General features: G+C 38.5%; 4 protein-coding genes across 13 annotated transcripts in view; 1 reads left to right on the top strand and 3 right to left on the bottom strand.

Annotated features, from left to right (window-relative positions):
• The window catches only part of mag (myelin associated glycoprotein), a 12,429-nt gene extending 2,507 nt beyond the window's left edge, over positions 1-9,922 (bottom strand). Inside the window, exons 1-11 of one of the 4 annotated variants that reach the window (XM_044208325.1) lie at positions 9,810-9,922; positions 8,383-8,458; positions 7,852-8,220; positions 6,888-7,184; positions 6,064-6,321; positions 4,367-4,627; positions 3,793-4,098; positions 2,964-3,063; positions 2,250-2,346; positions 1,924-1,977; positions 1-1,623 (exon numbers count right to left, since the gene is read on the bottom strand). The exon at positions 1-1,623 is cut by the window's left edge and continues 2,507 nt beyond it. In XM_044208325.1, coding sequence (XP_044064260.1) covers positions 1,465-1,623; positions 1,924-1,977; positions 2,250-2,346; positions 2,964-3,063; positions 3,793-4,098; positions 4,367-4,627; positions 6,064-6,321; positions 6,888-7,184; positions 7,852-8,220; positions 8,383-8,428 — 1,947 coding nt within the window. In that variant the 5' untranslated portion in view covers positions 8,429-8,458; positions 9,810-9,922 and the 3' untranslated portion in view covers positions 1-1,464. The remainder of the gene's footprint in view (positions 1,624-1,923; positions 1,978-2,249; positions 2,347-2,963; positions 3,064-3,792; positions 4,099-4,366; positions 4,628-6,063; positions 6,322-6,887; positions 7,185-7,851; positions 8,221-8,382; positions 8,459-9,809) is intronic. The other 3 variants (XM_044208326.1, XM_044208328.1, XM_044208327.1) reach the window with 3 other exon arrangements.
• Positions 9,923-27,171: 17,249 nt separating this feature from the next.
• Positions 27,172-44,937, bottom strand: lsr (lipolysis stimulated lipoprotein receptor). Its single transcript, XM_044208337.1, is given in 12 exon segments — positions 27,172-27,934; positions 28,793-28,977; positions 28,980-29,263; positions 31,752-32,049; positions 34,290-34,406; positions 37,096-37,152; positions 37,349-37,552; positions 38,489-38,635; positions 39,816-39,872; positions 40,214-40,333; positions 43,014-43,343; positions 44,713-44,937. Coding segments are annotated over 12 exon segments (1,875 nt in total). The 5' UTR covers positions 44,753-44,937; the 3' UTR covers positions 27,172-27,898.
• A 3,195-nt stretch (positions 44,938-48,132) lies between these two features.
• On the bottom strand, positions 48,133-56,012 carry LOC122881748. 4 transcript variants are annotated; one of them, XM_044208312.1, is made up of 14 exons: positions 55,871-56,011; positions 55,304-55,334; positions 54,528-55,042; positions 53,267-53,323; positions 53,077-53,103; positions 52,633-52,887; positions 52,085-52,111; positions 51,641-51,895; positions 50,816-50,842; positions 50,446-50,700; positions 49,530-49,577; positions 49,371-49,408; positions 49,202-49,219; positions 48,133-48,792 (listed from the first exon to the last, which is right to left on the bottom strand). In XM_044208312.1, the coding sequence occupies exons 1-14, from the start codon at positions 55,911-55,913 to the stop codon at positions 48,787-48,789; spliced, it is 1,602 nt and encodes a 533-aa protein (XP_044064247.1). In that variant the 5' UTR covers positions 55,914-56,011; the 3' UTR covers positions 48,133-48,786. The 4 variants fall into 4 exon arrangements, with proteins under 4 accessions (XP_044064247.1, XP_044064248.1, XP_044064249.1 ...); XM_044208313.1 differs by having other exon boundaries at positions 55,879-55,953; XM_044208314.1 differs by lacking the exons at positions 50,816-50,842; positions 51,641-51,895 and having other exon boundaries at positions 55,871-56,012.
• Positions 56,013-59,100: 3,088 nt separating this feature from the next.
• zmp:0000000881 (serine/threonine-protein kinase unc-51) lies at positions 59,101-66,387 on the top strand. 4 transcript variants are annotated; one of them, XM_044208316.1, is made up of 5 exons: positions 59,101-59,229; positions 61,265-61,418; positions 62,733-62,871; positions 63,283-63,390; positions 64,800-66,387. In XM_044208316.1, the coding sequence occupies exons 2-5, from the start codon at positions 61,273-61,275 to the stop codon at positions 65,907-65,909; spliced, it is 1,503 nt and encodes a 500-aa protein (XP_044064251.1). In that variant the 5' UTR covers positions 59,101-59,229; positions 61,265-61,272; the 3' UTR covers positions 65,910-66,387. The 4 variants fall into 4 exon arrangements, with proteins under 4 accessions (XP_044064251.1, XP_044064252.1, XP_044064253.1 ...); XM_044208317.1 differs by having other exon boundaries at positions 59,130-59,158; XM_044208318.1 differs by lacking the exon at positions 59,101-59,229 and adding an exon at positions 59,251-59,592.
• Positions 66,388-72,089: the final 5,702 nt, after the last annotated feature.

Here is a 72,089-nt window from a genome sequence, read left to right as displayed (position 1 = left end):
ACTATTTACTTTGCTCATATTAAGACAGTGTTCAGTCAAATGTATTTCAATGATGTGTGACAAGACTTTTTACTTTCCACACTGGCTTTTATCTATATAAATCCAATACTTAAATGTGTGCCTGCTGATAAAACATGCAGGTTATTTACTGTACATACTGGCATCCTTTTCCCTATCAATATACATCTTATTAATATATATTATTGACACCATTATTATCAAGTTAGACTATTAGTGTGCTTTGATATTACATCACAGGTTCATCAAATGTCTTTGAACAGCACAACCAACTGGCTAGTCAGCATCACTTTTTGTCATTCAAACATCTGATGCAACCTTGTGAGAATAAAGCATCAACTTCTCAAGTGAAGTGATGCTCGAACTACCCAAAGACCCCAGTGATCAGTGTCCTATGATCTTTCAGCAGGATTTGAATACACAGGCAAACACACACACATTGTCTGAAAGAGATAACACTTTGGCCGCTCACGCGCAGATATATTGTGCTTTAGGTCTGTATTTTCCAGATCAATCCGAGAGCTAGAACTCATGGTTTAGGGAGAAGAAGTAGAAGATGAGACAGACATTTTGCGATGGCCACAGTGCAGGAAATTCCCAAAAAATCTCAACACATTCTATAAGTTAACTGGAAAATGCTGGAAAGAACCTGCAACATTTTTCAGAACTGGATAGTGTACCACTTGAATTTACAAAACCTCTTCAGTTATTATCAAAAGTGATGGTGACAATTTGTTTATTATGAGAGGCTACCGAGTCACAGCACACATTAAATACAATTATGTGGAAACAAGATGCTGAGATGCGTTTCCATCTCTTTCCTCAGTCGGTTATCTTCTTGGGATGTAATTAACCAAAGGAAAGAGAGGAGAGGTTTGCTCTCAGCTGATAGACACATGAATAAAAGAGAACAAAAAGCGCAGTTACTCCTTGCCCTGATACTTCAACTGGCAGCAGACACAGTGACAGTTACTAGAGACAGATGTAGAGCAAATAGTGAGACATTTGCAGAGCACTCAGATGTCTGTCTTTTGAGAATAGCATCACCAATCACAATGAAGAACATAGAGAAAGCAACAAAAACATGGTCACTGGTTAACACTGCATGTTTTAAAGCCCATGTATTACAACTGAGGCTAGAACTTTAAATCATTTCTTTTACATTGTCCAGTGGGTCATGCTCCGACCCAAAAAACTACCAGTTTTCCAAAAATGATGGCGTGTGAAAGGGGGTCCCATGGAAGAGGGGCAGCATGGGGGGGGGGTACTGGCATCGAGTGGTACATTATATGTGACAAATCTGAAGAAATGAGAAACAAGGAGTCATCATATGCAGGGTGAAATCCAGTAGAGGAAGGGGGGTTATTACACAGTTTATGGGGTAGAAAATGTGTTGGGGCTGCCACTGCGTCTCGCGTAGCTGAGGAATCAGGGAAGGATCGCGATTCATTTGGCTTTGATTTCCGTGTAGTTGCTGCCGTCATCCCCCCTCCCTGAAGCCCCCTCTCTGGACCTGGCCCCGATAAACTCCAGAGCAGCGTAATTCAGCTCTTGCTTCTCCAATCCTGCCATAGAGCCCACAGGTTGATAATCCCCGTCTTCTCCCTGCAGACAGAAGGACCGATCAGCGGCACAAATCACTGGCAAGGTGCCAGTGACACCTCAGATGACAGATGAGCGCGACAGACACCATAAAGAAAAGATGTTAGTGGTTACTGGTCGACAACTGACAAGGAGATTGAGATGTTTCCTGTTAGTTTGGCAGTTTGTGTTATTAATGACGCAGCCATGCAGAAGGCAGTTTCGGAAACAAACAGCAGTGTACAGAACACAGAAGCTGATATGCGAGGTGACATCTGTCACTGAGGCTTGTGTTTTTAATGGGGATTTGTTTAGGAACCTTACCGTAGTCTCCTCTAGAATGGAGTTAAACTTTGAGCCCAACAGCTCTGTCTTAAGCTGTGCAAGAGTTAGGGGAGAGAAAAACAGACAGAAAAATGCAGAGAAGCGATGAAAGCAAGAGAAAACAGTGTTTGGAAAGGTCATGGTTGGAGCTACTGGACTGCTAGTGGGAGAGATTCCTTCTATTACCTCATTTTCAGAGGTCAAAATGGGGTCTCATAATTTACTACTTGTTGCATTACACAAAACTATAACCCCAAACAATCTGAGAATGGTCATCCAACCCATCCTCCATCATAATCATAATCATTGACATCAGCACGTCTCACCACTTTCTTCCTCAGATTTTGTTTGTCCTTCTTGACTGCGCTGTAGTACAAAGCTGGGTTCTCCAGGACCACGTCCTGCCTAGGGTTGCCATTCTCTCTGGGGGACGGAGTCACATAATCAGACTCGGTCTCGACTGCCACTAACGCAGGGCGACACGCCAAGCCTGGGCATCCATTTTAAAACAACAAGCTCTGTAAGGTTATGCTGGAGGGCAACTATGGCTGCGAGTGACGTGGTTAAATTATGGGTTTAGTCGCTGAGCTCACACCCACTTCAGGGGTGATTTGCCAGAGAAAGCTTGCAAATTTGGGGTTCCAAATATGGCTTGAGGCTAAAATAAAGCACCTTGGTTAAGAGGGCTACCTGGGTTGTATTTAGCATAGCAGGTCAAGGATATAGAAGCAGTGTCAGAGCAGGGAATTGTGCCTGCAAAATATAAGGTTAGTCCAGCTTACTAACCCACTCCACAAGGCAGCCAATGTGGATCTCCAACGATTTCAACAGGGACTTGTCGTGGCAAATAAACTGAAATTGCTCTGGAGAAATGATTCTCACGTCCACATCAATTCCACATTCACTCATGTACAATATGCATCAATGTGTTTTAGAATGGATGACTAGGCTTAAGTGTTTCCTTGGATTTCAGAAAATGCTTAGTGATGACTACTTCTGCCTCACATCGCTGTCTCCATTAGTTTGTCATTTATACTCACTTCTTGTTGTTGTGGCCAACGTATCTCACTGCTGCAATAATGAAGGCTATGACCGCCACTCCTCCAATGGTGCCAACTATAACTGCCATCATGTACTTTTCTGGAAACAAAGATGATCAAAATTAAAAATGAGGGCATACAACTTAACATATTGCAGTACACATAGAAAAACTGTGCACTTAGCCAAGAAGACACCAAAAAAGAAAAAGCAGAGCATAGGGAAGAGGAAGAAACCATCTTAAACTTCCATTATTTAGCCTACCAAAACTTAAGGGATTATTCACTTTAACAAACTGCATTATTGCATCAATTTAGGGAAATACGCTGTTTGCTTGACCAATAAGGAGTGTACATAGGAGGGAGAAGAGCAGGATGAATAGGAAAACTGTTCATAATGTCCATCATGTACTATGAAGATGAGAGAATTTAAAAGATGGGCACTGTAGTTTTTAGCAAACTCAAAGAGGAGGAAATAGTGCATTTCTTGGGGACTATTTCTGCTGCTGATCAACACAGCAGCAGGACAGCGTACAGTATATGGGATCATGGTAATGAAGGAACATGTCACCTAGTGCAACGGTGTGGCTCACTGGTGTGCTTTTAATAGTTTTGGAGGTCTTTGGCCATACAGACAACAATTGTTAGTAGGATGGATTCATTGTTGGTTTTGGTCATTTCATGGGATTTGTTGACAATTAGAAAAATGTAGAATATCACCAGATAATGCCTTTAAATTTTAAAGGCAATATTCTCATATGATTTAGTCAAACATCACTACAAGAATCAAAAGCAAAGAATCAGTTTTGATATACAGTTAGTCTCTACTCACTCTCCTGCTGTAGCTCCAGGTGTACGCTCTCTCTTCCATACATGTTGGAGATGCTGCAGTGGACGTTGACGGCAGGGCCGTTGTCGACCCGCTCGCCTTTCTCCCGCAGCTTGATCATACCCGTGGAGGTGTGTCCGTCTGTGTGAGTGTAGAAGTTGTACCGGCCGTCTGTTTCATTGATGGTGACGTTCAGGTCGGGCAGGTAGAACTCGATAATGGGTTCAGGGTTTCCTGTGGCCATGCAGACACACTGGACACCCTCCCTCACCACCGTGCACTTTGACTCCTCCAGAAGGACTGGGGCATCTATTTAAGGAGGCAGCAGAGTAAAGAGCTACAATGATAGCATTGAATATGAATACATATGAATATGAAACATAGGTTTTTTTCTCACAGTTAAACTTTATATTTTGTTTTTCAAGAACTGGTTAAAAAAATGCTTATTTACTCAATGCAAATTGGATATTTTTGAAATTCTGCAACTTTAGAAATGCAAGTTTCAGGTCATTATTTTTCTATGTCCTATTTTATTTACACTACTGTTGTGTGAAATGCAGGACAATGAAGCACTCACACTCAACAGTGATGTTGAGGGAGCTGCTGGCTCTTCCATGCTCGTTCTCGGCCAGGCAGCGGTACTGTCCGTCTCCCTGCGGTGTAATCTCTAAGATCTCCAGCACTGACAGCTCTTCGGCAGTGATGGTGCCCACCAGCTCCCCGTCCTTCAGCCAGGTGAGGGTTGGGGCTGGGCTGCCCTGGGTACTACAGTGCAGGGCTAGCGAGTTTCCCTCCTGTACCGTCATAGAGTCATTTACCACGGGCTCACGGGGAGGGTCTGCAACAATATAGAGAAATTCAGGTTTTTTTCCTTAAGTCCAATATTCACTCTCTTTTAGCTCTTTTTTTTTTTTTTTTGGTCTCTTCCAACTCCTGAGGGAAATATCTGGCTCTTTAGCTGCTAAATGCTCCACTATGTTCACCAGCTAGCAGCTAGTTTCTAACTGTGTCTGTCTGCTGTTTGGTGCTGATAATTCTTTGTAGGTTCATTACTATGAGCAAGCCCTTTCACATGGTTTTCACATTGTTATCATAAAAATATTTATTAGAGATGCTTTAATGTTGAGCAGCTTACAAACAGAGTGCGGTTTTCTGTCTCAGTATAAAATATATGTGAGTTTTAATAAATGAAAATGTTCAATGATTACTTTGGGTAGAGATTTCTGGCTCTCAAAACACACAACTCCTCCAACCTACTCACATTTTTAACTGTTCAAGAGGAAGGTCAAATCACTTCTGAGCTGTGTCCCAGTTCCATACTACATACAGTAGGTTAGGTAGATCAGTAGGTTTGTGTACATGGTGCATTCACACATGAAAAAATAAATGTATACTCGAAGATATCAGTATGCATACTAAATCCACTTGATTTTTCCAATGTGCTATTAAATGTGATTATTGTCTCATAATGAAATGCAAAAATAAACTCAGAGCTGCAAAAAGTAAAAAAATGTGGGTTGTGGTTACATAGCATCCAGGAGATCTCAGAAAACAAAAAGTAAAGTATTAAATCTTTAGAGCCTTGTTTTATTTCTTGTTGTGAAGTTTAATAGGCAGTGGCATTCTAAGGTCACAGTCTGATTGTGTCTTGTGTCACTCGGTGTTTGTGCAAACAAAGAAGTACATTGATTTATGATACTATTATGTTGTATGGATTTGGGACACGGCTCTGTTTTTTCCACAATATTGCCCAATACTCTTCTTTATTGTTCCGCCATTGCCTCCTCGTGGCTGGCTCGTGACACTCTGCAGTACATATTGATTTACTGGTGAAGCAAGGATAGTTTTAAAAATACTGCGCATACATATCAACAGAAGCAAGAGGGGTTATTTGAGAAGTGTCTATGAATGTTTTGAGTTTTTTTTATTTGTTCCCTGTTGAAATCCATTGTAGCTGCTGTGAATCCAGGCCAAAACAGCTGCAGTCCTTCGCCCAGATGCAAGCTACAAACTTTTAAGAGCAACATTGCAGGCTTACCAGGGGTGAGTATTTGATTCTCAAAACATTTTCAGTGGACCATTCCATTATTATTTCTGTTGGGAGAATTCAAGCTAATTGTACTATCCAAATTAATTTTAAATCATAATCTAAACTCCCAAATGCAAACCCAATGTAACTTACTGTGTCCTAATTCCCTACTACATGCTAATTATATACAATGTGTATAATATGTATGATGGAATTGGGACACAGCTACTGTCTCAGAGACTTACACTTGACAGCCAGGTACAGTGAAGTGTTCATAAGGCCGTAGCCATTGTCCCCGACACAGGTGTAGATTCCCTCCTGCGCAGGTGTCACATCGTCCAGGGAGAGGGAGACATTGGATGCTGTGTCCCACAGAAGCTCCTGGTCTCCGAACATCCAGGAGATCCTGGGAGGAGGGTTACTGTCCACCTCGCAGTGCAGCATCACAGAGCTGCCCTCCATCACCTCTGAGGACACATTCACCCACACAGAGCGTGGAGCATCTAGGACGGAAAGTAAGATGAAGACATGGTTCACCCAATTTGGACCCTCAAATTAGAGCTCAAATTTAACATAGATTTACACATAGAATTTAGCAGATTACTAAATGGTCTAATTTTTAAAAAGGAAACATGTAAATTCTGCTTGTACACTAACTACTTAGATTTTTAGCTATGCTAGTGGCATGCTAGTGTAGAGCCACATGGGAGGAATATTATTCTGAAAAGCTGACTCTGCTCTGCCTGACCTACATAGAGTCGCTGTCAACTGAAAGCTAGCTTTAGTGTTAGCTCCATGGTTGTTAAAACTTTTGGGAACACTAAAGCCTTTTCTTGCATTTTTGTGCATGACACAAACACTAAAGAGGATACATTCGAGTTTGGGCTACCTCTGAGTCATTGCCTGGACGCCACTCAAGAAAGAAATTTGCTTAATAGGAATTCATAATTGCTGTTGGGACACTAGTATGACATATCAGACACAACAGTCCCTTTGAGACTATAGATAGAGGTGGAAAAGCATCATTATTACTTACTGGCCTTATAGTGTGAGGTGCTTTTTAACTTACATTTGATGTCTAGAGAGATGAGCCTCTCATAAACCAGTGTGGTGTTGGGGTAGTAGACCCTGCAGCCCAGGAGCTGCCCATTGTGCATTGGTCTGGGTGTGAAGGTGAGGGTGCTGGAGAGTACAGCTGTGTTGCTCTCCTCCAGGTAGTCAGAGCTGAACTCAGGGTCGGGCAGGTAGTCGGTGTACATCCACTGGATCTCTGGAGTCATGTCAGGGCAATTGTCTGGAGCGTAGCATGTCAGCTCCAGATTCTCATCGCTGACAATCTCCTCTGGGACATCAATGTTGGGTTGATCTGGTGGACAGAAATACAAAGACATTATTGGATTTCTTTAATGAATAATAATAAGATGAACTTTATTTATAAAGCAGCATTTTATCTTCAAAGTTAAGTTAAGTTATCAAAGTTAAACAGAACACTAGAGCAAACATAGTGTATCAATCAATAAAATATAACTTAAATTAAAAACTATAACATAAAATAAATAGAAAAAAGGAGGGAACTGACAAAGAATGAAAACATAAAAGCTCTAAAGGTAAGGTTACCCCAAATTAAAAGACAGATTAAATGAATTAAAAAGTCTTCAAAATGTCTCCTTTAAAATAAATAGCAAGCTTACCATACAGTACATAATATGAATTTAAATGTCCTTTCTTGTTTACACAACATTTATGACTTTCTTCAGTTTTATTCCTCTAAAAAGAAGGTTGAATTTCAATACAGAAATTGACAGATTTGGTCATTAATTATATATGATGTTATAACTGATAGATGACTAAAAACGTGGTGATTGTTGCTCAGCCTACTTGGTCTAATGAATATTTTCAGCCTTTGTGTTAAAGGCAAAAGTCTAATAATTATTATGTTAAATTGTTATTTTACTATTAGCTATAATCTAATTTCATATTTCTGGTTTATTGGTTACAGTTTAATGCATATTCCACTCTGATCAGAGACTTACCCAGAACTTTGAGCTCAGCAAAATCTGGGAACGTATACATGTTGGCTCCACCGAGGTCAGCACGAAAGTAGTATCTCCCTGAGTGCTCTGTGCCGATGTTGTTGATGAGCAAAGTGCAGTTCCTCTGGTGCAGGTCACCCAGCAACTTGGTGCGACCCTTGTAGCTCTCATGCACTACGTCTGTGCGTGTTTTGAAGACAACAGGAGGGAAGAGTTGAGGGTACGGCTGGCCGAAATACCAGATACCGTGAATGCCACGGTACGGCCTGATACCAGACGGATACATGAAGGTGCACGAGATGACCACACAGGAGTTTGTCATGGCCGAGATGTCCCGAGGTACCCAGACATTCCACTGGCAACTGGCATCTGAGAGAAGATCAGAAACAGACGTTCAGTGAAATATTGTTACAGAAATCCTCTCCAAAGGTGTAAGATCACTTCATGCATCGTGATGAGTGTAAACTACAAACGAAGAATATGTCTACTATGTCTACCATCAAACAAGGAAGAGGTACAGGAATGTGTTACCATTGATGATCAACAACAGTGGTAAAAGCAGCTCCAAACACCACATGGTCTCTGCTCAACGCTGGACCATAGACCTCTGGAACACATAACATCCTGTCAGTTACAGCACATGCATCATCAAGAGAAAAATGAAATGTTTACAGCACTGGTGCTGCTGTGTGACTCAGACACTGCATCTACCTGTAAGAGTCACACAAATACTCAAAATGTTTCTTAGATTCTGAGATTTAACAGTTTAGTGTTTGGGTTTTGAGTATAGCATGGTACCCAAACCTCCATCAAAAACCACAAAGAAAAACAAAGCAATTTTGAACTTTTATGACAATACATTTTTTGAGTTAAAAATGGTTTAAAAATCCTGAAGGTTGTACAAAGGTTGCTTAGCCCACAGAGGAAAATATTTTTAGAAAAGTATTTTTACTGAATCACTGATCACCAAAATTGGAGTCTGTTTGCATGTTTTCAAAATTTAACATTTCTGCAATTGCCAACAAGCAATTCTAATTTCATATGTTCATAACTCATCACAGACATCCCTGTATCAGTATTAATCTCAGTTTAATAGCTCATTTCATGCCCCAGATGAAACAAAGCTGATAACACAGCAATGAGTCAAAGACCCATTCATCTACAAAAACACCATGACGCACTAGTTTTCTCCCAGCAATAACAGGTAGAAAAAAAAGGAGAAGCATGATAGAAGCATGATTATACGCCAGTCTTGGTTTATGATGGTTTAAATCCTTTGGTCTTACTTTATTATTATTAATAGAATAAGAAATGAATGAAATTAGCTATGATATGACAGATATTAGGTGTTTTTCACCCAGTATTCCACTACAAAACAGAACAGCACATTATACACCACATTATATACTAAATAACTGGATTAAGTGACAGAAATGTTGCATGTTGCAATGCCAAATGAACAAAATAACATCAAAGATGGCCCCTTGTTATAGATGGTGAAGAAACTGAAATTCCTTAAACATCATAGGAGATAGGAATTAGATATGATAGTTACTATTCAAGCTTAAGTTAGCAATTTGTACCCATTCCCATTTTAAAATATGTGAATGGTTTTGAATGTATTGCAGTATCTTTAAGTATATTTAACATACTCGTATTTTGAACTTGAGTTCAAAATAAAATTTTAATGTGTATCTAGTATTTTTGTATTTCCATGCCCATTTTCTAAGTGGGCTGAAGATATGCAATTTTGCTGGCTGCTGAGACGTATTAAAATCAAAACTGACTTGATTCTCAATCACATTTTGAAAACTGTTTACTGCATATGTTTTGTGTCAAAGCAAGTTTGAATGGTTTGGTCCACATTTAGGGGAGCTATGTGGGCTGTATGCTTTCTTGTTATATCTTCTTTATAAAAAAAACTGTGCTGTGACTTGTAGCTGTGACTGTGGTTTTACCTTGAAATGCTGATGGTTAGAAACAGACAGAAGCTCTGCAGGACAGCTTGTCAGCAGCTCCACTAGAGGGTGTTCACTCACACCCAGACAGCCTGACAGCCTTCTGATCTGTGAAAAAAAAAAAAAAATACTAGTGACATCAGCATCATCAGGCGATGTCATCACTCACAGTCTCCTCACTCGCACAGAGCCGTAGTAAGTCACACAAACACACAAACTCAGCGTCAGTCAGCACCTGCTTGCTGCCCCTCAGTAGAGTCACTCATTATGGTCGCCATACGTAAGCCCATCCAATGAATGGCACTCACTGTTGGCTGAGCTCTGACACAACGGCAAACTCCAGTCACCACACATCATGTCATCAGTAGATAACTAATACTATCTGTGCTGGTATAAGGTAAGGAAGGAGGGATAACAAGATTAATTGATGACAATGCATGTAAACAAATGCCACTGCATTTATTAAGAAAATTAGAAAAATGGCGCTAGAAAAGGATTAAAGCAGTACATGTTGTTCCAAAATCCCACTATAGATGGTTTTGCTCACTTGATAGCTTTATTAAATGAGAAAACTTCTTTTCTCTCTCTGTTTATAGTCTGGAATATCAACTCTCAGTTTTGGATCCAAATAGATGAGTATCAATTTTCATTTAAATCTTATCTGTTGTCAGTCCAGCTAGTATATCACCGTTACTTTCAAGTGCCATTATACAGTAACCATAAATATCACTAAAGGCCAGGATTCAACAATACTTTAATGTCTCTATGTCATTTTATGTTGAGGCACTATGATATCTCTGTCCTTCTCACAGACACATGTAATAGGTTTAAGGGTGAGCAAAGTGTAAATGTGGGATTGGTCCCACCGCTGTGGGAGGAGGAAGGTAAGTTTGGCTGTATCTAGACTTCTTGGGTCTTAAAATCAGTTGAGACTTTGAATTACTAAATTCATTTAGACTAAAAAAAAAACCTAACCTGTACATGTAAACTAGGAAAAGTATCATTACAGTGATTTTGAAATAAAGAACTTCCATAGTTAGCTTCAACAGGTAGCACAATTAATCTACTTTTACTTGAAAATACATTCATCCTGTTTGTGTGATGAAAACAATCACATACAGCAGCAGAGTATTAGACTGTTAGTCAGTAGATGTGTATAAATACAGTATTCTGGCTCTGTGCTGCTGCTGCAGCAGAAAAGGTTTACATGATCATCATAAACTTCTTACTTTTGTTACATAAGGTAAACAAAAAAGAGACAATATATGGCACTGCTTACTGAGTCACACTGAAATGAGAAACAATCTTGTCCATGTTTGATAAGTGACAATACATATTTAGAATATATATTCTGAGAACTTGTTTCAATACTGAATACATTATCACTCTTTTCAACCGATGTTTCATTATTACTTTTTAGTCACTGACTCAGCATTGATTGCTCACACTGTAACATTTAAGGTTGTTCATTTACACATGTTTAGATGTTCTACAGAATTCCCAAAATGTTTTTGCTGTGATGTTTATCAAAAATCTGCAGGCTAATAAAGCGAACACTGTTCCTCTCCAATCTGCAATTTGAGGCAGGTAACAATAATGCAATAACAGAAAATATTCTAATTCATCCATTTATACTTACCAGTGTCATGTAATGTCATCGATTTATCCATCATTTTTTAGTGTTTAGGTTATATTTTCAACATACAAACTGGATTTAAATTTTTACTTTTTGCATTTTTAAAGAAATTTGCTGAAACTGCTTAAATGCTATATAAATAAAATGTATACTATTATCATGATGACCGTTACTTGTGCAGTGGATGTAGAATTAATACATGCAGAAGTAGAAGCAGAGGATTTGGTCTCATGCTGCAGCAGCCTGTGTGTGCAGATGGCAGGTCTAAGAGCGGATTGTGTTTAAGAGCTTCGTGATTAACACATCCCAACATTCCCCGGAGAATCCATGACCAATATTAGCCTTGTTGATGGAGAGAAGTGAAAAATTCTGTTGGTTCGACAATGCTAGAGGCCGTGGATTTTTCATGCTGCTCGTCATGCAGCCACATGGCCAAATAGTAACAGTTTTACAGATATATGAGCACTTGAAGTTTACAGTACTTGGCTAATAGCTACCTTCTAATACTAGCACTGAGAGTGAACCAAAACAGTAAAGTTGCTGGCTGGACAGCTAAACAATGAGCTGAAACTAGTTATAAAGCTTCGTAAAGCTGAAGGGAGCTGTAGATTCAATTGATAATTAATTGTAGGTTCATCATTACGAGCACAATTATTTATTAGAAAAATGTTGAATTATAGCCACTTTACAAATAGCCACAATAAACGTCTCAGATTGAAAGGGGTCACATTTCGAGACGTCTTGGCCCATAATGTCACTCTGTTGTCTGTGAATATCCTAACTTTTCTCCAATGTTGCGTCAAGCTTCACCATCTGCACTGCAACAACAGGCCAAGAGCTGGGCGAGGGTGTCCAGGCAGGGAGGCCGTGTATCAGCAACGGCAGGAGAGAATGGAGCCGAGCAGCCAGGCAGGGCCACTGACACCACCACCAACCTCAGCAACAACGGCCTCATTGATGGGGCAGACAAACGACTGGCACATAGCACACAGCATACGTGTGCACACTTACACACACACACGACACACACACAAAACACTTGCCTCATACCAGCCTCAGCACCAGGTTCCTGCTCCCTCTCAGTCCTGTCTTCTTCTTCTTCCTCTGCTCCCTGAGTTGGTTGCCTTACTCTGAATCCTAGATGTCAGATTTAATGGGAAAGGATAGAAAATGGAGATAAAGAGCAATGTGAGAAAGACAAGGGGAAGGGGAAGAGAGGGAGTCTGTGTGAGCACTGGTTTACATGTGTCGTGGGCAGCTCTGAATATGCGTTCAGGCATTTCTGGAGCTGTTCTGTGGCCCACTCAGCATTCCTTTCTTCTGTTTCACCGTTTCCCTGAGATGTCCTATGTGTTTCAATGCCTTGAACTCTGGGCCTTGATCATACTTCCCTCTGAGGTCAAAGCAAAACATGTTGACATTAGCGGAACTTTTTCATGTTAGTGGTGCTAGGGTGCAAGGCACAAGGGCAAACGCTACACAGAATGATGACTCAATATCACTCTGAGTAATGTTCGGTTAGAGCAACATACGGAGAGTAGGAGTAACATAGAATTTGTGAGATGAATAAAGATATGTAAATTATAGATTTACATTAGTTGGAAACAGATTTTAATCTCTGAAAGGTTTGTTTGTTTATAATCACCTAAAAAAGTCTAAATCACACAATTAAACTCAAGAAACCATTTTAATCCAAGGCCATGGCTGGATTAATCTGAATTTCAGAAATGAAAGAGGGCTTCAGGGCATGATCATTGATCTTTTCAGCCATATGCAGATCTAATATTTTCCCTGTTGAGGAATGTTTGTAGGCGGGGTGCACAAGCATGGATCCACTCAGAGGTCCACCTAGTTTACATATAAAAGTAACAAAGGCAACTTGTCTATCCAAGTGGAACGTTTTTTTCTGCTCTCATTGTTACATGTTGGGTGAGTCCTGTGTGTCCAAAAGCCGTTAGGCCACCAGCCAAGTGATGGCATCGACTGAGTCATGGATAACCTCAAGGGAATCCCTCCGTAAACAGTCTGGAGAAGAGCTGAAAAAGAGAATGTTGCATTGACGCTCTGGAGCTGTGTACAAACGAATGTGCGGCATGACATAGCCCCCCCCCCATACACACATGCAGCATAATCAGCCTATCCAGTTGAATAGAATCATGTCCTGCTTTTGTTGTTTCTGTGGTCTTTTATCACAAAGAAAAAAGCAAAAAGGACAAAGGAAACAACAAGAAATAGCATGTTGAAAAGTATAATAAGCCAAAAGACAAAGCCTAGCTCAGTGTAGACTTGAATATATGTAATCTAAAATACATCAGTGCATCTGATCTTTACAAATCATCAGTACATCAGTGCATCTGATCTTCATCTGATCTTTTTGCTGCTGTGTGCAGAACCTCTTCTTCAAATATCTAAGGTAATCAAACTTCAACATAATTACTTATTCCACATCACGCTTCAGGGAAACAGATGCTATCTGAACAATCATCTCTGCTAAATCAGGCCACGACACCTTTTATGAGTCATTTTGCATTATTGAAATTGCTCACACAACCCAAAAGGCTCACACAAACAATCGACTGTGCCAAGAAGAACATTTTCATTGTGAATATCATCTGCGGCTCGTGTACAAGAGCTTCACCGTGGATCTTGCACAAGGGGGGAAAGAATGGGAACCTTGTATGCAGAACACTGCCCATTGTGCGAGGGAGAAACTGGAGGAATTTTTCCGGAACAGGCCCGCTCACAGCTTGCGCTTTGCTGTTTGCCTGTGACGCGCGTTGGTCCACCACAAGCTAAGGCCCCCACTAAAATACTCAGAGGAGCAGATGGTCTTAAAACATGACCGCTCCCCCTCCCACACATGGCGCACTGAGCTGCGATGAGCACGGCGCACCGCACACACACACTCATACACACAAGATACAAACATAAACACGGAGACGTGCCAACATCCAGTCACACAGTCTGTCCAAGGTACTGCAGAGAGTGCTTGCATAAATACAAGATTCAGGCTGGACTTTGAGGTTATCAAAGAAAATAAAACCATTGCTGCTTGCCTCTTTAAGTAGATTTTGTATGTAAGTCTATGTAAGGTGCATAAAGTACCTCCTTATCTTACCCATAATGTATGTAGTATTTTAGTTTTAGTTTACTTTTTATCTATACTATGCATCTGTTTTTGTATTTACTTCTGCTGCTGTGGCAATTAAGTTTGTCCTATTTTATTATCTGAGGTCTTTCAAGTAAACTATGACTTCAGAATATCAAGAGTGTTTTTTCTTGGTATTTGCATGGGTCTGTGGGTGTTTGTCCCTCTCCCTGCCTACACGTTTGTACTATTGCCACGCATATCTGTGCATTTTCCATTTTTAATTTTCCACTCTGCTCATTGCTGTTTGGTTTGAACTTCAAATCAGCATGCATTTTTTCCCTATTTCAGGATAAGACCAACATACCAACATAGATCACATTTTAGGTGTATTTTACCATGAGCAGATGAAGTGAGCATGACAATAGAGTAAGCTTCAGTTGGCAGATCACCAACATAACAAGAGATCAGGAGCACCAATAGCTTATTTCCATCTTTTCTACCTGGCAAACCCGGTGACTCTGCCAATCCCCAGCCCAGTGGGCAGATGGTGAGCCACAGGCCTCCTCTCTCATTAGAGTGCTCTCCCTTCCGCTCTGAACAAAAGGGGGCGACAAACGGAGTGGTCACCTGTTCAGCCACACAGAGGAAAAAAGTGTGGCCGCATCCCAATGCTCCCTAAAACCCTTTACTTGACTCGCTGTCCCAAACCAGGAAAATGAGTATAAATCTGCCAGTCTCCTTTCATCTCTGGTCTGATTTTAGTAAAATGTAGAAAGATGATACATCTTTGGAAAGATGACACATCTTTGCACTGAAAATAATGTTATTGTCATTCTTGAAGGAATGATGCTAGTTGAGATTTATCTACTGTTACATTACAAAAACTCAATGCATTAAAATTAAAAGCTTTAAAAATGCCCCAGATCTTATACTGAAAGTGTAATTGGATGGAGAAATTGCTACACACATCCACCTATTCTTACAAAATACACTAATTGGCCTAAAGGGGAAGCTCTTAGCTAAAGGTCAAAATGTAAAACTCAAATGTGTCACCACTGATGTGATTTAGCGTAACCTGGAGGGATTATGCTTTTTGGCACTTTAATGTAGTTCAAAATTCACCAATTGGGCCATAATTAAATTAAAATTACAGGGGTCTACCACCACCACTCTGATTTTTATGAAATACTTGTTTCCCTTTTTAAAACTGCAAGACACCATAGAGAACATGTATCTTTCCACCTTTTTCTCTATAAACCTTCTATTTGCAGATGCAGTGAAATACTGTGGCTTCTGACAGAGTCATTAAAGAAAACATCTTTCACTTGTTGAATTAATGCAGACCACTGATAAATTACTTAATCACTCAATAACTGTTTGGTTGGCTCTTCTACGTGGCATCAAATGTCTGTTTGGATGTGGTAATATGCTCTGGCAATTACAGGAACGGCTCAGCACTAATGGCACAAGCAGCAAAATCTGTCCAGTAATTGGCTGGGCTTTTAGCAGCCCCCGCTAACACCGAACAACACACACACACACACACACAAACACGCTAACTCACTTAAGTGTGCACGCTTACACATCATCACAAACACGTTCACTCATGCATGCATTCATTAGGGCATACACACACACACACACACACATACACACTACTCATTACCTAACTCAGTCTAACTTGTGACTCATCCAACTCTCAATCTTTACACTCGCTCACTCATCACCTCATCTATGAACGCTCACGCAAACAAGCACACACTCACCCTGACTGTAAGTGTTTGACCTTAAAGAACAAAAATAACAGATAGATAGATAGATAGATAGATAGATAGATAGATAGATAGATAGATAGATAGATAGATAGATAGATAGATAGATAGATAGATAGATAGATAGATAGATAGATAGATAGATAGATAGATAGATAGATAGATAGATAGATAGAAAAGCATCATAAACACCCCACTGTTGCTGCTCAGTTGTGTAGGAAATGCATAGAACATGATTAGAAGTTGTTTCCAATTAGATTTGTTCCTCAATTTGTCCTCCTTCCAAGGGCATAAAAACCAAATCAGAAAAAAGTGCTGCTGCTCACCTGTGTAGGTGACCGTATCCGAGCTCCAAGCGTTCAGCAGCTCCTGTATGAGCAGTTCCAGTAGCTTTCCCTCTTACACTCACATGCAAAGCGTCACACCAGCCCGTTGCCTGCAAGACCTCTCGCCACTCTCTGTACCAAGCCCCAACGGTGGGGAATAAACTGCCCTCCCCACCACCACCACTGCCGCCACCATCATCATCATCGCCATCACCCCTCCCATATGAAAATCAGTCCTTCAGTGTAGCAGCATTGTTCTGAGGCTTCACCCCGAGGCTCAGCCATTCATAAATACACACAGGGCCACAAAGGGCCACACTGTTCCCCCTCGTCCCAACTAATATGGGTGAGGCTTTGAGCTCCGAGGCCTTTCTTTCCAACACGGCCAGTTGTTTGACACTGGACGGAACTGAGCATATTTGATGGATGATGGAAACATTTTGGATTGATGGAGAGCACATCCACTTTTTTGTTGTTTATGAGGCAGGAAGTGAGTTTTGGAGGGGGCGAATGCAGATGATGAGGAGGGGTAGAACCAATATGAGAAAGAAAAAGAAAGAAAAAACAAACATGAATGGAGTATCTATCGCAAAGATTTTCACATGTCTCTGCAAGTTGATTAATGGAAACAAGCAAAAGACTTGAGGCTAGTACAGACACCTTGAACACTTTGGTATGCCATGATTGAAAAGCAGGAATAGACAGTAAAGTATTGTAATAAATGGGATAAAACATGCCTAAATTCTAATATGGTTCTTTACACAATGTCACAGTTGGCAGCTCCAACACCAAGCCTCAGATTTCAATGTCACACCCCAATACAGCAATACTATTACTGCTATTTCATGAAAGATCCAAGAAACTGTTAAAAGGTATATAACAAACTGAAAAACATCACCTACTAAAAGAGCATCACCGGCTGTGTCATATGGGATGGATGGTAGACATTCCCATGCTTATGACATTTCATGTCATCTCAAAGACATCTCATTGTTGTATTGTTACAGAGTTGGTTGTAGGAGGATTAGAAATACTATGCATTGGCAATATAACACTACGTCCATTGAATTTGGGTTTAATTACGTTGACTTTTAGCTGAGAGAGGCGTCCATGTTTGTTGTTTGGCACATATGTATCATTGTTATATTGGAGGTTTCAGAAAAATTAAAGTTCCCCAGTCAACTAGATGTTGACATGAACAGTATTTACAAGTTGGAAACTCATAGTTACAATAACTCTGATATAACATGAACACTGCATTAGTGCTAATGTAACTGTAATGATGATGTCATTATTGAATACCCATGCTGTGATTAGCCAGCTAAAGATGTTTGGTTATAAAATCCTGTCATTTCTGATAATGCAGACATCTGTGCTTCTTAAGTTCAGTGATAAACCAGTTTTGTTAAGCATAAGTGTCTTGTTTTAGAAAGAAACTGTCATCGTCTTTGTTCCGATTAGTTCAAAAGTCGTAATTAGTTCAGATGAGTACAAATCTACTTAACTAGACTAAAATAATTGTTTTATCTTAATGATACTTTTGACCTTGGCACTAACATTACTGGGGTACTGGGCTTTCTGACACTCTACTATAAAGCTGGGGCTGGAACACAAGAGTTGTGTATGAGAAACATCTCCACTGCCTCTCTGATCAAAGACATCCTCTTTGATATCCTTGAACCACATTGATTTTGTTTTCTTTTTCTACAGTCTGTGTAATAGTTACACTTTGCAATGTCTTCACCCTCCTGATATTCAACACATATTCAAAAAGTGACAGTAATTTAAAGGTAATCTGGGAAACTTAATTTAAGTAGATTTTGTGATCGGTGAGGTTCGCCTAAAGGCAATTGTACAGCAAACTGGGAAATATGCCTTTATCAACCTGCCAACTCATCCTTCCTACTACTACCGTTAACAAAAACACAACACATTATTAAGCTTAAATGTGGCATTAAGAGTGTTCACACAATTGCATGGTGCTGTGACAGTGTCATGAAACCCCGAGACTTGTTAACTCACCCCCTCCCTCCTCCTGACACAGTAGCCATTGTCTCCCGAGGCCTTCTGGGACAGAACAGCTCAGCTCGAGCCTGACACCGCACAACACTGGGAAGTCGATGTGCACAGATAATTGTCTTTTAATCACAACAATCCCCTTTTCTCTACCCTCGCTCGATTGTTTCTGTCTCTTGTTCGACCTTTCTCTCTTGGTTGTAACTCTTGTGGCTTTTAGCAAATTCGACCATCCACATCGAGCTTGTGAGCTAAAGCTTTTGTGATGGAAGCAGGGCTGAAACTAGGAATGATGGGTCCCATACAAGAGGGGACTTTGGGGCAAACTGCTTTTATTAAATCTATTAAAATTATTGAATCTATTAAAAATATCTTTGTCTACAACTCAAACACATCTCAAACATTAATTTACTAATCAATTATCAATCCTGTCCCTGATTGAATATATATATGGCTTTTGATAACATTAATTGACTAACCAAACTTTGGATGCCAAGTTCAACTTTGTTTCAACACAACACTTCTATCATACAGACCATCTTCACCAGAAAAACGTCATCAGTTGTTCGTTCAAATGCTTAATACACCTTATGTTTATGTTTTCCTGTCAAGCGACCTCTTGTGCAAATAATGACTGTCCCCCCTCAGAAACAAAAGCACGTCGTGACATTGTTGTGAAGGGGTCAGTGTGCTTCAAATAATGTGCTTTTCAGATGGTCAAACAGTGTTTGAAAACCCCTTCCCGACATCATAATTGGAGGGGGGCTTTGTCAGCTAACACTCACTTCACACTGTGATTGGTCAGCTGTGCGGAGGTGAGAAGGCATGAAGGGTTTGAACTTCTCTCTAGCTCTCTTTTTTCATTCTTCACATAACTATTTTCATCACTTTTTGTATGAAAAAAAGGAATGCAACACCATTGCCTTTAAGGAAAGACTGTCTGAAAGCATGTGCCATTATCCCCATTTGAACGATTATTGCATCTGGCATCTCACTAATGGTAGGTGTTTTACCCCATCTTTGAGTGTGGTCGTTCAGCAACTATAAACCCTTTTGCCTTCAGACATGGTCGGACATGGCATACAAACTAGTTAATTTCAAGCATACCCTGGCCTTTATAATCCCACAAAACAGCATGGGGGGTTTGATAATACAAAGTGTCCGACTTTAACAAGGGAGAAGGTGGTTATCATCCTGTTTCCCACCAACAGTCAATTTGTTTTAACCATGACAACAATCTTGTATTCTTTAATAAGTTGAGAAGGCTAATAAAAACCTTTCAAAGGCCCTGGACACCCATGGTAAACCCACACAGGTGATTTTGGCTGATTAGACCTCTTCTCAGGGCTGTGTGGGCACGTACAGATTGGCTTTATTGGCAGTTCCCTCACTCTCCTTTGTTGTACCTCTTAGGCCTGGGTAAATGACACCTTTATAATTTTTATCATCACATAATACTAGCATAGCTCCGCCCACCTTTTAAACCCTCTACCATTTAAAACACTCGTGTGGGTGTGCAGGGCCTTTAAAACCCCAATGAAATATCCAAAAAATGCATTGTCAAGCAGCTTAAGATCAGCGGCGTTATACAGTGCACAGCCAAGTTGCACTTACGCGTAGAAATACAGAAGTTCTATGGTTGAGAAAATGTAGTTCCAAAGGAAATGACTGTTTGACAGCAAGGTAAAGTGCTGAAAATATTCAGAATAAAGCGTACACTTGAGCTGATATTGATTTTTTCGGTGGGCCTTCTTTTAGGTGGCTAAAATACGTTTTGCTGCAGACACTGTCCACAGCAGCACATTGCTTAGCTTCCGTGTCAGTACAACTCTCTGCTTCTCCAAACTGGGGACGTGCTGACTGTACACTCATGGATAAGTACAGCCCCACTTCAAAAAACCTGAACTATTCCTTTAACACAAGGCTGTTCATTTTAGTTTATGAGTTTGAGATACATGTTTTTTCAGAGGACAGTGATGATGATTTGCTTGCTATTCTTATCTTAACCAAATCCTGTTTCAAGCACAAAGCAGCTGAATAAAAAGCAGAAAATATGTACAGCTGAGACAGTGCTATTATCCAACATTCAAATCCACAGACTGCATCTCCTTACTTTTGCAACAGCTGGCAACAATTATTGTTGCTGTAATGAGTAAAACACACACCCGAATCCACATAGTGTAAACACACACACATACACAAACATGTTTTTACAGTATTATGATGTAGACATGGAGGGTGGTGTGGGGCAGAGAGGGTATGGGGGTGGGTGAGGGGGTTGTTGGGATTGTGCTGGACATAGACGGGTGACAGAACAACACACTGAGAATGGATCCATTGTCCCTCTGTCCACATAACTGGACAGAAGCAGTGGATGGCTGCCATTTGCAAAACTGCTGGAAACGATTGCATTTTGTGTTTTTATCTCTCAACCTAGAAGGGGTTTACCTAAATCGTTTTACAGTTTGTCCATTTATTTGACATGCAGAAATAGATGGAAACAAATTACTAACAGCAGGCTTAAAAAGTACTTTGGTTTAAAATATTTTCATTTGAAAGTCAACGTCTCAAGTTAAATTCCAGTCAACACTCAAACATGGGACAACTTGGGATACTTCCAAAATCTACCTCAGTAGGACTTTGGAAATCCCAGATTAAATTTGAGACTCAATAAAACATTTAACTTGTCATTTCTTTCCTATCAGAATGAAAATGACATTGTACTTACTAACTGTATTATTTTTAATGAATTTCAAATTTGGCACTAGTGATGTTGTCAAAGTTATGAGAATTTTACTCTTATTGTCCAAATGCCGAAAAGTATTGGGTTAAAATTTTAAATGTATTGTCTCAATGAGGGATTATTGACCCATTTCAGGACTTCATATCCACAGCACTGACATGCTGGTGTCCCTGTGTTAAATGGGATTTTTATTCCCAAAGGTGCAACTAATCTCATATTTGTCCTACTTGGACTAAGTTCCCAGATTGTGCTCCAACTGCCATTGTGCAGATTTGGAGTGTGTTTGATATGCAGGTCATTTTTATTTATTTTTTTTAACATTTTCTCTAGCTTTTTCCATTAGACACTGAGATTATTGACAACAATTTTGTAGAAATGCAACACTCACCTGAAACTCTATTATCACTATTTGTCTTTAAAAGTCATTTCTGTGTTTTAACGCCATCAGTATTTGTCTAATGACTGAAAAACAGTATATTGAAAAGTCAGACACCACAGACATCTAAAGCAAAGAGAGCAATGACATGCCATGTATTTGCACAAATTTGAACATAATAATTAGGTGATAATTTGTCATGGTGAGAACAATATGAAACCCAATGTTTGTTTGCAATGGAAAAATTATGAGCTTATTGAGTCACCAGTTTCCAGTCCAACAAATACATAATGCATGGTTATCAAACATAAGAAATTGCACATTAATTATTTTCTATGTATCTTTTTCAGCTGTAATAGCATCAAATATGGATATCCTATAATAATAAAACTATGTGTAAAGGAGCTGTTAAATCCAGATATACACCACACTGCTGTGAGATATCTGCATCTTTGATGTTGCCAACTATATGACCACAACATTAAACTCACTGCCATTCTGTTGCAAAGAAAATATTTTAAAATTAGGAATTTAAACACAAAGGAGAACAGAAAAAGAGCTATGATTCAGAGTGAAGCAAAACCCAGCAGCATGTTCAGGATTTACATATGAGGAAAACCTAAAAGTAATAAATATTAATTGAAGATCAGAGACCAGCAGAGCTCTTACCTTATCAGCTGATCTGAAGCCAGTGAAGAGCTCAGAGAGTCATCTTCTCTCCTTCGGCATTTGCTTTCTCTACTGCTCTCCCTCCTCCCTCCTCTTTCTCTCTCTCTGTCAGCAGATGGGTCTTTGGCATACAGAACCTGTGATGGGGGGGGCTTTCAGGTTTTAGATTCACACATTATCTTTATTTAATTAAAGGATAATTCTGTTTTTTACAACTTGAGTCTTATTGTTATAGTTTTGGCCATGATATCTATTGTTATGCTAACACTGTAATTACCAAAGTAATTGCTGAGATCGGGGAACACAGCAACATCACTACATTGAAGTCCAACAGGGCAAGAAACATGATCGTTCGGTTGTAAACAAGCCAACAGTGTAGTCAGATTATCTAAACCACTATATTTGGAGATGAAACTGAATGTAAGCTAACTTATTTATAATGATTTAGCACAAGATCTTAGCAATAACTTTATTGTGTAAAATATTATTAATAGGAACAATGGCCAAAACTCGGAAAATAAGACTCAAGTTGTGATACACTGGAATTACCCTTTATAATGTAAACATACTGACAAACCAGCCCAGTGTCCCTGGGGATTCTGCACCTCACAATACCTGTGGGATCTCAATGTTCAGTGCCAAAGCAGGAAATAGTGTGCCTTATATGTAGTCAGGGGGAGTGTAAGGGTGTGGAGGTCAGGGATCTGGAATTTGCCTTCAATCACAGACCTGCAATTAACGTTTGTGTTTTCATTAACCGTAACCAAGAACCCTAAACTGTTGAACCCTTAAAGTTGCAATGCGGATATATTGCGGAAATCGATAATTATATAAACATTCTTACTGAACATGATCCGGGGTTTTACAGAATTATCCAACACTGATATTCTTGTCTGGAGATAAGGGTGCGACACACATCACTCACTTGGTGGTTCACTGGTGGAATTGGCCATTAACACCCTGAGTTGTTTTCACTCATCTCACATTAGTGCCATTCGTTACTGCCACGTCAGGTGTGCCTGATGTGGGTGTGATATGAATATTCTGCTGACAGTGTTCAGCTTTGACTAATGCAATACCAGCCAACTGCCAAACAAATCTCCTCCTTTCTTTGGAAAAATCTCTGTCAGGACACATGAGCTGAGTTGGAAAAATCTGAGAAATAGCCTACAGAATCCTCACTTCTTAGTAGATAAGAGAAAGTATATTAATATAAAATAGAATTTAAAATGTATAAATTCATGAGGTATAACAATACTGAATGACAGAGAAATTAGTTAATGTACCAATACGTACATTTTTTAACCATTACATTAGAAATTAAAGTAGGCTAAGTAAAATAAGGTCACTGTCACTCAACTGTACCAGATACTACATTATTAATATTGTAGGAATTAGAGTTAGATATATCAGATGATATTTGTTTATCACAGATATATCGGTAACGTTGTGTATGTCGGCCAATAAGTTGTAGCACAGAAAGGCCAAAGATATGCTTAAGGTAGTGTAGAAATAGTGTCTCCATTACATAGTTTGTCTTCCAGAGAGCACTGACCGTTATATACTTTCCAGATGTAAAATTTCCTGCTCAGTACATATCTTTGTCACAGGATATGTAATGTGTATGTCGGGATGTGAGACTGTAATCATTGCGCTTTATTTAATAAGCAAAAACTAAAACCGTATCATCAGTTCACTGTTATACTACATACTACTGTCTTTTGTGCCTGTTTTTGTTTTTCATAATTTGTTTCTTAATTGTGTAAACCGTAGCACTGAAGGAACATCATTTTGTTTACCTGCACACTGTATATCAAGGGAATGACAATAAATTATATCATGACCTTGTCCTAAATTATACAGGGTTTGAAATAATAAACAAGTGAACTTGATGCTTTAGAAAATAAAAATGTATATCTTACAGTAATCGGTAAAAGCGTTTTCCACTTGCATAATTGTAGCTTCTAACAAACTGAACCAGCAGGCTGTAAATGTACAGTGAGTGTCCTCTTTATTTTGTTTCTGTAAAAATGTCTGAGAAAATAACTCCTGATCGTGCCATAGTGATGTCGGCAGAATTTTGGGCTTGGAGACTATCAACTAAACTCGGAATGTGTAGTTGGTGGCACCCTGGGAAATGTATTGGACTTGTATTGAATTTTAGGAACTTGACCCATAAAAGTCAGAGTATCTCGGCCTCTGCTGCATCAATTTTCATCATTCTTCTTTAAATCTGGCTCTTGTGAGTCTCCCAACTTTATAGAATTGCAATACTAAATCACTGGAGTGCCTCCTCAAGATGAAGCCAGTGTTTCTTGTCAGATTACTGTGCAGGAGCGTCCTCTCAGTTAAATGTGTTTTTTTTCCTGAAAAGTAACACTACAAACTGAAATAAGGTTCATGATATCAGTAGCCTTATTTGACAGTGGTTCATTAGGTGTGCACTTGAGGGTACCAGTTTGTGGTTCCTAAAGTGGGGCCTGAGGACCATTAAGAGTCTCTTAGAGGGTTACACAGTGTCCCCAGAAAAATACAATTTCACTGACAAAACAGTCTGGTACTATGTGTCCTCTCTGCTGCCTCCAACCTTCATCCATTATCTAAAACGGCTTATCCTTTGCTGGGTCGCGGGGGGGCTGAAGCCGATCCCAGCTGACATTGGGCGACTATAGGTGTAGTGCTTATATGAAAAGTTTGAAAATCTGAGATCTCAGATGAGCCTTTAACATACTTGACACAGAATCATGGTATCTGTTTAGGATGAATGTGGTGAAGCTGAAAAAAAGCCGGCTTACGAGTGTGCAGATTACCAAAATGTCGCAGGTTGAGCAGTAAAGGATATTATCTGCATTTACTTTATTTTAAATCTGCGTTCATCCAGGAAAACTTCACAAAGCTCTCTATTTCAGGAACTTTTTTTTTTTACACTCACACAGTTTCACACATTCACACCTGGGAGCTACTCAGAAGTCTACAAGTCTAATCTGTTGACCACTGAACAGCATCCCTGGAGTAGCTTATGAAAGAGGATCTTCTCTTTACAAGTGATACTGAACTATTGGATGCAAGATTAGCCTCAGTTATGTGTGTTAAGAGACAATTACACTGTGATATGCATTTCACTAGCACTGAAAGTCTTTCTCTCCCACTTTGAAAATGTTATGAGAAATGTGTCATTTTACCCCCACATTAGTTATTTATTAGAATCTATTTTAAAATAATAGTTGTGTAGGATGTCCACATTAAGCTACAGTTGTGTAAAATCAGACTTTTTGTTTTTAAAGCTGGCACTTGTTTTCACATATTTCACACACTTGAGAAGCTATGACATAAGGTCATTCTTAATGCAATCACAGAAAATTAGCGATTGGCAGAAAGTTTCTTATGGAGAGAAAAATGCAGAAATCGGACAAGCAAAAAGCAGAAGCAGCACGTCCCTCTCTGTGTCATTTGGGTATCCATGACGTTCTCAAACAGTTGCATTAAAATGAACAGATTTCAACATATCTTCACTTGTGTCACATGTATGTAACCATCGTCACAACTGACATTGTGTGATAATGTGGAGATGATTAGCACAAACCTTGGTCACTGTAACCATCCTTTGGTATCAGAAACCTCAGGTTATTGATCAACAGCAGGAAGAACAGTATGAGGAGGACATGTCCACCACGGAGAAAGACAAACTGCCAGAAATCAGGACACCTGAAGCAGAGGATAGTGGGAGTTCTGAAAACAAGATAGTGTTTTTACATTTTATATAATTAAATTCTGACTTTTAGTTGAACAACTTGGCATAAATAATCTGCTAATGTATTCTTACCTGTTAAGTAATTTATAGTGAAATCTTTTGTAGGGACCAAGTGATACAGGACAGCAGTTTTCCAGCCTGGGTCACTTCAAAGGACAAACACTGAAATCTGACCTACTGCTTTTACTGTTATACACCCAGCGTTGTAGGAAGTGTACCACTATCTAAAAAATGTAAATTACTATAATATTTTGTGTAAAATCACATTAACTACAATCTGAGGGGACAAATTATAAACATACAGTATGGGCATTTGTAAAATATAATGCAATACAATTCCTTTGCAATAAATCCCATCTTTGAAAAGATTAAAATTTCAAATTTATGCTGAGACTGTGTCAGAGAGGCGTTGACTAAACTCTAGATTAATCTCTGAAGATGTAATTTGTGGTGTTGTTTGAAAATAATAGTCCCGCACAGAGGCACTGTCTTGAATTAACATCGTTTTTATATTTTAAGCTTCACTAAGTAAGTATTTGTTATGATGGAGTGTGTTAAAATGTACAGTTGTTTCTGTTTTTCTGTCCAACACTGTGTCAACACTGATGGCAAACTGAAGGGCTACTCCTACTGCAACTTTTAATGAAGTAGGAATTCCTGTAGAATTTTTTTCCACGGTCTGGCTGCAGAAAAAAAACAGAGGAACAGAAATCCTTAACTTAGTACTGAACTCCCAATAATGAACAATCAGAACTTCCTCAGTGTTTAATTAATCATTAAAGAAAGTTGTTTTTTAGTTTTAAACATTGTACTGTTCCAAATCCAACAGGAGTGTAGAACTGTTGCTATTAATATGTCCCAAGATCCAGAGAAACACAGGCTGGTCCATAACAACACCACTGCTACAATCCACTGTACCATTAAATTACAGGCTAACATGGTGGTGTCATCTAGTGGTGAAACTCCACAAGTCAAAAATAAATGGCCTGACAATTGAGACCTTTATTGTAAAATTAGGTTTCATCGCATCACAATAAACATTTGCATTGTCAAAGCGTATAACTTGTCGGCTGTACAATATACTGCAGGTTAAAACTTTTGTAAAAAAGAAAACAAAAAATACAATGCAAGTACTCAAACAAATTCTAACCAAGAATATTTTGTTCAGCAGGTTTCTAAATATTGAGCACTGTAACACGACTAAAAGCAAAGATAAGATCAATTCCTTTGAATGTACATAGTTTTTCTTAGGTGTAAAAAGAAAACATATAGACCCCTACAAATCTACATCAGTACCTGTATGAGCTAATTGAAACTACATAAAAGTTTTAAAAAAGTTAACAAAGTTGAAACCAATTGGAACACGTTTACTCGTCAAGATGTGAAGACCATTACAGAAAACTATTTATCAACTTGACGTTCACGTCATCTACAAGTAAAATTCTGTACACTCTAAGGCACTTGTGGCAGCCACAATATTTTATACATGAAAAGGCACATAACATTTCATCTGTGCACCTCTTCACTGTTAGAAAATTATACATACACATTCAGCATCATTCATCATGATACGTTTACTGTAAAGTCTGAAACACAGCACAGCAAATTAGCAGTGTGACTAATATTTACAGTCTTAGACATCAACTGGTCCTTTCTTTAGATGGATCAAAGCTGCATTGTTGGACAGGTTGCTCACATCATGGTTGGTTTTACACCACCAGGCTCTCCCGACTCACAGCTCCATTCTGTAAGCCAAGAAAAGTCGTGTCAATTTGACAAATGAAAAGGGAGAAAAACAAACAGAAATCCTAATTTAAATCACATTCTAGGTGCCTCAATCGCACTTCAAGAATAAGGCCGGTGATATTCTGTATTTTTCTTATTGTCAACAAAATCAACAAAATGTTAGTCCATCTCTTAATCTTTTCCCTACCCTGTCTGTGGCACATAAATCTGTAGAAATGAGTCACAAATATCTAATTAATTTTGTTGAATTTGTTGGGGACTATTTTCAGCCAAGGATCAATATACCTTTGGTGTGCTGGCGAGTATATACAGCAGCAGGACAATGGATGTCAGATTGACTCAAACTAAACTACAGTGCCCATATTCATGGTAATGAAGGAACATGACGGTGTGGCTCATTGGTGTGTGTTTGATAGTTTTAGGACAATAATGGAGTTCCATGGCACAGAGGGATAAGCTTTACAAAGCTTTGGCTGCACAGGCAACACTTGTTTTTAGGATGAATTCATTGTTTGTTTTTGTCTTTTCAAGGGATTTGTTGACAATAAGGAAAATACAGAATATCACCAGACTTATTCTTTAATCATACAGCTGAAGAAATAAAGTGGCTTCCTCATGGTCTGTCCCATCACAGAAGTCATAACTTTGATAATAATAATCACACATTTTTCCATTTTTGTTAAAAATGTCCTCGTCAGAGACTTGAGGCTCCTACTTAAAGGTTTACAATTTCCTCAGCCAGTGACACAGAGACAGTCATAGTGCATAGTTCATACTGGCCATGACATATCCTTTAAAGGCTCTCTGAACAACAACAGTGCCTGTATATAAATGTACAGAGTTTTGATGTGACCCACCTTGCGGAGGTTGCTTTTCTTTGAAGATGACACACTTTCATCTTCACTATACGGTGGTGGTGGAGGAGGTGGGTAGTCATCACGGCGACCGGGATGTCCAGAGGGCGGGTTCTGAGGAAGTGGTGGGGGCCCACGTGGCGCTCTCCCTCGGTCTGAGCGGTCGCTCTCGCTGTCCAGTCGTTCCGGCTGCGTGCCCTCTGCTGCTCGCCCATCTTCTTCCTCTCCATGGCTTCTCGCAATAAGGTGTCATCATAATCATCTCTCCCACCCCTGGCGCCGCCGCCAGGCCGGCGATCTCTCTCCAGGTCCATCACATCGTCACGGCTGCGGCTGCGTCTCCCTGGGAGGCCACCATAGGCCCCTCCGTCTCCTCTGCGACGATCATCAGGGGAGTAGTCACGACGCCTGCGGTCGTCAAAGTCACGGTCGTAGCCACTGCGGGCACTACTGCTCCACCCATCATCATCTGAGCTACAGAGACAGAAAGCAGAAAATTTAGGGGAAACGGAAGCATACTGGGGTTGTTGCTCTGTCACTAGATTAGCTGCTGAATAGAGTTTAAGACAAGTTCAAATTTGAGCTTAAACCTTATTGCTGTGCCCTCAGTTCCAACAGCTAAGGTTTTAAACCCAGTTGCTATATCTTGTAGAAGTCACCTAACTGGACTACATTAGAGGTTTAAGCCTCATGCTAAACAGGTTGTATAACGTGTGCAGAATTATATAAGGCCACTAAATGCAGTGTAACTCTATATAGGGTGAGATCATTACAATATTTTATTTTACAATATAAAGTTTTCTTATCCAGCAATGTCAATGTCAAATTTATTTATATGGCACATTTAAAACAACCACTGTTGACCAAAGTGTTGAACAGGATAAAATACCAAATAAACAAGCATAAAAGTGAATAACTAATACATAAAAAGAAAACAATAAACATAATAAAAGAACAGCAGCACAATAATGAAAATGAAATCAAGGTGTCAAGCTCAACTAGTACTGAACTTTGACGATCAAAAGATCCTCTATAGAAACTGTCAGCAGTTTGCAAAGTTGAAGCTCCTAAGGAAGTTAAATAATTTTGAAGATTGTGATCATACTTTGGAAATGGTACATAATCATGCGGCCAACCATTCTGAAAACAGGGACTAAACCCCCCCAAAAAGCTGAAGAGTAGACTGGTGTTGTATATGTGTCCCCCATATGAAAGGGGTAGACTGGTTCCCATATGACAATTATTTGCATATACAATGTAAATAATATTTAGATTCAAAGTTAAAGAATAAAAGAAACAAACCCAAACATGATGTGAATATGCTTTATATAACCAGCAAAGAGCATCAGCCATCCCTAATGCACAGAATAAAACAGCGTTTGGAAAGCATTTCATATTTTACCACAGTTAAGTTTTAATGAAAACTTGAATGTAAGAAATTTAGCGATTGTTAGTAGACTGCACAGGAGGGGCAGAGCGAGAGGAGATTGTCCACTAGTTAATCGATCAAGAATGGCGTTGTTTCCTCTGATGGATAAAAAAGAAATAGAAAAATAAAGTGCTAAAATGGGTCGTCAAATATACTTTGGCGGCTGTTAATATACCTGGGCAGCCCGTCCAAGTAAAGTCTGTGATTATTACACTGATGCATTTCTCAGCTTTAGGGAGAGCACCATTGATAAATGTTAATCAGAGGAAAGGAAAGCTACATGACTTGTCTGGGAATCCCCAAACACAGTGCACAGACTCAACTAGAAACACTGTTGTAGCTATTCTGGGGAAACAGAGATTAGATGCACCCACCCCCCCACTATAACACGCTCACACGCACGTGCATGCACGCACACACACACACACAGTGACAAAAAATATACATTCATACATACTAGAGTAAAATAGAATAAAGTAGTGCTTCCAATGTTCCAAATAACAAACAATGAATAAACTGTAGGTTAAGGTGCATCTATATTACTATACTATGATAACATCTATGATAATAAGACGGTGTAGTCCCTCATCGCTCGTTTTAAACCTTTTCTACGAAGGTTTTCAACCTTTTCTACGATCTATGATAATCTGTGACGCTATGATAAGAGAGGTCAGCTTAGCTTGATACTGGATTTTTCCAGTGTAACAAACATTTTTGTTAAGGATCCCTTTTTACAGTTATCTCTGAAATTCTTGATATTACCTCAAGTGACTTTATCAAATATGAAATTAAATGCAAAAATGAATATTTTATATTCTCTCTCCCAATGGGTGCCATCCCAGCCATGAAAAATACACTTATTCAACACTAGCTTCCTCCTGATCCCACCTGCATCTAATAAAAGTAAATGGGTGTAAATACAGGCCCAGAAGACAGCACCCTGAAACAAAAAAAACAAAAAACATTGGGATTTATGATAGAGCCCACACAAGGGAGGCTGTCCCTGATTGCATTTCTTGTGCTATGAATTGTAGCTTATCTTTAGATAAGCAGAGACTTTTATCCACTCTAGTCCACTCTTTTAAGAAATAAAGTACTGAATTTGGTCTAATATCAGCTATTGCCAGCATCACTGGTCCAGTCAGATTGTGACACCACCACCAAAAAGAAGCGTTCAATAGCATAGTAGGCTGAACTGAAGGCCGTTGCTACTTTTATGTGTACTATTGCATATTTGCATTACTGTAACTATCACAGAAGCAGTAGGCTTTTAAGCATTAAGCAGAAAATGTTTAGATTTGATTCAAACTTTAAATTTAGTTTTGTTTTCTAAAAGGATCTATCTGCTTGATGAGAAAAGAGACAGAAAAATTAGTAGTAGCCAAACTGAGCTGTAGGATGAAGCGTGTTTGTTTCTTATTCAGTTGTTGAGTAAATGTGAACAGTCTTCTATACTTGGAGTCAAAGCTTAGTGTACCACACTTGACAACAAGCGGAGTGCCTGTAGCATTGTGCTCAGGAAAACAGACTCACCCTCTCCTGCCTCTGGGCTCATCCGGGCGCCGGTGTGGTGGGTAGTCATCTCGGCCATGGCGCTGTCCGATGTTGTCGAGGTTGTCCATGGATCGCGCACGTACGCGATCCCCCATGTACCCTCCACCACGGCGCGGGTAGTCATCACGGTAGTGGCCTTGCTGGGAAACACTGCTGATGGTGCTCATGGCTTCATCCCGGTCATAGACAGTGGCCAGAGGTGGTGGCTGGGAACGACCACCGCGGCCTCGAGGGTCTGAGCTATCGTGCAGTGAACTGACTTCACTCATATTATCCACTGAGGGAGGAAAAACAGAGAAGAAGAGATGGTAAGTAGAGTAACAGAGGAAATAAAATGGCCTGGGTGAAGGATAAGCAAACTAAAGCCCCATTCGGATAGGATTAATATTACAGGGGGAGGTGGGGAATGAAATATTCACTGTGCTCCTCTGTAATTTAACTAGTCATTCTAGACAGCATTTTAACCATCAGGATATTACAGGATGTGGTCTGTGATAGACATTCAGCAGGACAAAGCCAAAAGAGAAAGCCAAAAGCCTCACGGGGGGGGGGGGCAAAGATACTATGTGAGGTGAATTTGAGTCAAAAATTGAACTCCTTCTCAGAGACATAACTGTTATAACACATATTGATAGTGACTTACACTTCCTGAGGATATCATTATATCTGATGTCGATCATGAATAAATGTACATAAATCCACTTAGAAATCATAGAGAAAAGACACTTTCATTTTCAAGTTTTTGCTAATAGCTAATTTGCATATTTAAATGGTGCTAATATGCTAAAATGTAAACAAATATAGGCTAAAAAAAGCTCATAAGAGAATGCCAGTCCCTAGCTACTTGTAGTTGGCATTACATCAGCCCATTTAATGGGCTTTTATGGGGGTTTTCTCTCCTAATTTTTTCTGTCATCATATTGGTTTCCAAATAGGCCTATATGTAGGTGTTAGCATGTTTCCATCTATCAGATTAGCAAAGGCATTTTTAACTTACTCCATTTTCACACAAAAGTCAAATTTCACACAGAGCTGATTAAAAAACAAAAAAAGTAGAAGGACAAGCAGTTCTTCACGCAGACAAAATGCTGAGATTCACTTTAAAGAAACAAGGACGTCACTCCAGATGGGATGCAAATTACAGGAGGACCAGCAAGTTTGCTGAAAAACAGCAGGTAATTGCGGCAGTCATTATTACCCACATACACGCTCCAGATGGGATTAAAATCACTGATCAGGGCAGGTAATGTTAAAATCACCCTACCTCCCCTAGCAAAATAAATCCAGTCTGAATGGGGCTTAAGTGGCTACTTAAAAGGCCCTGCAGCCATCAAGGGGCCCCAAATCACAATCTACAGATGAATTTATAATCCATTTCAGTAAAAGTGAAACAGAGTTCTCTGTCTTTATGTCGGTGTGCACATAACATTACATACTGCTTACGGGTTTCCCCATCACAATCAACTGCTGTCTAATAGGTCCAAGATGTCAGTTTTGTAAAACACAGAATCTGGATCTTTATGGATACTGATTAAACATTACCTCTACCAACAATCGCTCCCACCGTCACTTTACACTGCTTCGTAACAAAGAAAAAATTAGCAAAATTTATATGGTTAGCCAATAATGTAATTCAAGTTCAGAATAACATGGTAACAACTTGTTCTACAAGTCAGTGAAGTGAAACCAAACATGTTGACTGTGGCTGTTTACAGTCAGGAATGTTATATCAGTTAAATGATGGAGTGCATGTCCTTCAGTCCACAGTAATCTGAACACACACACTTTAAAGTCTGTGCCCCGTTCATTCATTCAGTGGCTGTAATGTCAGTTAATTTAGCAGCTCTTTAGTAAAAAAACAAAAGTGGCAGGAATATTCACCATTTTGTTATGTTGTTTGAAAAGCCTTGATTTAGATTAATCTGTGTAAACAGAGAGTACAGCTGGGCGATAATTCAATATTTCGGTTTATTGACTTTCAGTCGAATCATATTGTCAGAAAATCATATCCTATTATTGTCTGAAAAAATTGTGTTGACCAAAGTAAATATTTCAAGGGTTTTGCCTGTTGTAATCCATAAAAATAGAAAACAGTTCAATGCATGTAATTAATTAGATGATTATTTTTATTAATATGTGATTTTGCATTCATTTGCTCCAGTCAGAATGACACGGGTCTATGTTTGATACTGTAACATTTGTATTTTTAAAATGCTGAGGAAGTGGATGTTTTATAAAATGTGCATCATATTCGATATCCTGAGTTTTAATCTGATATACCTATACCCATCTTCCTTAAAGTCATCCCCCTCTTTATAAAATAGAATTGAATAAAATTAGTCTAACTCTGAATTCTCCAACAATTTGGAAGAAACTAGACACAGGCAGTACTTAAGTGGCAGCCTCTAACTCTTGACACCTTTTTAACAGAAGTTGATTTATTTTCTACGACAGTAGCCTGGGGCACAGTTGGCACGTAACTGTGTCCAGAATAGCAGAAAGCAATCAGTCACTCACAGCGGTTGTAGTTGACAGGTCTGGATGGGTCCAATTTGGAAAGCTCCTTTTCCATATAGTAAATGGCACGTGTTGCGTTCCCATCAGGGTCTACCTGGATACGATACCCACTGCGAGCTGGTGAGAAGAAGAGAGGTATCAGCTTCATGCAAATACACTGAATCAATGTGTTTTGAACATTGTGAATAAATCTGATACATTTTAATTTTCATTAGCTACTTGATCCAAATGCCAAAGTTCCTGGATCAAAAAATATATGTTGATCACCTTAAATTATAGATAAGTTTAACAGGGAGAATGTGACTCCTGAAATTTACGTTGCGCAATCCGCTAGAGAGAAGATGTTTAACTCTGTTGGAGTTGTGGCAACTACAAAAACACTGAATATAGCAAAATGGCCAGTGACGGCATGATCATCTAATCACATTCATATGTGCCAGGATATCCTTATGACAGGGACAATGAATAAAACATTAATATGAATAGGCATACAAGTATAATTCAAAAGATTCCTGCACAAACTTTTAATCAATGAGTCACAAAAGCTCACACTCATTTCTTCTAAGTAATAAGGTGGGTGTCATAGGTTAATAAGACAGTAGGGGGCAACAAGAGGCATATACACTCCCTGACAAAAGTCTTGTCGCCTATCCAAGTTGTAGGAACAACAAATAATAACTTGACTTCTAGTTGATCATTTGGAATCAGAAGTGGCTTATATGAAAGGCAAAGGCCTCTAGATTATGCTTATTTTACCAAAATAAAATCTTATCATGCCTTGATATTTAATAATTTTATTAGGAAAGAAAGGTCAGACTTTGCTTAGACAAAAGTCTTGTCATTTAAAGGAAATAATGTACAGTACAGAACATAAAGTCATGGTGCAGTGGAAAAATAATTAATATTGTGTATGACTCCCATGAGCTTGGAGGACTGCATCCATACGTCTCGGCAATGACTCAAATAACTTATTAATAAAGTCATTTGGAATGGCAAAGAAAGCATTCTTGCTGGACTCCCAGAGTTCATCAAGATTCTTTGGTTTCATCTTCAATGCCTCCTCCTTCATCTTACCCCAGACATGCTCAATAATGTTCATGTCTGGTGACTGGGCTGGCCAATCCTGGAGCACCTTGACCTTGTTTGCTTTCAGGAACTTTGATGTGGATGCTGAAGTATGAGAAGGAGCGCCATCCTGCTGAAGAATTTGCCCTCTCCTGTGGTTTGGAATGTAATGGGCAGCAAGAATGTCTTGATACCTCAGACTGTTGATGTTGCCATCCACTCTGCAGATCTCTCGCACACCCCCATACTGAATGTAACCCCAAACCATGATTTTTCCTCCACCGAACTTGACTGTTTTCTGTGTGAATCTTGGGTCCATGCGGGTTCCGATAGGTCTTCTGCAGTATTTGCGACGATTGGGATGCAGTTCAATAGATGATTCATCGGAAAAATCAACCTTCTGCCACTTTTCCACAGTCCATCCTTCCTGCAAGCTGTGGGCCTTGGCAAATGCAACACGATTTTTTAGTTGTCTTCTGTTTAATGCTGGTTTCTGAGCACTAATTCGGCCATTGAGGCCACTGTGTGACAGAATTCGACAAACTGTTCTTGTAGATACAGGGGTTTCTGGTGACCAGTTGTTATGTAGCTCTGCTGCAGTTGAAAAAGGGCTGGCCCTGGACTGTCGAACCAACAAACAGTCCTCTCGAACAGTAGTCTTACGGGGCCTGCCTGACCTGGGCCTGTCATGAACTTCACCTGTTTCTTCAAATCTTTTTCTTATCCTCTCCACTTGACGTTTAGATACATTAAAGATGTCTGCCACCTCAGCAGGAGACTTGGTCTTCAGGCTCTTGATGATCAGCACTTTGGTCTGTGGTTGAATCTTTGGCATGCTGTCAGAGGTCAGGATGCATTTCAAATGAAGGTTGGGTGTGCTGGGGTTCTTCTTCTACACACCTGGGAATGTGTTAATTACAGTATTTGTCACAGGTGATGCTCTAATCTGTGATTGTTTGAATCCTTTAAAGATGTGACAAGACTTTTGTCTAAGCAAAGTCTGACCTCTCTGTCCTAATTAAATAATTAAAAATCAAGGCATGATAAGATTTTATTTTGGTAAAATAAGCATAATCTAGAGGCCTTTGCCTTTCATATAAGCCACTTCTGTTTCCAAATGATCAACTAGAAGTCAAGTTATTATTTGTTGTTCCTACAACTTGGATAGGCGACAAGACTTTTGTCAGGGAGTGTATATATATATATATATATATATATATATATATATATATATATATATATATATATATATATATATATATATATATATATATATATATATATATATATATATATGTGTCAAATATTCAGAACTATGAAACATATAAATAGACTAAGTGGAATATCATAAATATTCTTTATATACAGATTGTTTTTCATGCCATGTGTACATATAGATCCTAGGGGGGGAATTTGAAACAATAAGATAACACTATTGTCCGTTCACACAGAGATTTGTCCTGCATCACAATTACCTAGGCTAGGATGATATCTGAATATATTAAAAAATATCTGTTTTAATAAGTCACCTAATCTAAGGTCCAAATATTGTAATTTCCTTAAAAAAGCATAATAATTGGGTGCAACTCATCTCAAGAATTTTACTATTGAGAAACCACACTGGAAATGACTATAATTATATTTCTATTGTACCATTTGAAGTGTGAAATGCAGGTGGCAAAGCTCCAATACAGAAATACAAACATGGCAATTCCTATAAGTCCCTCCCGCCCCTACTTACTGTGGTCCGCTCCACTGTCTTGGTCATGCAGCAGAGGTAACTGGGAGCCCTGCCCAACTGCACAGACACAACAAAGCAAATTTAAACAATGATTCAACAAAGCTCAACATTAAACAAATTAGGTAGAAGGCTACATTACATTTTCAGTTAACCGACTTTTACTGATAATGCCCACTGAAATTCAACACATGATACAGAAATAAGTCAGAAGTTGCCCTCAAACAGGAAATAACAAAAGTGTGGTAACTTTCACCTGAGCTGGCGCCATCATATTCACGACTGTAACCATTCTGGGGAAGTGGGTGTCCTCCTCCGTTGGGTAAAGGAAGCAGGGGTATACCAGGCTGGTTCATTAGTGGGCCACTGTATGGTGGCTGAGCATACATACTGGGAGCATAGAGGGTGGGAGCATAATGACTGGGCACACCTTTCTTCACCGCTTTTCCTGCCTCATACACTGCGAAATAATGGATAACAGTTGGTTAAAGTGGAAAGAAAACATGATTGTATGGAACAGTAGAAACACCTCATATGGCTTCTGTTGTAAGGACAAAAACTAACACACAGCAACTGCTGAAGGCCAATAATTTTAATAAAAGGGTAAACTTAAAGGAATAGTTCAAAATTTTGGCATAATTGTTTATTTATTCACTGAGTGTTAGATGAGAAGATTGATACCACTCTCTGTCTGTTAAACATTTAGTTACAGCTAGCAGCCGGTTAGCTTAGATTACACTGCACCCAATTTTTGAGACAGTTAAACAATCCAGAGCTGAAATAAGCCGTGAAATTTAGGTAAATTCAGACAGGGTGTTTCCATTTATGTTTACTTTGCATATAAAACTCCTCCCCCATAAAAGCTGAGCACAACAGTACATGATATGAATAAGTGCAGTAAGATTTAGAAACTCTAACCTTTTTAAATGTTACATTCGAGCTGGGTATAGTTTGACATTTTTTATACTTGTGCCAGTGCGATACCTGAGTTTTAGTACTGATAGCAAAACAAGCAAAACAATATATTTTTTGATACTTTAGTTATGAGTGTTTCTATTTTTGTTAAATGTAATCAGACCCCCAGAGCTTAATTTGATCAACACTGTTGTGTGTACACATTGTTGAAGGACAGACGTCGCATGCACCATTTAAAACCTCTTGAGACTGGATTAGTATTTCACAAGAACATAAGAACATGTGTTCTGACTTTTCTTTTCCTTTCCTTTCCTGAACATGTTTTTCAACAAAACCCTTTTTCATTTAACAAAAGAAACCAAATTTCTCAAATGTTTAATGTTATCAAAGAGCAAACAACCATATAAGATATTCGCATACATAATATATAGTTGATCATTTGTGAAATTATGATTTGAATCAGAAACTGATTTGTACGTACATGCTCGTGGGCAGCAGCAGCGGTCGGGGCAACAAGGGCAGCTAACGTAGCAGCAGCAAGTGTGTGGGCAACACTGGCACCAGCAGATCCCAATCAGGAGCAGCAGCAACAGGAAGCCAAAAACCACCAAAACAACAAGGAGCCAGTCTGTGTGGGGCAGCAGAGGGTGCATTAGATACACTTATATCAAAGATTTACATTATTAATCCACAGGATTTGATTTTTCTCTTTTAACAGGTAACTTAATTTTTTCAACAATTCTTTCATATTGATACAACAGGGAGATTTACGCATCAAATTTAAGTTAGTTTGCAGCCCTGAAAAACAGATACAGTAGTCTACAGATTATATAGATATTGGCTTTTTTGTAATAAATCACTGGAGTAGAACAACAGAAATTATGTTTTGGTTGGATTTTCTTATTGAACAGAAAATCTCTAAGGAGTGATATGTCAATGCATCTGTGGAGAACAGTCAAGCAGAAACTAGCAGTAGCTGTTTGTTGCTTGACACACCCAGAGCACCACGGTCATATACCGTAATCATAAACCATGCTGCTTTTTGTTTATAAATGCAAACAACCTGGTTAAATTATTGGGTAACTCTCAGATTTCATTTTTGTTATTGAGTGTTCAGATCAACAAAACATGTTGGCTACAGTGGTAATTTGGGTAAGGTTTTGTCAAACCAGTACAGCTGGTTTGTCCTTGTACCCAGGGCATGATTTCACTCTGCATGTCAGTTCAGGCAGTACATGCCACTTAGCAAAGAGACAAAAACAGCAGTGAGAGGAGAGATACTGTTCGTTCAAATGAATCAACTAAAATGGAAACTGGATGAGCAGAGAACAGCATAAAAAACATTATTTGGCTCTGTACACTGATAAGAAAATGTGTGCTGAATGTCCTTTTGTTGCAACCAGGCAACTACAGAAAGTCACACATGGGAGCAGAGCGATATTAAAGAAAGAAACTGAGGTAGATAAGGAGGGAATGTAAGGTGGAGAAAGTTAAGGATGTAAGTGAATTATAACACAAGCAGAACAGTTGGGTTTGCATAAAGGTATCATTATATTGTTACATTTTCAACAGGATGTTTGTAGCTTAAATGTAGGGGCCTGTTCTCAAGATGAGTCATAGCTGCTTTTTTGTGCACTTTGAGTATGATCTTGGCCACAAAAAAATCTACTGTGTGTCTAAGGCCTAAAGGAAAAATACAAACTTGGGTGACCTCATGCAATCCAGCCGAGGTGTTGGGTTAAAACTACACCTCATTCTCCCTCATATTCTATAAACAAGACAAGCTATAATCAAGGGGCTTGTACTACCTTCCATAACCAGTAAGTCAATGCCAGGCAGGAGGTCAGTAGTATTTGACTTTCTCTCTGTGAAAGAAAGATAAAGTCACAATTACTTTAAAAGTGGTATCGGCCTAATTTTACTGCCTACAACAAATGCCTCTGAAGACTTATTCAGAACCGGGCTGGTGGCAAGTATCCTCTCTGTTGACTGTACAGCTGCCCACACAATAGTTAATCAGCCACTTGCAAAATCTGTCAGGCCAAGTTTATTTGGAACATTTCTTCTTGAAAATCTTATGTGTAATCAGATGTGTGTGAATGAGGAAGAAAATATGAAAGGGGAATCAGAGCGAAATAGAAGAAGCAAATTGTGTGCATATATGCGTATCAGACTGTGACCATATACGCCTACGAAGATAACTTACCGAGAACAATTAGTTCTGTGTAGTCTTCACCGTTTCCTGAAAGGTCCTGCGAAGAGATCACAGAACAGACGTAGACACCGCTGTCACCCCATGCCGTCTGAGCAATATTCAGGTCTGCATCTGTGAGAAACAATAGATCCAGGGGGTTGATTTTTGTTTTAAAGTGGCTACAGTATTTTTTATTTACTATCATTACAATGTTATAATAGTGGGATCTGATAATAATACTTGTTAAGTTGCAGTATTTTGACATCTTCAACAAGAAAAACTACCCATTTTGAGTGTATGTGTATTCTCCTACACTGAGGCCTCTTTGTTTTCCAACCCCATTGTAGCCTCACTATATCTTTATCAGTATTGTCTTGGTCTTGATGGAAAGACTCTTGGCCTCAAGTTTTTTTCTCAGCTTGCCTTTATTTTGATTAATTGAACAATGACAAACAATGCACAGATCCTAGTAGTGTGGTTACACTAACAAATTTTCTTTTAAACCAGGTACTTTGCTTGGTCCACTCCTAAAAATGCCATTTTCCACACACATTTACAAGAAGGGAGCGTCAGTTAACTCCTAAAAATGCAAGTTTCCCACATTTTTACAAGTGAAAATTAAAAAACAGTAATGTCTTTGTAAAAAGCTAGGCTGATCTGGCCAATAGTTAATAGAGAGAAGAATGGGTGTTTGTCAAAAAACTAGCATGAAGTTGACAAAGACTGTTAGGATTACTGTAAAGCATTACACAGCGGTGTGTGAATGCTTGTGTGTTGCGAGTAAACATCTCTGCCCTTGAGCCAGGCTGTGTGAAATACAAACTGAAGTTATTTCTGTTTGATAGTGGTGGAAAAGAAATGTCACTGCACGCCAGATGTCAACAGGCACTCACAAGGACCTGAACTGAGCCTTGGCACAATTCAATCTGGACCTAAGGAGGTGGATCTGGCAGTTTTCCCACCCAAATCTGTTGATACAGTACATACATTTTTTTTAACTTAGTATTAATGCAGGTTTTGTTAAAGTTTTTAGAAAATACCTATCATAAGTAATCATGATACTTTTATTCTGTTGCAAATTTCCCAGCTACGTCACTGAACTGCAAACTTTCTATGCATCCGGTCACTGTCTGAGATCTTCCAGCAAGGCTTTCTTTTCTGTACCTGCAACATATCTAAAATCTCAGGGTAATGATGCCTTTGTCATTAAAACCCCAAATATTTGGAATGACCTCTCGGAGATCAGGATAGCAACTTTATTGATAACTGTTAAATCTCAGCTAATGCATTAACCTTACTTACTGAACACTATTAACCTTACTTACTGAACACTAGTCCATGTATACTGTAACTGTGTTGATATATTTTGTGTGATATTTTAATACCATACTAATATATATTAATTCCTATATTTTATCTTGTTTTATTGGTATTGACACCATTTTTAATCTTTCGTCAGCCCGGTAAAATACTTTGCATATTGGCCTTTGAAGAGTGCTAAAGTGATGATAATGATTTTCTCAACTGTATCAAAGTGACACTGAGAAACAAATATGCCAGCTGCACAGTGTGTGTGTGTGTGTGTGTGTGTGTGTGTGTGTGTGTGTGTGTGTGATCATGGCAAAATGTGGTCCTGGAGAACCCCACTGTAGCAGGAACTAGCACAGAAGCAGTTTTGAGTACACTGCCAGGTGTTTATATGTCTGTCTGTCTGTGAACAGATATTGTCAATGCAATAGCGTCACAACCGTGCAAGATGCAGTCATGAAACTTTACAGGTGAGTAGCAGAGATCAAAATAAAGGCTGAGTTCGAAGATGGGTGTGGTCTGAGCAAGAGCGCCGGATGTAGCGTTGGTAGGAAGTAGGGAAGGGTCAATTGGCCCCTCCACTATACACTCATGGTCCACATTCGTTCTAATCGACACATAATTAATACCGTCTGCAATAGCACATTCCTGTCCGTTACAGAATAGCGACTTGGCAGCAGTGTGTAGCTTACAGGAACTTGAGCAGGGTGAACACTTGCTCATGCAAAGTCCAGTCATAAATCCACTGCTTTCAGGATGTTTCTTCTCTTTTTATGTTCCTCTTGAGTATGCCACCCCTGCATTTAACTGCGCATGTTGAAAATATGAGTATGTGACAATTTGTCTTTCTATGACTATAACATCAATCCTTCCTTCCACGTGGACACATTCACGCTAATTCAGTTTGAGAAGCAGATCTACATAGAAATGAAAGTGGGAACAAGTCATACAAAGCTCTGACGTAGTAAGAAACTAGTGTATATGCAATTTACAGATTAAATATGGAGGGAAGAAACAATTAATGACTTAGTAGATGTAAAAATCATTCACCACCCTTGACTTACTTGATGCTAAGAATTCAGTTTTCAAAATACATTAATTCTGGATTTTTAGTTCCAAGTCTGTAAAATAAAGTTGTGGTTTTAAGCCTAAACTTTTCCCCCCCACAATCGAGTTCAAATGCAAATTCAAGTCATTTCTATGAAGGAATAAAACATGAAATTTAACAACTTTCGCATATTCTCTTGATTAAGTGATTAATCGTTTGGTCTAGAAAACATAAAAAAAGGTGAAAAGTTACAATTTCTTAGAGCTCAAGATGATCTCCTCAAATGTCCTGTGTCCAATCAACAGTAAAAACTCAAAAGATATTCAATTTAGTATAATGTTAAGAAAAATAAATCTTATTTTACCTGTCCAGTCAAAAAAATAAATAAATAAATCACACCCAGTCTTTGAAATCCCATTCAGACGTATAGTAAAGTGTAAGTTTTGATCAACTCACCGTTTATGAAGCTGATCTTGCGACCCTGGTAATCTGTGCCGAGGGTAACAGCATTTCCTTGCTTGGAGGCCACTATGCGCACTGTCCTCTGGCTGTCGGCGCACTCGATGTTGGCGTCGTAGTTGGGGTTGTTCTGAGACAGGATGTTCTCTGCACTGCTGGGATTAAATGCAGCCTGGATGGGGTCCCGACAATACGATTTGTACTTCCACGTGACAACAGGAGGCTGAATGGCTGTTGTCTGGTAGTTACAGGTGAGGGTGACGGGCTGGAAGAGGATGACAATGTACCTCTTTGTGGGGCACTGAACTGAGATGGCCATGGCGGACTCTAGAAAGAAATTAAAAATACTGGAGATTTAAATTGCTGAGAGGTAAGTGACAATGATGATTATTATTATTAAAATGTTACTCACATTTTGTAATATTGTGTAAAGGTTTCTGATTAGTCTACAATACCCCTAGGGCGTGGTATATGACAAACAATATTTCCTCACTGCTAGTATCACTGAGAGTGGGTGTGATGAGTCACTTCAGACGGGCTCTGTGTTTTCAGCCTGACCATTTCAGCCATGTAAGTTATGAAGCTATGCATACTTTGTGTGCTCTGAGAACAGAGGAACAATCTATACCAGGCTTTGGTTTACCTTTGGTCACTGTCAAGACTTGTGGTTTTGGTCTTTTCATGGAATTTGTTGACCAAAATATAGATCATTTCCAGGCAGACATGTTCCTGGAGGTGCTCACTTGTCTGCTGCTTAACTAGATTTTTCTCTCAACCAGCAACTTTTCCCATATGCTAATGTTAAATGTAAAGGCCCTAAAGGGACCATACAATGCTAGATGGCACATTCAGCATTAACTTTTCCAAGCAACATTAACAAAGAACTACAAAGACACTGTGTAACCATGAATTGCATATTCTGTGTACAGGTTTTGTTTGCAGACATTATAGCATGTAACTATATTTTCTGCCATAATAAAGTACACCAATGTCAAAGAACATAAAATCATAGTCAGTGGGATTGTGAAGGATCCCAAGGCATTATTTTTGCTATAACAAGTTTGAATCTTCTGCAACTCCAATTCACTAAATTGTGATAGTTATGCTTATTGGAGGTTCTCTGAGGTCTTGGTGTTTATTCAACATTTTCGCAATTTTGGAGGCTGTCGTTTGTGGTGCTGTTGAACTGTACTGTGTTATACTGGAGGGTGTCTCTATCAAATAATTTGTCCACCCCCTATTTCATCTAAAACGTAACTTTGGGTTCCCAGATGGCACATTCAGCATAAACATTTCCTGGCAACGTTTTCCCAACGACATTTTCTTTCATTTGTACACTAAGGAAATATGTCACCTCATTTCATAAATAAAATAATAATGCTGTAAAAACTTTCAATATCCATGTTACAAATCATATTTATTAGTAGGCTATCTTTTGCGATATGCAATTCTGCAATCGCCCATTGTCTTTGTGTTCTGAACAGACTACTCATTTTTAGTTATAACATGTTGTCGTTATATGGTTCAAAAATCGTGTTTGATAAACAGTTCTTTGATAATCTAATGAAACAGTCGCATTAAATAACGCTTTACATAAATATAAACAGCCCAAAAGACGCAGTATTTATCAACGGACTTTTCACGGAAGCGGGCCCACCCTGTTTGGCAAAAAACAAAAACAAACAGTGCAACTTACCTGTTGCCATTAAGGCGGCGATTATTAACGTCCAGAACATTTTTATTCCTCTTTCCTCGGGGTATCAGTCGACTTAGCTTATTATTATTTCATAAAATATAAAACTGCAGGTTATGCATAATATTGCGCTCAACTGTACTTTTCCTCAGCCAGGTAGGGCCAGCTCCATTTTGTCTCTTTGTATGTTGAAGGCGAGGGGAGTACCTGAACGCCCCACGTCAGCAGCACAGCCAACAGGTGAGCTTTCAGAGACAAGTTGCGAAACACAGGGGTGTGTAAATTGTTTTGGGTTGTTTTGTTGGTCGACGGTGGATTTATCACACTACAAGGTCATGGTGGTGAGAGCAGGAGAGAGTTTTAAATTGTGAAAACGTTTCTTAGCCAACATATTTTTATTCGCTAAGATATAAATTTGACCAATAATGTTTCCCCTACCCGCTAGTTGGTACGATCCAGACACTGATAACGTTATCAAAGCACTGTTTGTTAATGTTCAACTCGTTTGTGGGAGCAAAAGTGTGTTTGTGTGCACGTGGGAGTGAATGAGAAGTGTGTGTGTGTGTGTGTGTGTGTGTGTGTGTGTGTGTGTGTGTGTGTGTGTGTGTGTGTGTGTGTGGAGTAAGTAACCAAGTAGGGCCCAGTTCCTGTAGGTGTGTAATTTAACATTTTTACCACTGACTGTTGCCCAGTGGTGGAAGAAGTATTACGATTCCTTTAAAAGTAGGCCTGCTAATATCACACTGTGAAAATACTCCACTACAAGTAAAAGTCTGGCATTAAAAACCTTACTTAAGTAAAAAGTATGTAGTCTAACCTAAGTATTATCAGCAAAAGTTAAAAGTATCAAAAGTAAAAGTACTCATTATGCAGAAAAATGCTCCCTGTCAGTGTTTTACTTATATATGATGTTTCTGAATTAATATTACTGCTGCATTAATAGGTATGTTGCATTTTACTGCTGTAGATGTTTAAGGTTGTGCTAATTTTTACTACTTTATATACTGTTAATATATTAAGTAGTTTAATCTACAGCAATGCATCATATTCTATAAAATCATCATATGTTAGTTTGTAGCATCGCTGTCCTGTGAGAACCCTGTATCTCTAAAAAGTCAACATTTCATGAGCTCAGAAAAACAGCCCTGTTTTCAGCATTGTGACAATGCATTTTCCAGCTAATCCAAGTTTTTTAAATAGGCTAGTTTATTTAGTTTAAAATCACCAAATTTGGAGATACATGGTTTTCACTGAACAGGAAGGGTATGACAGAGAGTCACAGCTCTATTGAGCCATGTATTCCTATAGCACATTTTAACTATTAGAGAAAAAAATCACATCCTGCCCTCAACCGGTACCGATTTATCTTCAAACACAGGAACAGAAACCTGATACATATTTAGACTGCTTTTCTCTTATCGACCTTCTTCAACTAACTTCAACAATTTCTTCATCTAAGCCATCAACCTGTTTTAGAAGTTTTACCCTTAGTTGGCACTTCTTTACTGGATATGATCAATCTGTCTTTATTAACAGGCTATGGCCCACAGTTTAAAACAGCTGTAATTAAACCTCTTTTTAAAAAGCCCACTCTTGATCCAGGGGTTTTAGCCAACTATAGACCTATATCTAACCTTCCCTTTCTCTCTAAGATCCTTGAGAAAGCAGTCACCAATAAATTGTGTGACTTTCTAAATAACACTAGTTTATTTGAGGATTTTCAGTCAGGATTTAGAGCGCATCATAGCACAGAGACAGCACTGGTGACAATTACAAATGATCTTTTTATTGCATCGGACAATGAACTTGTCTTTGTACTTGTCTTGTTAGATCTTAGTGCTGCATTCGACACCATTGACCATCACATCCTATTACAGAGACTGCAAAATTTAATTGGCATTAAAGGAACCACACTAAGCTGGTTTAAATCCTATCTATCAGATCAATCTCAGTTTGTACATGTTAACGGTGAACCCTCCGTGCACGCCAAAGTTAGCCACGGAGTTCCACGAAGTTCTGTGCTTGGATCGATGCTATTCACCTTATATATGCTTCCTTTAGGCAATATTATTAGGAAACACTCCATAAACTGTCATTGTTATGCGGATGATACCCAACTATATCTATCGATCAAGCTAGATTAAACTAATCAGTTAGCTAAACTTCAAGCATGCCTTAAGGACATAAAAATCTTGGATGACCTGCGATTTTCTGATGTTAAACTGAAGTTATTGTGCTTGGCCCCAAACACCTCCAAGACACATTATCTAAAGATATAGTTACTCTAGATGGCATTGCCCTGGCCTCCAGTACCACCGTAAGGAAACTCAGTTATCTTTGATCAGGATTTATCCTTTAACTCCCACATGAAACAAACTTCAAGGACTGCCTTCTTTCACCTATCTAACATTGCAAAAAGCAGGCACATCCTGTCTCAAAATTATGCCGAAAAAGTAGTCCATGGATTTGTTACTTCTAGGCTGGATTATTGCAATTCCTCATTATCAGGCTGCCCGAATAAGTCCCTTAAGACTCTCCAGTTGCAGAATGCTGCGCCATTTGTACTGGCAAGAACTAGGAAAAGAGATCGTATTTATCCAATATTAGCTTCTCTGCACTGGCTCCCTGTAAAATCCAGAATAGAATTTAAAATCCTTCTCCTCACCTACAAAGCTCTTAATGGTCAGGCACCATCGTATCTTAAAGATCTCATAATACCTTATTACCCAGCTAGAGAACTGCGCTCCCAGAATGCAGTGTTACTTGTGGTTCCTAGAGTCTCCAAAAGTAGAATGGGAGCCAGAGCCTTCAGCTATCAAGCTCCTCTCCTGTGGAATCAGATCCCAGTTTAGGTCCAGGAGGCAGACACCATCTCCATATTTGTAGGCTTAAGACTTTCTCTTTGATAAAGCTTATAGTTAGGGCTGGCTTGGGTGAGTCCTGTACCATCCCTTAATTATGCTGCTATAGGTCTAGACTGCCAGGAGACTTCCCATGATGTACTGAGCTCCTCTCTCCTCCTCTCCCTCATCTGTATGCATTTTTATCCCATTAATGCATGTTACTAATTCGGCATCTTCTCTCTCCCGTAGTTTTGTGTTTTCTCTCCTCTCTCCTTTTTGTGGGCCACCTGCTGCCCCCGTGTTCCTGCTCGACAACTGCTACAACAATTGCTATTATTAGTATTATTGCTATAATTCTCATTATTATTCCTATCACTATCATTCCTATTATTATTACTCTATTAATATTAATATTACCACTACCATTACATTATTACTATTTTAAAATTCTAGGTGGAATTTGCATTGTGCAGAGTATATTTACACTGTGGTATTGCTACTTTTACTTAAGTTAAAGATCTGAGTGCTTGTTCCCCCACTGAGTAGTGGTGTCTGTGTTATAAATTGAGAGAACCACACGTTGTTTAAAGCCATTTTTTATTAGGATGGCAGGTACATATATTCATTAGGCCATTTTTGCAGAAAGCTCACAAATTTCAAACATCATTATCAGCTATCAAGCAGAGCTGGAAGCTGATTAGTCAAAATAAGCGATTACTTGATCGAAACAGGAATAATCTGCAGTTATTTTGGTAACTGATCAATCATTTAAGTAATTTTGGAAAAAAAAGGCCAAAAGCTCACGATAGTTCCAGCTTCTCATGATTTGCTGTTTGTCTTTGTTTTGTGTAATAGTAAACTCAATATATTTGGGCTTTTGAGTGTTGATTGGACAAAACAAGCAATGTGATGACATCACCTTAGGCATTAAGAAATTGTGATGTTTTTTTCATTTTTGGACAATTTATAGACCAAACAATTAATTGATTAATCAAGAAAATAATCAGCAGATGAATCAATAATTAAATCAATCATGAGTTGCAGCTCTGTTATCAGCAATTGTCCCAAAGAGTATACAATAAAAAATACCCTTCACAACTATTTTCTATATGATATCTACAGTATATGGCAGCTAAAGCTAGAGATTATTAAATGGAAATAAAATGGCATGGCAAGAGAATGGCCTCTGCTGTCTTCTTCTTAATCATGCAGTATTCTTCACTGTCAACCATTTTCAGTCCTATTTCAAGAAAGAAAAAAAAAAACATGATCTCAATGTGTAGTGTGAATATGTTGAGTTAAAAAATATTCACAGTCCAATAGTGGACCTCCTGTATGTTTGGAATTAATATTTGAAATTAATGTTTTACAGCAACTCAGATTCAAGTTAGAGTGAGACTTTGTTTAACATCTGTTTAGGTGAGTATGAATGATTTTGTCCTAAAATTGTTTTTTCATATTTTTATTGTAATGTTTTCTATTTCTATTTCTGTTTCTTGACTTTGCAGTACTTGCTTTTTATTTTTTATTTCCTCTTACTATGTTAATTGTTATGCATCAAATACCAAGGCAAATTCCTTGAAAACCTATTTGGCAATAAACCTGATTCTGATAAAGAAATGGAATAAATTAAAACAGACTGCACCTACCTGTTTTTTCTGCCAGCACTAAAAGGAAAGAATAAAAAACTGATTTAAATAGTGAAATGTGACATACCATAACCAAAACATACATCATTGTATCCTTTGAATGGCACTGAATACATTTTATTTGGGAATATGTAATATATAATCACTTCAGTGACTTATGCAGACTTACACGGATCACCAGTGCTGTCACCACAATCAAAAAGACGACTGCAAAATGAAAACACGTGGCTGTCATGTTGGGTCAAGGCAAACAAATCTGGCTTTTTTAAAAGTCATGCAGTTCATCAATGTCAGTATTAAACTGACAGTCAGTGCTTGTGTTACATACCAGCGCTAAGGATCAATCCAACATATCCACGGGTCTGCTGCTGTACACCTAAACACAGCAGTAGCAAAGTCCACAATAAGAGCATGTTGTAGCCTACATTTACTGTAAATATTAAAGAAGAGCAAACAGCACCTTCAAACTACAACAGTCCTGCAATAAATCCTACCTTCATAGGTTATTATGTTTTAGAGATTGTGTGTTTTTTCAATTGCATCGTCATTTTGGAGGATGTAGTTTGTGGTGCTGTTGAATTGTATTGCATTATACAGACATGTCTTTCTGTTATTTAGCCTAACAAATTAAATAAATAAAAAAATGTTTTAAACATTTGGCTGCATCAGCCTCATGGGACGTCAACCTCTTCTCTCTCCTCTTTTCAGCACCACCTTTATGTCTCTTTTTATTTGTCCACCTTGCTCTACTCCACTTTTTATCTATGTTATGTCACCACTTTAAGGAAAGGGGCGGGGCCCAGGCAAAATTAGAATCAACTGGACCAAAGGTAATTGGCTGGGAGAGAGAGGCTGACAGATGTAATACCCAACCGCAGTGGGACAGCCACACTGGTGCATAATCATGTGCCGACAACGCATCTCTCTCCCTCCTGTTTTTGTTTTTTATCAATGCAATGATGACCAGTTCTGAGCAGCCCAATAATAGTCAGGCAGCCCTTCTGGCATTTGCCCAATTTCCAGGTAAACTGGCAGCTGAGTGTATAATCTGGTGGGAGGTGAGCCAGTTTAAAGATTAACAAACATAGACTGCCTCAGATAACGTCACTTTTATGAAATAAAACATTAAATTTTATGGGAAAAGAGCAGAGGTACCTTTTCATAGAGAAATTGGCATATACTGTATTTTGTGACTGTGACTAGTGTTTAGGCAGCCATGTTTAATACAATCATGTAATACATACAGACTGAAGAGATGTTTAAGATCTGTCCTCCATCACTATCTTCCAACTCCAATCCTCCAACGTCGTCCGAGCAGATGATGGTGATCTTGAGTTGGTCACGGCACACAGCACAACTCTTAGGAGTAGGTGGAGAGATTTCAGAACATCCTGGAAATGTTTGATTGAGGTCTCTTTTGTAGACAGGAGTGTCATAAGTGCTAGATATGGTCATCAACTTTAGACATCTGTCCTTGTCCATGCAGGTAAAACACTTAACTGTGGTCAAAACAGAGAAAAACATTGATGAGTAACATGTTAACAGCTAAAGAACTCCGAGATGTAAATGTGTGTAAATGTAAATTTCAAAGGTTTACAAAATGTCTTAACTTACGCTTTTGGTCTGCTGCTGGTTGAGCACCTATGGCAGATAATATATGGAAAATATCAAGCAGTTTAAAAAATACTGTGAATTATTAGTCAAAACAGCTCAAATTCAAGACAATTAAACCTAAAGTAATTGGCCGGGAGAGAGAGGCTGACAGATGTAATACCCAACCGCAGTGGGACAGCCACACCGGTGCATAATCATGTGCCGACAACGCATCTCTCTCCCTCCTGTTTTTGTTTTATCAATGCAATGATGACCAGTTCTGAGCAGCCCAATATTAGTCAGGCGGCCCTTCTGACATTTGCCCAATTTCCAGGTAAACTGGCAGCTGAGTGTATAATCTGGCGAGAGGTGAGCCACTTTAAAGATTAACAAACATAGACTGCCTCGGCTAACATCATAGAAATTAAAAAAACTCTTATATGAAATAAAACATTAAATTTTATGGGAAAAGAGCAGAGGTACCTTTTCACAAAGAAATTGGCATATACTGTATTTTGTGACTGTGACTAGTGTTTAGGCAGCCATCTGCTAACTGAACTGATCATGAGACAGGACATAACCCAAAGTATGAGTGGTTAACCACCTCGGCTAAACATGTGGGGAAAACCCTGATAACTGTTCTTTCAACATCATTCAGATTATATTTCAATGAGTAGTTCGGAGTAGGAGGAAATATTGTCATTTCAGTGTTGTTGATACAACAGTTTTATGTAGCCCCAATGTTTGAAAAACTTTTTAACCACATTAAGCTCAGTTTTAACCTAGATTTCTAGACATATTTTGACCAGCAAAGATTTATGTTTAATACATCTATGTAATACATACAGACTGAAGAGATGTTTAAAATCTGTACTCCATCACTATCTTCCAACTCCAATCCCCCAACGTCGTCCGAGCAGATGATGGTGATCATGAGTTGGTCACGGCACACAGCACAACTCTTAGGAGTAGGTGGAGAGATTTCAGAACATCCTGGAAATGTTTGATTGAGGTCTCTTTTGTAGACAGGAGTGTCATAAGTGCCATATATGGTCATCAACTTTAGGCATCTGTCCTTGTCCATGCAGGTAAAACACTTAACTGTGGTCAAAACAGAGAAAAACATTGATGAGTAACATGTTAACAGCTAAAGAACTCCAAGATGTAAATGTGTGTAAATGTAAATTTCAAAGCAAGGGTGCTTTCAAATTCTTGCTATGATATGATTTTAAATAACAAAATCACTGCAGCTTGGTTCAATCAACAGGTTTACAAAATGTCTTAACTTACGCTTTTGGTCTGCTGCTGGTTGAGCACCTATGGCAGATAATATATGGAAAATATCAAGCAGTTTAAAAAATACTGTGAATTATTAGTCAAAACAGCTCAAATTCAAGACAATTAAACCTAAAGTAATTGGCTGGGAGAGAGAGGCTGACAGATGTAATACCCAACCGCAGTGGGACAGCCACACCGGTGCATAATCATGTGCCGACAACGCATCTCTCTCCCTCCTGTTTTTGTTTTATCAATGCAATGATGACCAGTTCTGAGCAGCCCAATAATAGTCAGGCGGCCCTTCTGGCATTTGCCCAATTTCCAGGTAAACTGGCAGCTGAGTGTATAATCTGGCGGGAGGTGAGCCACTTTAAAGATTAACAAACATAGACTGCCTCGGCTAACATCATAGAAATTAAAACACTTTTATGAAATAAAACATTAAATTTTATGGGAAAAGAGCAGAGGTACCTTTTCACAGAGAAATTGGCATATACTGTATTTTGTGACTGTGACTAGTGTTTAGGCAGCCATGTTTAATACATTCATGTAATACATACAGACTGAAGAGATGTTTAAGATCTGTCCTCCATCACTATCTTCCAACTCCAATCCTCCAACGTCGTCTGAGCAGATGATGGTGATCTTGAGTTGGTCACGGCACACAGCACAACTCTTAGGAGTAGGTGGAGAGATTTCAGAACATCCTGGAAATGTTTGATTGAGGTCTCTTTTGTAGACAGGAGTGTCATAAGTGCTAGATATGGTCATCAACTTTAGACATCTGTCCTTGTCCATGCAGGTAAAACACTTAACTGTGGTCAAAACAGAGAAAAACATTGATGAGTAACATGTTAACAGCTAAAGAACTCCAAGATGTAAATGTGTGTAAATGTAAATTTCAAAGCAAGGGTGCTGTCAAATTCTTGCTATGATATGATTTTAAATAACAAAATCACTGCAGCTTGGTTCAATCAACAGGTTTACAAAATGTCTTAACTTACGCTTTTGGTCTGCTGCTGGTTGAGCACCTATGGCAGATAATATATGGAAAATATCAAGCAGTTTAAAAAATACTGTGAATTTTTAGTCAAAACAGCTCAAATTCAAGACAATTAAACCTAAATAAAGAAATAAATACAGGGATGCATTGCACATGGTTGTGTGACATTGAACTATATTGACACCACATACCAGGAAAGCCCTCAGAGACAGGAACACACATGAATACCATCCAACATAGAAGGTACACTGGAAACACAGACCAAAAGACAAATGAATTATAATAAAATAATACAAAATGTATTCTCATCATGAAGTAGTGATATTACACTCCAAGATGGCATTGATTACTGTATATCATAACTGAGATACAGGAAAAACATGATAATTATACACTCAGTGGCCACTTTATTAGGTACACCTGTACAATCTAATGCAATCCAATACAGCTACTCCATACAGTTACTTAATGCAATACTGTTCTGCCATAATGTCTACCTTTATGATGCCTATAACCAGCCAAAAGACCTTTTTTCAAACACATACGCACAAGCACACTCATGTTTACACTCAGCACCAGCCACTTTGCCACATGGCATATTACTTGAACATCTTTGCATCACTATTTGCACTATATTTGTTATTACAGTTTTTGTTTTTGATCTGTGCCTTATTATTGTCCCCTTAACTGAAATATTTAAGTTCTAGCACTTTTATAGTATTGTTTTTTTATCCTATAGTATTTTTAAACCCTTGTTGTTGTTCTTTTAGTGCTTACTGAGAGAAACAGCATTTCGATCCTCTATATGTCCTGTACATATAATAACAACTTTTTTTGTATAGCACCTTTCTAAAAACAATGTTTACAAAGTGCTTTACATACAGTAAAACCCAAACAGTGGCAACACAGAATTAAAAAAAAGCTAAAATATGGCAGAACTAATAATAAAGTTGACTTTGAACTATAATATATAGTATTTTCTGACAGTCATAGAGTATTAATTCAATTATGTTTTAGCATTGAGGTCATAGTTAGTGTCAGTCTTGTACTGAACTGCATTATAATGAGAAATGTTTCTAATATTCTGCCACCCTTGTGTATGTTAATCGGGAGGACAAAAAAAATTGAAACACTTCTCAATATAACATAGTCCAGTACAACACCACCTTCAACTATGATCTTAATTACTAATCTTAATTAATCTTATCTTAATCTTACACATTTCTGATAATGTCAACAAAAACTGAACATTATAAGCTAAAGGTAGAATTTGTGGCACAGCTGTTGTATTAAATTGCAATAGATTGTACAGGTGTACCTAATAAAGTTACCACTGAGTGTCAGTTAATAAAATTTTATTCCATGTTATTTATGATAAAAATTTGTAAAGATATAATATGCTCAATAAATGCGTTGATTATTTAAGATGAATACTAATTTAAATTTAATTACATTTCCGGTTCTTCCCAGCAGCTCTTTTCCTGCGGTGGTTGCTGTTTCTCCCTTCTCCAGCAACCAGTAATGGACCTTTTGGTTTTACCCCGGTGTCCATCTTGGTGTCCATGATGCAGCTATCCTCTGTTACCACCTCCTTGTCTGGCTGCCTCTCTGTAATGGCTTTTGTTCCGGGTAAAACCATGAAATTGTCCTCTTCCGGACTGTTCTCTGGCAGGGCTATCAGGGTGGCTTGTGGTGGAAAGTATTTAGTTTGAACCACAGCTAGAGTGGGCGGTTTTAAGAACCCCTCCTCAGCAGACACAGGGTGCAGCTCTGCCTTTGGACCAGCAGCATTCCAAAACTCTGATGGGTTTGACCAGATCTTACCTATCTTCCAAGGGCGCTCAAAGAGGTCTAGTTCCCCTTTAGGAATGGGTATGACTAAGCTGCCTTTATCTGATACAGGAAAAGCACTTTCATTGTAATTTTCACTGAACTTGTGCTCCATGTTGGAGGAGAGGCCAGCATCACTGTAATATGAAAAAAAAGCTTCCTTTAGAAAATACAAAATTGCTGGTACTTCCAAAAAAATAAATGTTAAATAAATGAACAATAACAAATTATCATAGTTTACCCACATTAATGGAAACAAATACAGTAAGCAGCTAACATCAAAACAACTCCAGCGATCACTGGTTGAGCAATGCATTACATGCCATTGAGATTAACCTGTCCAAAGCTTATATGTTGATATTAAAGGATAATAAAAGAGAAAAGAGTGAAAAACATACCCGCTCTCCTGGGTGTGTAGGTCCTGGCCACCTTCAAGTGTAAAACACAAAAACAGTAAAACTACTAATAATAGATAATATTTACAAAACATTAAGTTTTTTCCTTTACTGATTAGATTCAATTACCAGAAAAAAATACTAGTCATGCATATCGTTTGCTTACTTTTTAAAATAATCTCTTCAGCTGATAAAAAGTCTACACTCTTATGTTAATTCCTGACAATGAAATACAACAATAATAGTGATACAGTTTGATAAAACTGCATAAAAGCAACACAGCTGCCCGTAGGAATGTAACTGCACCATACAGCAACACGAAGTAATCGTGCTGTTGAATATATAAACAAAATAATTTCTTTAGTCACAGAAGTTAATAAAACCTGCAATGTGATCAAAAGCTACATGAGTTCAGGCCTGAGAGGGCACATACTGAAATCCTGTCAAAGCCGGTTTGCAGGCCTACAATGAATGAGCATGCAGCAGGCCCTTAAAGATGAGCACTGTAAAAAGCTTTCCTGCTGCCCACCTAAAGCAATCAAATGATGGAATTTAAATAAACAAACTTACTTTCTGACCGAGGTTGTAAAAAATAATCCGTTGGGTGGGTCATTGTTGTCAAAATGAGAAAGAGCACAGAAGATAAGCTGCTGTTGGGGACTTGACTTAAAAGAAGAGCAATCCAGGAAATAAGTGGCAGTTACATGACATGTTCCCGTGCTGTTCAAGATCTCCATCTGGTGGACGAAATTTTAATGTAGACGCCTTCTCCACTCAGGCTGATGCAATTTACATAGAATTGGTTTTGTTTTGAGTTCCTCAGAGGATTGTGGATTTTTCATCAACAACACGTTTCATAATGTGTGACAAAACGGACGAAAGTGAAAGTTTATACCTGCCATTAAAATGTGTCTTGGAAGATCACAAGTAAACTGCTCTGAACACACATATGTAAACCTACCCCCAATATATTTGTAGACTTTTTATTGTACTTTGAACTCAAACGTGTCCCTAATTGCATTAAAGCACCCAGTGAATCATATGTGGCATGACAAACCCCAAACATCCTCTTTCTCTCTATGTCCTGGCCTACTTTTGTTAATCCCTTTCGTTTTCATTTTGTTGTTTTCACTCCATGTGCATTTCTTCTGTCAAGAAGTGATTGCAGTTTATCACAGATTAAAAATCAAACAGGAGGAGATGGAAAGAAAATTCCTGTCACAAGTGGTCATTTGAGATCAGGTCCAAATAGAGCAACTGAGAAACACAGAGAAGAAACAATGTCACCATTGTCATCAGATTGACAACTTCCTATTGAATCATCATCACTAATGCAGCTGAAATTGTTTCATTATGATCTATTTCCAAACTGTGTAAATCTGTAGCATAGTCCACAGCATGTTCCTGATTTCATGAGATAACTGACACTGTTCTGCCAGGCAGGGCCTTAACCAGGATTTTAAAAATAAAACAAATAAAAACACTTATGAATTAACAAAAATGACTGAATAATAAAAAGGTAAGAAAAAGTTAGGAAAAATGCAGATTAGTCCACTGTAATGGCAATTTCTTCGGAATGAAGAAACACTCAAGGCAACCACTTGTCTTTCTGTAGGTTTACTTCAAGCGTCTGCAGACGGACTCACAGCAGCAAAACGTACATCAGTATAATCTGCTCTGAATGAGTACAGAGGAAAAAGAGCATCAGTTATTTATCCAGTCTTCAGGGTCAGGCTCCTCAACCCGGGGAGAAGAGTGTCCCAGAAGTCTGGACATAACAGTCACTAGGATGTTTTGTAGTTCCATGTCATCATTATCAGTGTACTGTTCTCATCACGCAGTCCAAACAATCCTACACAGATCAGGTATTGACGCCAAACAATTATGTATAGCATCAGTATGTTATTATATCAGAGTCCATTTGTTCTTGCCATTACAGTCCCCCCTATGCACTCCCAAACCAAAAAAGTCTCTAAAATGATTTAACAAGCAACGGCCCAAATACAGACTGGGAGGGGGGGGTTGTTTTCTTCACTCAACCTTGACTAACCTGAATTAAATATTGTTTAAAAGCACAAAACCTCACAATTCTATTCATGTGAACTATTGTAATCCCAATATCACTCTGACAGCAGTTGCTGTGGTCACAGAAGTGCATACAAAACAGGACAGTACAAGTGAAATAAAAAACTTTACATTTTACCATTTTTGTACATCAGTACATTTTGTTTGGTATCACTTTTTGACATGATAAATGCCAAACTTGTACAATATTATTATGAAACATATATATTAAGATGTCCGAACAAATTAAAGATAGGCTATTATGGAACACAAGAATTGTCTAGACTTGGGGTCCCTCCGAAAATACTCTTAAAAAATGAGAATCCAAGACATCAGACATAAATGTAGTGCAGAAGATATATATATATATATATATATATATATATATATATATATATATATATATATATATATACAGAGATATATATATATATATATACTGAGAGAGAGAGAGAGAGAGAGAGAGAGAGAGAGAGAGACGTAAACAGGTAGTAACATTAAGTAAAAGTAGTATAAAGGTAAAGTGTCCCAGTGTGGTGCAAATAACAGTAAGTGACAGTAATGAAAGTTCAACAGTGTTATGGCCTGTGGGATGAAGCTGTCCCTGAACCTGGTGTGTGGTGCTATGGTACTTTCTGGGGTAATTAGTGTCTAAGATCCTGTTGGCCTTCTTCCTACACAACTGAGTGTACAGGTCCAAAGACTGATTTAAGTGCTGTGAAAGCAGGAAGCTTGTATTACTCATTGTTTCACCACCTTTTTGATGTAATGAAACTGCACCACTTGAATGAGACTCTCTGAACTGCCCCTCAATGAAATGTCATATCTGGGGGAAAATAAGAGAGAGGGTAGAGCCAGCAATATTGCCAGCCAGTCACAGTAGCAGCATTCACAGTAGCATTCACAGTTTGTGAATAATGCGACAAACAGCCTATTTCATTGAAACTGGGTATGGAACTGAAACAACCTTTTGTGGAAAAAAATGTCACCCATGTGCTTCATATACATACAGATGGGAAAAAGTGCCAACCATGAACCACAACTTCCTCCATTCATGCCCAGCCCTGTCATTCCCCTTCTCTCTCCCCTCATATCCTGTATATCATATACTGTGTTTCTCTAATAAAGACATACAATGAGCAAAATACTTTAAAGAATATATAGATAAATTAAATTCTGACCTGGCAATGGTGCTAGATTAAAAAGTTAAGGGATCACCAAAGTTACTACAATTCATCCTGAGGGGAACATGAATGAACCAAAAATAAATGGAAATAGTTGTTGAGACATTTCAGCCTCATGGTTTTGCTAAAGGAAATGTCAGGGGATAACCAACATCAGAGGGATTCCTCTGGGTACCACGAATGTCTGTACAAAGTTTCATGGCAATCCATCCACTAAGCAACATGTCATCTAAAATATACGACAAAAGACGTTGTTGCTTTTAAGTGTCTGTGCCCATGGGCTCATTGTTTCATAATCTGTCCATGGCTCTGACATACAGTCCAACTAACCATTGTATTAGGGCTATTATATTAGATTGTATTATATGTCTTGCTCCTATATTTTCCACATGGTCATAACAGTGGGAATACCCTCTCTGCGTCAATGCAGCCTCATCCACAGAGTCACATGTCCTTCTGTTTATCGACATTTTCTATTCTCATTGGTTCTACAGTACAGTACAGTTTACAGTGTGTTTCTCATTCCTGACCTCCACTCAGACTGTTACAGTACTCAGGTGTGTCTGCTTTGCTCAGGGCCATGGACCAGATACAAGAAGGCGTGGAACAGGTATAAAGACAGACAACTATGTCAACTCATGTTCAGACCTGATGCAGCTGCTTTCCCACTACAGCAAAAAGGTAGGAGCCTGTGAAGATTTCTGTGGAACAACATAGGACAAGATAGAAGTATCCACTTTTAGAAAAGTTGTAGTGTAGTATTGGCTCTGGATCAGCTTGATTGTAGCACTTAAGGAGGTTGTAATTATAGCAAAAATTACAACTCAGAGTAGCTTAAATTTCCAGTTCCCGTCCAATTTTTTCACAATTGAGAATGACTTCCGGATGGGAGCCGAAACGTCTTGATTCTGAAAACAGTGTCCAGATGACTACGACTGAAACCTTTTCTACGATAGAACACTCCTGGACGATTGAGGAACTACACCGTCTATAGCAAAAATGCCTTTGTTAAACAGAATTGTATTTACAGATGAGCCTTTCATGGTTATTATACTTTTTTTGAACACCCTCTGTACTTTATGAATATGAATTGCTATAAGGTGACTGACTGTATTGTATACTGTGACTATTAATTCTCAAGCTATTGGCTAACTTAAACATGACAGTGTGGGTTTTTCTATGTGCTTACATTACAAGCTGCCAACTTTGTACTCCAGCCAATTCAAAGATAAACTTTTTTTTTTGCTCTTGTGGACTTACCAGTTTGTCAGCTTTTTAATCTTCCTGTTATACAACACACAGCTCAAAGTCTGTGTGAAATGGGTCGCAAAATGCTGACTAGAGATCACTCTTCCGTCAAAATTCTTAAAATGAATATCATGTCTGTTTACATCAGCACATGGGCGCTGTTACTTACACAACAGGCTCAGTTATGGTCACTGAGGTACGCAGCTTGCTTGTACTATTTATTCACGTTCAGGATTCAGGATATCCTGGTTCCAGACTTTTTGAATCATCACCCACACTCTATCTCTTATTTGTTGAGCAATTTAAATATCCATTCCAATTAAGTGAAACAAAATGACATTTCAGTTGGATTATTAGGCTGCGGCGCTTTTCTTTGTAACACAGAATTCCCAGTCTTACTCAAACGGGGTTGACACTCCCTTCCTGAGAATGCTTATTTAATTATATTTAACCCATTCAGAAGCTTGGATGAAAGATACTTGTAGAAACATTTGATAATCCAACACAGTAGCTCTGTGGTTTAGTAGCAATCTGATCACATAATGTTTGCAGTTGGTTTCATGATTTCATTGAGAAAAAGTATTCAGTTCTTTCACTTAAGTATATATAGCAATACCTAAAACTAAAGATACTGCAAGTAAAAGTAAAAGTACTATTAATCTACAGAGTGGCTCTTAAGAGTGTTCTATTATAGTATTAGATTATTAATACTAATGCATTTCTGTGTATGAAGCATTTTAATGTTGAAGCTTGTCGAAGTAAAGCTAATTATAACTACTTTATATACTGTTGGGTAGTTTAATCTATAACAATGTATATTTTATTAGCTGCCAATGTATTTTATATTTAAACCTTTGTCATCAAAGAAACTAGCTCTCAAATAAATGTAGTAGTGTAAAAAACACAGTATTAATCCCTGAAATGCAGTCAAGTGGTTGAAGTATAAAGTAGCATAAAGTGGAAATACTCAAATAAAGTACAAGTACCTCTGAACTGTACTTGAGTGCTTGTGTAAATGTACTTGGTTATTTTTTCCACAATTGAAGACAATCAGAGGTTTTGATTGAGTTTGGTAGCTCTCTAAATAACCTTACGCTGACACAGCTGATGCACACTTTTAAGAGGAATTTAGCTTAATACCTGTTTGGTTGCCTTTATAACCATGATCATAATAATAGCTCCTGTCACAGTCACAAAGTATTATGCAAGCTGATAAAGAGGAAAGTCCCAAAGATCACAACAACATTTACGACACATAGGGCACCTGCATTTACAAACAGGAACAGTGCTCACAAAAAACAGTTTGCAAAAAACTGACTGAAAGAACCGGATATTAATATCCACAGCACCAGAAACCACAGAATGAAAACAGTAAACAAACATTATGGTCTTCACCAAACTGAACATTAACACTGTTTGTTCTGAGCTTTTACATGTTTATAAAAATGACCCTACTCTCACTCTCCAGTCTCCTAGATGGCGTACTCCACTGGCACTCTCGCACAGGGCTGTTTTGGTAAGGTGTACAAGCAGAAGTACAATGATACCTGGGCTGCTATAAAGAAGGTCCCCCAGCAGCTCATCAGTAAGAAGGACCTGGAGAGAGAGTGTGAAGTGTACAAGTAAGTACAAATGGTTTTGTTAATGTTTAGTCTCAAAAATGGCTGAGTAGGTTAAAAAGAACTAGGAAGAAGGAACTACTGAAAAAGCAGAAGCTGATTTCTTAAAATGCTGTGAGGTAAAACACCTAAGTTTCCAAAATGTCAGAAAAAGAAAAGCAGCTGTCTAATCACTAGTGTATTTCTTATGTGGTTATGTGGTTGATAAAGTGGGTGGATATACATCAAGCCAAACATGCAAGATTGAAATTTATGAGTCATACGTCATAATAATAAGATATTCTGCATATTTAGCCATGCTAGCATCAGGGCTCTCGGGATGGCAATCAGTCGGTCCACCACTTTGGTCCAGATTGAAATATCTCAACAACTATTGGATGGATTGCCATGAAAGTTCTTAAAGCCATTCATGGTGCTCGGAGGATGAATACTAATGACTTTGGTGATCCCCTGACCTTTCCTTTAGTCCCACCAGCAAATACAGATATTCCCTTTACTTTTCCTCTAGTTCCACCATGATGTTGACAAATGGTTTAGAGTGAAATGTCTTTATTGGAACTATTAGATGGATTGCCATGAAATTTGGTGTAGACATTCATGTCACCCTCACCATCCCCATCTGTACTTGTTTTATGCTAATTAGCAAATGTGAGCATGCTAACATGCTAAAATAAGATGGCATACATGGTAAACACTACACTTACTTAATATCAGCATGTTACCATTGTCATTATGAGCATGTTAGCATGCCAACGTCAGCGTTCAGCTCAAGTACAACCTCACAGAGTCGCTTATTACTGCTTTAGATTACAAGAAAAAGATTTAAAGTTGTAAAAAGTTTTTAAAAAGTTTTAAATATGAAGTACTTATAGTGTTCTAGGTCTTAAACTTTTTTTGTTTACCCCCTTATTCCCTTTACTTATTCCATTGTACCTACAAGGGTACCCTGTAAGTATTCATTTGGTTCCTTGTATGTGCAAAATATTAACACTGTCATTTGTGGACATGACCAGAGTAAATGACATATTGTAGTAGCTTGTTTTTTTTTTTTGGTTTTTTGTTTGCTTCCTTCAGAGAGCTTGGGTTTTTCTCACCTGACCTAAAGCCCTTTGAGACAATGTATATATTGGGCTATACAAATTAGGATTGGGACCCAAAACTTTACAGGACATTCACATAGAATCTCCTCACCTAAAGATGGAAGATCCCCATGATTTCAAATCTTTCAGCCAACAAATAGTCATTTTGTTTTATTTTCTTTTATGCTGATTGGTCAATTTCTCTTTCTCTCCATGACTTGTTACCACTGATCCACAGCAAGGCAAATCATCCCAACATAGTGAAGCTTCTGGGTAACATAAATCTCAAAGACGGAAAATGGATCATTCCTCTAGAGTTTATCTTCGGAGAGGACTTAGAGACAACCATCTTCAAAGCATCAAAGTCTAAAATACAGGTAAGGTTATCATGACAACAGACAAAAGGCACATGATTCAAGGTGAAATTAAGGATATTAGTTATGGACAGCAGCAAACAAAAAATAGTAAAGCCACATTTGCTTTTTATGAAACTGTGTAAAGCCACAAACACACTACATGAACAAATCTAAATGTGAGTTTGTAGTTTGAAGTCAATGACAGAAATCTAAACAATGTGTTTTCTGTGACTGTAGTCTGCAAAAGTCAGTCCTAGGATGTGTCATGTCTAAAGTGTTTGCATGTGTGTACCTGCCTCACTGATTTCATGTTACACCTTGTTAACTTCAGGAAAAGGGCGTGCAACTCAAAATGAGGAAGTTGATTGGAACATGCGCCTGATATTTGATGCCAGTCCGGCTAAACTTGATCTCAAAATTTCATCTCTACAGTTGACTCCAGCTAATAGAGGCACTATCATCATCGGCATGTGTGAAGGGCTGCTTCACCTCCACTCCAAAGATATTGTCCATCAAGACCTCAAGCCTGAAAATATCATGGTGAGTGGAGGCCTACTGTCAGCATACTGTGTGAAGGGTTCATGTCAAACGTGTTACAGCCACATATTCATTTATCAAAAGTTCTAAAGCACAATTTGCCAAGATCAATAGATAGAGTGAAGAACTGCTTGGTTCAGATATAAGTGCTCTGAAGGCTGATACAGACATATTAATCGTTTTCTTGTTAGTGTAGTGATTCATAAATAAAAACAAGGCTCTATGTCGTAAGTAAAATAAGGTTGTTAATTAGGTTGTGCAAGACACTGAAAAATAACACATTTTAACCTGATGGTCTTCTCTGAGATTAACAGTTTTAAGAATCACTGCTGTTAACAAACTAAAATTCTGCCAGATCTGATAAGACAATGGAAACTTCTGAATAACAAACTACTGTTTTACTGTAGACATGTTCATGTGATTCTGCTGTCAAAACGACTCAAATTAGCTAGTTACATTGTGCTATGAATATGTGTTTGGGTTAGGAAAACAGAGATGCAAGAAAGATTTTCTACAGTGGCTGAGAGAGCTCAATGCCCTGCAATTTAAGAACACACAAGCTAATACACAAAACACAAGCAATGAGAAAAGAATTGCAGTGTTTCTGCTTTTTCTTGTGTTTGTTTATGCTGCGTATGTGTGGTCAAATTATTGAATGTTTTTTCCAAATTTGCTTGTGTCTTTTTTCAATGGGACATATGTGTTGTCAATGTGGTAAAGATGTTTTCTTCATTTGCTTATGTTTTGTCCATTTGCACACATTTTCCTGTCATAGTTTTTAGCCATGCTAGCGGGGTGGTTCTAGGGATGGCAGTGTCGGTCAGTCTATCGGTCCACCAGTGTGGTCAAGACTGAAATATCTCTACCATTACATTTTGGTACAGATATCCTAGGAGCCCAGATGATGAATACTAATGACTTGCTGATTCCCTGACCTTTCCTCTAGCGCCACCATGTGGTTGACATCTCCAGTTTTGAATGAAATGTCTTGACAACTATTGGATTGATTGCCATGAAATGTGGTCGACACATTCATGTCCCCCTCAGGATTAACTGGAATTACTTTGGTGATCCCTTAACTTTTGATCTAGCACCATCATCAGGTCAAAATTTCAATTTGTCCAATACTTTGGTTTATGACTAAATACCTGCAAACATTCCTATCAGCCTTAGCTATGGCCTACTTTGTGTTTGTACTAATTAGCAGATGTTACCACGCTAACACACTGAACTAAGATGGTGGACATGGTATGGTGAAGTACACAGCCTCACAGAGCTGCTAGCAGGCAGGCTGTAGCCTCTTCCATGAAACTTATAATCACTGGGCCAAAACTGACATTTAAAGCTCTGTGAATTGTTTGTAATTTTGTAAGACAATATTTCATCTAGACTAAACAACATTTGTCCTCCAGGTGGAGCACAACACAAACAGAGCCGTCATCATCGACCTGGGACTAGCCAAGTTCTTCCGACATGGTCTCAACTCTGCCGTGGACATGGGGAATGAGGCCTACTCAGGCCCTGAGGTGCTGCAGAGGGGCAGCCAGCGAGACCAGCGCTCAGATGTGTGGGCCATGGGTAAGATCATTGCTGAGCTCTGTGCCCGGATTCGGCTGTACACGCCCAGCGTCTGTCCAGCCAAGATCAAGGAGACCCTGCAGGATTCGCCATACTGCCATGCTGTGTGTAGGATGGTGGAGACCGACCCTTCTCTGAGGGCCTCCATGGGTGGGGTCATAAGTGAGATACGAAGGGCCGGAGGTGCAGGCATGGTCACCAATACACCCGTTCAAATAGAGCACCTTAAGCCACCTACACCTCACATTAATGTCAGAAACCAGTCTCCATCACCAGTGAACAGGGATCCATCACCAATAAACAGGGATCCATTACCATTTAACAGGGATCCATCACCAGTGAACAGGGATCCCTCACCAGTGAACAGGGATCCATCACCAATAAACAGGGCTCCATTACCATTTAACAGGGATCCATCACCAATGAACAGGGCTCCATTACCGTTTAACAGGGATCCATCACCAATGAACAGGGCTCCATTACCGTTTAACAGGGATCCATCACCAATGAACAGGGCTCCATTACCGTTTAACAGGGATCCATCACCAATGAACAGGGCTCCATTACCGTTTAATAGGGATCCATCACCACTCAACAGGGCTCCTTTACCCTTTAACAGAGATCCATCACCACTCAACAGGGCTCCATCACCGCTTAAATGGGAGCGTTCGCCCAAACCAGGTGTACTGCACCTCTCTCCTTCCCCTCAGAGGACAGAGGAAAAGAGTAAACACCAGGCTCTGGTCCCGACAGGTGCAACTGACCTCCCGGAAGACTTCATGAAAATGATGGATCTGCCCTGCAACCTGCCCACAACAGGGAGGGTGTTGGTGCGGCGTTTTGAGGAGAAAAACGGGGAGGTGGGAACATGGGAGCAGAAGGAGGTGGTGACTCGTGATGGGAAGATAGTCAAGTACGACGATGTCAAGTTTAATAACAACTAAGAATAAGAGTTTAAGGATTTGTTATTTGGCAGATACTTTATCTCCTCAAAAAGGATTGCATGTGCTGGTTGAATGGTTAGTTCAGGGTCGCCTAACCTTTGGTATCTTTTTAGGAAAGCATGTAAAATACATTTCCACTGAGCTAAAGAGTAAACTGAGATAAAGCTACAGTAGACACAAGTTTCTGTCACAGATAAAATCGACATGTTACAAACTTAGAAATGCAGTATGGCACTTTGAAGCAGTAATGAGAGGACAATTTGAAATGGATTTGGTTGTACTGAAACATGATATTTAGTCATGTTAGGAATTTGATTGATCATCTAATTTACTTGCCAAGAAAGACATATCTGCAGGCATGAACAACCATCTGTGAATGTTTTTCAGCATCTGAATGTATAAGACTGTGAACATGGCTCATACATTATGTGTCTATTTATGTATATAAATAAATTCTGAAATATCTGTTGCAATTGCAGAGATAGATTTTGTTTCTTTGGGATGCCTTACACCTTTTTAGATTGTCATTGCTTTAGCTATTTTAATATTCAGAAAATCTGAGCAGTTAATGACAAGAAGCAAACACTTCAGTTGATGGTTATAATATATATATATATATATATATATATATATATATTATATTATGGGTCAAGAAGGTCTCAAGCTGACACATTTCAAAACCCCATTGACTGAATGATGAAAAGATGGTGATACTGCCAAATGCCTCAATTACTAGAAGATTTTCAGTCTTATTTGTTTGTTAGTTGACTGGATATATCAAACTTGTTAAAAGATTTCAAATAAGTTTGGTGGAAAGTTGGGATATGGACAAAGAAAGTGAGTTTTTGGTGATCCAACCAAAGCTGGAATAAATATCACCACCATGTGGCTATTTTGGAAGCACTTTACACTTTAGCCCATAACTCTTGAACTATGAGGTGTGGAAGCAAAATACTTTTGTCCTGAATTATTTGGTTCAGATTGGTAAACAGATTTTCTGTAATTTTGAATTTTTGGCAAAATGACAAAATTCATCCAGTATTCACCAAACTTGGTTCATGAGATGATGATTTTACGGGCAGACAAGTGTAATGTTAAATTACCAGAAAAAATAAAAGTTTGGGGTTCCTGTCAGTGTTACCATTACCAAAAAACAACAAAAAGGTTACAGTTGTCCTCTCAGGGGATGCAAATAGATGCTACCAACTCTATTCATTATTGATCATTCTGTTGATTATTTTCAATTGTTTTGTCTATAAAACATCAGGAAAAAAATGCCCATCACAATTTCCTAACACCCAAGGTGATGTCTTCATGTGTCTTCTTTTGTCTTACCAACAATATATAACCAAAAGTATTTAATCTACAATGTAAGACAAAGTAATGCAGCTAATCCTTACATTTGAGATGCTGGAACCAACATTTTTGCTTGAAAAATTAAAAATTACTTCAACCATTAATTGATTATCAAAATTGTTTCAGATTAATTTAATCAACTAATGGTTTCAGATCTCGGTGCAGAATTCTTAGTTCCGCCACTGATCAGAGCTCCGACACACAAAACAAAGTCACTTATTTTTATTCTACAGACCCTTTTAAAAACCAGAAGAGCTTGTTTCACAGCCCATCAGTCTGTTTTTGTTTAACACTGCTGCAATAATCCACCATCTGACCCCACTACCATCTAGTAATCTGCATAGGGTGCCTTAAAACATCAACACTGCTGACTGCACTGAACTCTACTCACTGTGCTCACTGTGCTCAGTGTGTCACATAGCAACAATTTTCTTTTGCTTTTGCATAATCTAAGATTTACAGTTTGTCTTTGTCACATTAATGTGTCTTAAACCACTTTACATGTTGCCTCCTCCTCCAAACAAATGACATTGTAAGTTCAAAAGCATCAGCTTTTAAGTGTGACTTAAAGTGATTTGTGATCTGTGGATCTGGAGCTGTTAATCCTTCAGTCTATCTAAGCCACAAATTGAGAAGAAGTATGATGTGTGGTTTCCTCTGCAGAGTTGAGGAGGGGGGTGGGTTGTATGCTATTTTACGATCTTTATTGTGCCATGCTGCAAAACCAACTGGCAATAAGGGACAAACAAGGTGTAGCGGTGAGCCTGTATTTCACAGTCTGAACTCAATAGACGTCCACAGGGTGTGTCCTCAGAAACATGAGAAAGCCTTTGGATGAGCGACATAACTGGTGCCTGCGTGGTGAAACGTTGACCTGCTACTGGCGCTAAAAAGTCAGGGGATCGCCAAGGTTATTTCAATTTATCCTGAGGGGGACATGAATGTCTGAACCAAATTTCATGGTAATCCATCCAATTATTGTCGAGATACTTCATTCAGAGGGAAAGTCAAAGGATCACCAAACTCATTTGGATACATTGTGTTGGGATAAAATTTGGTGCCAATCCAGCAAATAGATGCAAAGATATTTCACTGGAAAAATGTAAAACTTTTCATTTACCCCAGGGTGTGGTTTGTGACATAAGGAGATGTACAGAGCGCATGCAGGTTATTTTTTCTTTAGCAGCAGAAAAATACACAACAAAACAATTAAGATTAAGATTGTGCCTTTATTAGAACTAAAGTTCAAGGCAAAGCACATCCATGGGTGTGCCCCGCTCTCCCCATTAGAAAACAATGGCACAGCCAGCGAACAGCGTTTTTTACCACTGATCATGTGTGGGGGCCTTTATGGTGCAACACCATGATAAACAACCCTGAGAGCAAAGGGCTATATCTTTAGATTACAGTTCATTTTTCAGCATACTGACCTCTCTGTTTTCTTACATTTCATATCTTCATGGTTCATATTCACAAGGCAGCAAGACATCCCAACATTGTAAAGATTTTGGGGAGAGAAAAGATTACAGTGGCTGACAAGGGTAAACACGCTGCAACTCATGAAAATACATGCAAATAGACAAAACACAAGCAAGATAAAAAAACATCTTTAATTTAATCATTAATTTGACAACACATGAGCAGCATTTAGAAAACACACTGGAAAGACACAAACGCGCTGCAAAACACACGACACAACCATATACAAAAATGCACTGCAAATACACAAAACGACAATGGAAGTGTATCCAGAGCACAACAAAAAGTGCTGAACATGGCTTGGCCACGCTTGCTGTTGCCACGGTTTGTTTTATACAGTCTATGTTTGTGACTCATGAACTTATTGAAGTCAGGTCCGTGTATCATCCATGTTTATGTTGTGGATTTCTGACTTCTGCCACTGCTATACTCTGCGCATGCGCTGAAAAGTGGAAGTGACATTCTATCTGTAATTTTAATGATTTGTGAGGAGATTTAGGGTTTATGACAGATTTTAACCTAGGAAACGCTATTTATATGCACTTGGTAACTCCAATGTTCATAACAGGCTACAGTCCATCTGTCATCACTGATGAACCTGGTTATTATCTCTGACTAACAGTATTTTCCAACTTTTTTTCAAATTCCTTCAAATTTACCTTAATTTTCAGTTTCTTTACAAACTTTTTCTTTGAATCAGGTGCTCCCACAGGTAAGTGCACGATGCAGGTTAGACTGCACAAAGTGGAGAAACAGTACAAAACAAACTAACAGAAAAACGGATGATAAGGTGGGTGCTACAGTGCTGGACTGAATCCTGAGGCCCTGAGACCCAACAGGCCTCAACTGAGCCGCAAAGGGACCAAAGGCAAATTTGTAAAAATGCAGATATCCAACAATTCTGAAAGAAAGAAGCCTGCAAAAAGGATGCTGTGCCATCTTGGAGATCCTATACGACAAGGTAAGGAAAAAAAAAAAACCTGGGCCTTACGCACCAGTCACATGGTGCAGAGAAGGAGAATGTCACGTTGAGTTCCCAAGGAAGTCTGAACCCAAAGCAGCAGACTCGGGGAAGAGAGAAAATTAGTGAATAACAAGCAGTTTTATTGAATGCATACACACACACAGACGGAGACAAACTCCAGTAAAACATGGGGAGCCTAGCAGGATCGTGACAGTAATGCTTACATGCCCCTTTAAAAATGGAATTAGCAGTTTCAGCGTCATGTTCTGTGATTGGCTCGTTAAGTTTTCTGTTAGTTAAGTTAGGGTAAGTTATTACCTTAGAGGGATATTCATAGTTGAAGCTGTGGGTGTGGTGGGGGTTCTTGGTCATTTTGAGTTGCTGGTTTTGTGCCAAATGTGCATGAATTAAGTAAGTAAGTTTTGGTATTTATTCATGTGGAAATTTGAAAATTTTATATATTCCTTATTTTTTCCAATTACAAATGTAAGTTTATCCACAAAGAAATAGTTAAGACACAAGTCATGCACCTTGTACATTATGCTAAATACCACATAGCCATCATTAAGAATATGTTTATATGTATATATAAATATATCATATATTTCTTAAGCATGTTCATATTAGCACATATATATACTGTAATTTAGTTGTTTCTTCATCTAAGTTGTCATAGCCTTTATGTTATCAAAGAAATGGATTGCAATATATGGATTTTTTTTACTTATTGAAGTGCTATGGCAGTCACATGTGGTCATAGAGGGCCCTCTATTGGAATTAAGAAAAAACTGCACTGACAAGTGATGTTGCTAAGTAATTGTTACCATTTTAATATAGCTGTAATGTTTCTGTTGATTGTAGACTACACTCAGTTCCAGGAAACTCATCCACCATTGCAGAGACTAGGGTTCAATTCCTAGCAGTGGTAACTCCAGTTTGGGCAAACAGTATGTCATCCAACAAACACAACTGATCCACAAATACAGGGACACTGGACAAATTGGAGGGAAAGACATTACTGATTACTGGTTCTACAACTGCATGGTGTCTTTTTTTGTCTTAAATATTTTGTATTAAAGTTGTTTTGGTGGTTAATGTATAAGATATTTTCCATGTTGAAAATACAAGGCAAAGACTAACCATAGCCCAGTTAGTGGTGCATTTGTCAAAATGCAGGAAGGGTTCATTTTAAAGAAGAGAACTGTAAATATATGTAACTATTTAATTATGGGATGAGTCTGCCAGGCTAATGTGTGGTGAAATATATTCTGATTTTAAAATTGTAATCAGTGTAAACCCACTATTACTTGAAGTAAGCAACTTTATGTGTGGGTTGCTTATTTTGTTTTACTCTCATTATGTTCTCTTATCTCTGGAAACATATTTGTATATGTTTAAGAAGTACTAAGTATAAATAAAGTTCTTGTAATAACTGCTTTGGAATGAATGCCCTAAAAATAATAACACTGAAAAGGGAATTTTTCAACATGTCATATCTAGGTGTGTTTGGGACACAATGTGTTACTTTTAACACATACAGAATATACAGTATGTTATGTTATGTGACAACACATTTTGACAATATACACTGTGTATCAGTGGCATAGCTTGTTGAAAAGTAACACACAGTAAGACTACATAAATACAATTTGTTTTCCTTTACTTGGCATTTACACCTTGTAATTTTGGTTCCACAATATGTGAAATATTCTGCTTATAATTTTTATTTGTCCAAATAAACTCTGAATTCTATATCTGCACAATAGTCTACTCACTTTTTAATGTATTATAAAAACAGGAACAGGAAACAGGAAAACAGCTCATTAACAGGAACTGGCGCTCAGTTGAAGAAAACAATAATTCATCCTTGTTGCAGGACCTTGTGTATGCCAACATCCCTTTGAAATTAGCTAAATAAGTTAAGTTTGGGTCCATTATTGGGAAACAGACTTAAAGTATGGCACGTTGCATGCCAGGAAACCTAATATATATAGTAAACTGCTGTAGATACTCCAGTGTTTTATAACCATGACCTTCTTGTGGCTGGCTGCTGAATTGCTTTTAATGAGTGGAGTATAAAGCGTTACATTAAAAGGTATTGTGGGACAAGACAGTCTGCGTGCTTACCTTGCAAGACCTTAGAAGTTCTGAAATGTTTGGAAATTTATCATAGAACATAAACAACTGGCCGTTCCTTAAATTATTTAGGGTTGCAAGACTTATCACCCTTTAAAACTGACATCAACTGGCAGTTGACAGCAGCTAACATTCTCTAATCTACAAATACAGATTATCAAATAATCCATTATAAATTCATTTACAGATTAAATTTTTCCCTGAGAAAGTTATTTTAAAATCCCTGAGTGCTCATTTTGTGTACA

The sequence above is a fragment of the Siniperca chuatsi genome, linkage group LG9, assembly GCF_020085105.1.
Source record: "Siniperca chuatsi isolate FFG_IHB_CAS linkage group LG9, ASM2008510v1, whole genome shotgun sequence".
Lineage (NCBI taxonomy): Eukaryota > Metazoa > Chordata > Actinopteri > Centrarchiformes > Sinipercidae > Siniperca > Siniperca chuatsi.
The sequence above is the reverse complement of the archived record's forward strand: the minus strand, read 5'-3'. Positions and strand labels throughout refer to the sequence as shown.

Coding starts and splice junctions, on each gene's coding strand:
- LOC122881748 (XM_044208312.1), bottom strand. CDS start 55,913: ATGACCCACCCAACGGATTATTTTTTACAACCTCGGTCAGAAA. Junction 55,335..55,870: donor TTTACAACCTCGGTCAGAAA/GTAAGTTTGTTT, acceptor TTACACTTGAAG/GTGGCCAGGACCTACACACC. Junction 52,112..52,632: donor CTTAAACATCTCTTCAGTCT/GTATGTATTACA, acceptor TATCTGCCATAG/GTGCTCAACCAGCAGCAGAC.
- zmp:0000000881 (XM_044208316.1), top strand. CDS start 61,273: ATGGCGTACTCCACTGGCACTCTCGCACAGGGCTGTTTTGGTAAGGTG. Junction 61,419..62,732: donor AGAGAGTGTGAAGTGTACAA/GTAAGTACAAAT, acceptor ACTGATCCACAG/CAAGGCAAATCATCCCAACA. Junction 63,391..64,799: donor TCAAGCCTGAAAATATCATG/GTGAGTGGAGGC, acceptor TTTGTCCTCCAG/GTGGAGCACAACACAAACAG.